Source organism: Rattus norvegicus, chromosome 2 (genome assembly GCF_021556685.1).
Source record: "Rattus norvegicus strain SHRSP/BbbUtx chromosome 2, alternate assembly SHRSP_T2T, whole genome shotgun sequence".
Taxonomy (NCBI): domain Eukaryota; kingdom Metazoa; phylum Chordata; class Mammalia; order Rodentia; family Muridae; genus Rattus; species Rattus norvegicus.
Window position 1 is genome coordinate 181,027,368 of NC_141535.1, and position 72,089 is coordinate 181,099,456.

Consider the following 72,089-nt stretch of genomic DNA (forward strand, 5'->3'; position numbering starts at 1 on the left):
AAATATGAACTCTTTGAGGACAGAGACATGCCTTACTCATTCATAGTCCTGTGACAACCATGGTGACGAGCTAGATGTCATATCTTTGTTGAATGAGTACATTGCCCCTAAATATTGTGACTTATCTCCATCTGACTTTCCCTTAGTACCCCGCAGAAGTTCCCACTCGAAAATACATTTTTACATATCTGTCTGTGTACTTATCTCTCTTCCTGTTTTCTATTTATACAACCAGAATATGTTCAAGAGAAAAGGCAAAAGGAGAGAGGGAGCATATTTCCATTCCACTTCCTTGTTCTTCCACATTCTCCTGTGATTAGTAAACTATGCTAGACCCTGTTTGGACAGATTACATTTTTAAAGCCTCAAACATCTTTATACTGCCTTCATTGTGGTTGAATTATTTTATTCAATATTCGGATACTTCATCATTGTCACTAATCCTCACTGTTTGCGTCTGTGAGACACGGAACGCTTAGTGGTCTGTTCTTAACTGATGACAACACTCATTGCTGATGCAGTTACCTAAAGACCTAAAAATCTTATTATGATTCAAGAATCAATTATAAGGGTTTCTCACCTTAACTGCACAACCATGTTATCGGATAAAACCCACCCAACAAGCCCTCCCCAAAATAAACTCACTTAAAACAGAAGAGAAAAACCAGAGATGAGGGGAGGGGAGGAGAGGGTAAGGAAGGGATGAGTACAGGATGAGATGGGACAGGACAGGACAGGAGGAGAACTGAAAGCAACCTGAAAACTTTGCTTGAGGTCAATATTACTTTCTTCTACTAGTGTCCTGGAAAATTCAAGCAGCAAATAGAGATGTATTCAGTTACTTTTCTGCTCCATCACTGAATTGCAAAGCAGGAAAATCAGATTTTAATATGCCAAGGAACCTGAGAGAATATTGACCTGGAAAAATTCTAACCCCAAACAAGCAACTCCCAGGAGATGACTACAGCTCCTATAGGAAATCATCTAACCACAAATTCCAACTCCCCTTCACTCCTACAGCCTCAGTCACACAGCTCAGAGGGCTGAGCCCGTGAATCGTGACAACCTGACCCACATCAGCACCCCAGAGGCCATATGGCAACATATGTCTTTCCAGCCTACTGGATAGGGAAAGGGAGGGACAATCAATTGAATGATTGTGATTGAAATCCTGTAATTTATTATTTGTCAATAACACTTGCCCTTGGGGGAGTTCTCTTCACCCCTTAACAAATTCTAGCAGCTATAACATATAACCTACACACCTAACACACCTCTGAAACCCTTCATTGCATGGTAACAATAAGACAAAGAATAGGGATTCTGGATATAGAGATGTCCCATATATCAGAACTCTATACACAATGTTCTTAAAGACTTCAAGGAAAAATCCTTTGTATTCAAAAATTTAAAAGCTAGCATGTGGAAGGGATCAGCTACGCTAGAGTGAACTGGGACAGAGGTTGGTATCAAAGTACTATCTTCTTTTTACACCACAAAGTAGCATTATTGGACATGATACCCCTGCAGTCACTAAACCACACTGGTCAAACAGCCTCAGCGGTTTTGATAAATCAAATCATATAAAGACATTTTCTTGAAACACAGAGAAATAGCTCTTAGAATAAAAGTGTACCCAAATTCCCACACTTAAGTCCATCAAAAAGATCCCTGTTTGGGCTCATTTCCTAGCAAGTGATACAATTTGGCTCTATGCAAAGCGGAGGTAGGATGAAAGTCCTGGTTTACAGATGAGGGTCTTTATTCTTGTATTTAGCAGTCATCCAATGCTAGAACTCCTAGTCTTCATCCACAGTATACAAGCGCTAGATTATCTCATGGACAAGCAAGGTCTCATCTAGTCCAAGTCACCTACACAGTAATTAGGAACTACCATCACCAAAAATAATTACTGTAACATTTTAACAATTCCAATGATGACAATTTTTCTTTCTTAGACTAAGTTATCACTCTTGTTCCTGAAGTCTACCTATTCTAGCACTATGCAGTTTGAGCAAAATCGTTTTCTCTGTATAATAGCCACAACTATAATTGAAGACAGACATGGTGCCATTCATCCATGGCCCATCTGTACATCTATCCAGTTAAGCCTATACTCTTTACTACTTATCCACATAATCATGCATTTGTTTCCTCAGAATACATATGAAGTTACCCATCACCTTATTGAAATGTGATCACATGAAGTGAACACAATACTACAGGAATCATCTGATAAATGCCAAATAAGGAGAACCACCACAGACTTTGTTATGGTTGATCTGTTTTTCTTAAGGTAACTTACCATTGCACTGTCTACTGGCTAGCATATCATTGTCACTGTTAACATAAAACTTTCTTAATATTAATCTTCGATGTTGCAATGAAGTTTAATTGAGAACAAAGTCAGATTTTTTTTACCTTTGTTTCGGTGAAATTTATTTTATAACATTTTCAACCATTAATACTTCATGTTAAAAATCTTCTTGGATCTTTACTTCTAAAAGTACCTACCATCTTTTTACCTATTCATATGAATTATTCATAAAATATATTAACTATACTATAGTTTTAGAAATCAGTCCTGGAACATGCCACCAGAGATTCCCCTCCATACCGATATGAATCTATCATATTTGGTTCTTCTGAATTTAGAGAAAATTCTGTGTCTTTGGGTGCCTGTCCTGATCACTCATTGTATTAACTTCCTTGCTCTCTTATCCACAATGATCTAGTCTTTCAGTTGCTTTTGCCATGATTTCCACAGATAAGTTTGCTCAGGATTTGAGGGAACTTGTTGAGAAAAATGAGAACGATAACTAAGGCTACTAGGAAAATTCCAAGCAGCAGGAGGTGGTAGAAATAGGAACCTAGATGACATGGGGTTGAGTCCTCCTTGCTCACCTTCTTAGTATCAGTTCTCTCATCTCTGCAAATAGGGATAATAAGAATGACCTCACAGAGTTGCTCTGAGGCTAAGAAGTAATGCATTGAAAATCTTAGCACACTCTTATCACATAGCGAGTACACAATAGAGATTAGTCTTATGATTATCATTGTTACACCATGTTAAGACATAAAGACACAATAGTTACTGGTACACAAAGACAATCACACCCAAAAATTTAAAAAGATTATCTGTGTTCCATATTGTAATTAATGTTCAAAATGAAAAGAACCAGTAATCTATAGAAATTAAGAATGAAGGCATTAAGCCTTATAAAGGGCATTAAAATTTGTATTTTTTAATCTAAACAATAGTTTGACCTGGTTTTGACCTTATTTGCGCATGTTTCAGACATGGTTAACGGGACCCAAGAGAACACAACAAGATTCAGACACGATCAGTGCTAAAAATGAATGAAAATAGAAAATTAAGGATACAGCACAGACACAAAAATAAACAATTAGATTAAAATGTACATTTTGTAAGTGGTAAAACTAGCATGTGTGGGAAATGGCAACTTATCTGGAGATGACTAATGATGTTCTATACACAATGTAATGGATGATTCAAGAGGGTCCTGATGGTGATTGAACTTAAAACTGAGAAACTCTCACACTAGTGAGGCTGGTGTGCATAGATGTTCAGCAGGACTTATTTCTTTAACATGACTTTTTTACAATGTTTGTAGAGGAAGAAGAGCTTGAAGGATAGAATGCATGCATAATTGTGTAAGGGCTTTTATGTCAAGTAAAGGAAAATAGAACTCTTCAGGTAAGGAGGCAGCACAAGAATGAAATTACAAGCTGGAAGATTACTAAAAGAAATGGATGAGCTGTGATATTTATTACAATGGACAGATGTTACAGTACAGAACTATAAACTGTCACATGGGAAATGCAGAATATGCCCGCATAAAAAATATAAGCTAAAAATAATATATGTTGTGTGACAGAGCATGAGAGATAGGAAAAAATTAAAAATGTATTTAATGGAAGGAGATGTAACTAACCAATGTACAGACTCTGAAAGACAGGGATACAATAAACAGTTCAATCTGAAACAGGATGGACTGAAGCACTAAGGGAGCATCTAAACGGAAGTATGGTTGTTTTAACATACTAGAGTAGTTACCAAAAGACAGAGTCAGGACAGGCGTCCCCTGTATGTTTTCAGGAGAACAAGAATAATAGTTTATCCCCATCTTTCTCACATACTCATCCATGCCTGTTATGGAATTTCACTTGTGGGTGACATGGAAGGGTCACTCAGAGGAATATCATTGAAAACAAGACAGACTAATGGATCTTGATCAATAAACTTGTATTCCCAGTGATCACAGCTTCTAACTTAAGAGTGCACATTATTGCTCCATTTTGAAAAATCAAAATTATTGTGACTACTCTTCCCCAACTATTACAGAATTAATACTTACCATGTAGCAAGTTCTCTTATTAGCCAGAGATAACATTCATAGTTAAGACAGAATATGAAGACAGGTACTATACTTGTGTTATATTTTATATACATACAGGAAGAATCAATTTACACGTAACAGGTCAAATTGGGAGCTACAAAAACATAGGTATGGGTGTTCTGCACATGGATCTTTCATAAAGACCCTTACTGAAACTTACCAATATCATAGAACTTATTTTAACCCCAATTTGGAGCTTGCTAAAACAAGTACACATGAGTACGTGAGGAAGTTGAGGAGTAAACACATGTCATTGGAGAAATAGAGGTGGAGATATGGGTGGATCTGGGTTTGGTTAAGAATGAATCAGACCATCCCACAGAGGGTGGTGGCTCCTCCCTGGATGGACTTACTGTATAAAAAGGCCATTCACTCAGACTGCAGTACCCAGCAATCTCCTTCAGCTGCTTTGATTCAATCTTCTTCCAAACAAGGTAAGGGGGAATATAGTTAACTTGGCTGGATCAGTGTCAGGACAAGAGGATACGTGTATAAACTGCATTCTTAAGCAAAGGCAAAACCATATACATATATGTATGTATATATGTATATACACTTATATATGGCTTGTGCTATTACATGTGTGTGTGTTTGATTTTATTTCCATGAGGCCAGTTAACTCTCTCTTTCCATTGTCCATGTTTTCATTAGTTTTCTTTGTCCAGTTCTGCTGCCAATGGCACAGACTTTATACCAGAGAGCTATTTCAATTCCATACCTGAGAAGTTTACATGTAGTTGTGGAAGATATCTAGCAAACAACCAATAAGTATGTCTACAAATGGCAAGAATGATGAAGAAAATGGAGTCATAGAACAGCATAATGGGAGGGCAGGAGTACTGCAGATTGGATATTCTGAAAAATTATCTTTCTTTTCCTTTTTTAACCATTGAATAAAAATTTAGGTTGACATAGAATTGTGCATAATACATGGAAACATATATATATATGGTGTATAATCAGAAACATTTTATACCTATTATCTCAAACACATATAATGCTCAAACTTTATGAGATGAGAATAATAAAAATCAAGACATCTACTTAAAGCCAAAACATATTCTAATTTATAATTATTACTCTATGATTCTACAATAACATACTATTATGATTATTATAGAATCAATATAATATAATATTTCATGGTTCTTATCTTCAGTTTGTCACTGTGCCCAGTCAATTCTGTGTACATAGCATTTCAAATCTACTTACCTTTGTCTCTCAATCTACCATGACCATTCTGATTCAGTGTACACTTGGGTTCTACCTCTGATTATTATAAGAAAATGCCAGTCGTTTCTCCATTTTTGAACTGATGAAAAGTGTGTGTGAGTGTGTGTGTGTGTGAGAGAGAGAGAGAGAGAGAGAGAGAGAGAGAGAGAGAGAGAGAGAATGTTTCTGTTAGGTAGGAATATTCTATGGGTAAACTTTTGGGTCTTAGTTACAACAAAACAATATTCCAAAGGACCTCTGTCAGTCTAGCATCCTTTGGCATTATGAAAAACTTCAATTTTACATATCTTCAGCAATATTTGAAGGTATCATGTTTCTCTAATTTTAGTCACTTATGAGTATATTGCATCCTCACACTATCATTGTAATTTTTCTCTCCTTAGTAATTAACGAGATTGAACAATTATGAAACATTAGCAATTTGGTACTTTCTGTAAAGTGCTTCTAGGAGAGATTCGTTTTTCTGTTAAGTTGTCTGCATTCATGAATATTGTTTTTACATTAAGAGTAGTATTTTATTGGTTAAAATGTTATATTTTCTCCCATTTTCACTTTATACTATTAGAAATGAACAGAGGTTTTTACATTCAATGTAGTTCAACTTTTAACTCTTCTTTATGATTAGTGTATTTTGTTGGTTGAGACAGGTCTCACTATGGAGCCCAGTAACCTGAAACTTTCTATGCACTCTAGGTTGGCTTCAAAACTGTGATCCTCCTGTTTCAGCTTTTCAAGTGCCAGCACTTAGGATTGATCATTTTTAGTTCAACTTTAGAAGTATTTCCTATTCCAAAGGCTTAACTATATTCTTTCACATAATCTGTCCTACTGTTGAATCTACTGAAAACATTTTTCTATACTGTAATCTAATTAACCTTAAAACATTTACTAGATATGATGTCTATCAGGGGATGGCTCAGTCAGTAAACTGCTTCCCATGCAAGCATGAGGAACCAAGTTGGACCCCAGAAATTATGTAAGCCCTATCCTGGCACAGAGGGACATGCTTATAATTAGTGCTGAGGAGACAAACAAAAACAGGCAAATTCTGGAGCTCACTGGCTAGCCTAGACTACTTAATGAACCCCACTTATTTCATTTCCAAACGAATTCACTGATCTTAAAGGCAAATGAATTTTGTGCTTAAGCTTGTAAAATCTTATTTGAATAACACTGAGCTCTGTTTACCATTTTTTATATTTTTGCATGTGTATTTATGAAATAGTAAAAAGAAAAACTGTTTCATGTAATATACCACTGAACTTTGATACATGAACAAATGTTTTTTTCTTTGTCGTTCTTTCAAAAAATCTCTTGTGATTTTAGGTTGAATTTCCTCCCTAGACTTTTAATAGAATTTCCAACTGAAGCCACTTGACTAACATCCTCACACCCACTAGAACTATATTCACTTAAACTACAATTTTATTAATAAGCAAAGAGCTACTGATAATTTTTATCTATGGTCTGTTTCATTAAGGTATGAAGTGTATTTCTAGAAATGTCTGTATCGCCTACATTCAAACTGATTCCAACACAGCCTCTCACATGTTTCCATTGTCTCTCTAGAGTGTGCAGCATCTACTGCAATGTCTTTCTCTTTTTCCTATTCCTTTTTGATACTGATTATTCATTATTTTTTTCCTTCCTGAATAATTTGTGGGGTTATTGGCTTTATGAGATACTTTCAGAGTAGAACACTGTCTTTGTTACATCTCTAAGATTTCTATTTCATTAATGTGAGTTGTCTTTATTATTTCACTCATTATACTGTCAGACTTAATTTCTTTTTCTCTCATTCAATCTTCCTGAGAGGAATGCTTATATTATATTATAATATATTCATTTGAACTATGAAAACTCACAAGGAGTTAATAAATCCAACCAGCTTTGTTAGATTGAATATCTCAACCTATTTTTTAAATGCTGACATATATTAGTATTATCATTTTATTATGTCAATATACACTAAAATTTCCTCATGTATTATTTAACTATTCCTCATTTATCACTGATTCCCTATGTTCTCAAGTAAGATTATTCCTTGCTTTGTCCATTATTGTATCTGCCACATGATGAGTGCTTTTTCAGTTTGAATATAAACTACAATAAACTAAAATGAGCTTTATAGTTCCACAGAAATAACAACACACACACACACACACACACACACACACACACACACACACACACACACAAAACCAGTTATCTCTGCTCTCAATAGGAGGGCTGATCCAAAACAATCAAATAAACTCTTAAAGTAACGTTTTTGAACATTTTTTCTGACAGAAATCATCAGCCCATCAAATTGAGTAAAAGGCAGCGATTGCCCACTAATTATTAGACCATTCTACTGAAGCAATATTTATTATCTCTCACTTTACCTTGCATCAATTTTGCATCTTCTTTTCCCCATCATTTTGATTGATTTATAAGGCTTAAATTCGGTTCTTTCACGGGGTAATCATAAACTTGCTAAACTATATATTAAATATAAAACACACACAGCATACATATTCCATTTTGCCCAATAAACCATGGTCCATAAGGCTTTAGGTTGGACTATAATACTCACAGTTGACAAGCTTATGTTACCTATAGTATTCTGGTTTTGACTGTTATATAAGTCTAAAAGTCATCATTATAATGCTTTTATATATAATAAACACTTATTTTATATATTGACATTCCTACAACTTTCAGACGTTGAGAAGATAAGTAAGGGAGCTTTTTATTACCCTGCTAGGAGGAACAGCTGGCTAACCAAAAAGGAGTCTTCCCAAGAGCAAACTGAGGTATAAGAATTTAAGAATCTAGTATGATAGATGTATTTAAAGCCATAAAATAGGCAGTGTCAGTTGCCAAAGTCACTTGATATTTTCTCTGTTCACATTGAAGAAGTTATTCTTCAGCATGTGTCATTTCTAAAATGCCCTCTTTAAAAAGATACTGAGTTTATGCCATAAAAGGGCAATTACAAATAAACATATAAAATAAAAGTAAAAAGAAAATGAATTTCGTTTCACTTTTATAGGTGCACACATACAACTAAAAGATGTCCACTCTCCTGGAAAGCATCACTAGCATGATTGACATATTCCAACAATACTCAAACAATGATAAGGAGGAGGAAACACTGAGCAAAGAAGAGCTGAAGGAACTTCTGGAAGGAGAATTACAAGCAGTCTTGAAGGTAAGAAACATAAAACAGAACTGATGAGGAAAAAACGTCCGTGCCTTACTATGAATCAAGCCAAAGACTGTAACAAACATTTTGAGTACTTCATTAGTATAAGAAATAGCTATAATTAAGAAAGGATCAAACTTCTTTAGCTATCCTTAAATGTGTACCTACATGTTCATCATGGACTAGATACCATATTTGAAACACAGATACTGTCAAAATGTAATTTTTAAACAAGAAAATTGAATACTAACAGCTAAAATTATCATAGTATTTTCCAAGAAAAGGTTTAGTGGAGGATACATAGAAAAAAATTTAATCATGAAATGAATTAAAATTCTGATGCAAAAATCAAAAGAAAAGGAGAAAAGAAATCAACCTTAGGGAAAAGAGTGATGCTATGTGGCAGGCATTTAAACATTAACACAGAAACTATCAACACTGAGAAACAAGAAGGAAAAATCATAAAAAACACTGAAACTATGGGTAGAAAATTTTGTTTTCATGGTAAATGTGTACTGCATATCAATTAAAATGTTTAAATTAGGGGTTGGGGATTTAGCTCAGTGGTAAAGCGCTTGCCTAACAAGCCCAAGGCCCAGGGTTCCAGTCTCAGGTCCGGGAAAAAAAATGCTTTAAAAAATGTTTCAATTAGTAGTTTTGAACAAATACATTTCTAAACTTGTTACAGAATCCAAATGACCAAGACATAGCAGAGGTCTTCATGCAAATGCTAGATGTGGACCACGATGACAAAATAGATTTCACTGAGTATTTACTAATGGTATTAAAGCTGGCACAAGCATATTATGAAACATCAAAAAAGAGAAGATCCCAAACAAAAGAATCAGGAAAGAGAAATGAACATGATTATAAAGGATATGAAGAAAGGAGAGAAAAAGTACAAAGAAGACACAGGCGGAGGAACAGTGGAACTGATGGAAAGCAAGAAAATGAACGATCAAAAAGCCCAAGAGGAAGAGGGAACAAAAGACGAGGATCCAGCACTATAAGTGAGGAAAGTGACACAAACAGAAATAGTGATACAGAAAACAAAAGGCACCATCATGGTTCAAACAGAAGGCAAAGAAGAGGTTCCAATTCATCTGACAGGAAAGAGACAAGAAGTAAGAAACACAGAGAGGTAAAAGAAAGAAATGCTGGGATCTATAACGATGGAAAAGACGGACAAGATTGGGAAGTAAACTATGAAAACTGTTATTACAAAACTGAAGAAAGTAACAGGGAACAAAGAGAAGGACGGAATCATAAAACAAAAGAATCGCACAGTGAGAGCGAGGCCTCCGGTGGTCAGGCCGGCCGCAGAGGCACTGCAGCCACCAGGCACACATCTCGCCCCGAACAGTCTCCAGACACTGCTGGCCGGACCGGATCCAGCCGTGGACAGCAGTCCGCCCAACGACATGCTGACTCAACCCCGGGCAGCACAAGAACCGGCTCCAGAGGAAGAGGAGAGTCCCCAGCTGGCCAGCAGTCCCCCGACAGAGCCAGGCACATCGAATCCAGGAGGGGTAGAACCCGGGAGGCCAGCGCCAGCCAGTCCAGTGACAGCGAAGGCCATTCTGGAGCCCATGCCGGGATCGGGCAAGGGCAGACCTCAACCACTCACAGGAGGGCAGGCTCCAGCTCAGGGAGCCAGCGGGCCTCTGCTGGTGGCCAAGCAGCTGACACCTCCAGTCGCTCAGGGGCCAGTCAAGGCCAGGCATCAGGCCAGGGTCGTGCAGGGTCCCGAAGCAGGGAAGCTCAGGGCATCGCTCGTCATGGGCAGTCGACAGACAGCCACAGGCACTCTGGGGCCGGGCAAGCACAAGCCCACACAGCCACAAGCATTGACAGCAGGAGGCCTCGCGGGTCCAGCGAGAGTCAGGCCAGCGACAGCGAGGGCCACTCCGACTACTCAGAAGCACACACACAGGGAGCCCACGGTGGGATCCAAACAAGCCAGAGGCACGAGCAGCGACCCTCCCGAGGCCAGCAGGGCTCCGGACACCCCCAGGTGTACTACTATGGTGTAGAAGAAACCGAGGACGAGTCCGATGCCCAGCAGGGGCACCACCAGCAGCAGCAACAGCAGCGGCAGCAGCAGCGGCAGCGGCACCAGCATGAACAGGAACGAGAACATGAACACCAACAGCCAGAGTCCAGCCACAGGCAGCAGGGGTCCAGTGGGAGAACGCACCGGGCAGCTCGCCATGAACAGGAAAGCGACAGCACCAGGCAAAGGGGCTCTCACCAGGCGCACAGCTCCGCTCGCACCCAGGAGGAGATCGCACGCGGAAGGTCTGGAGCCAGTGCCAGTGAGGGTCCGGGGCCCCAGAGGGAGGCTGCCAGGGACAGCTCTGAGCACGCCCAGTCCAGAAGGAGCGAGACCATCAGCCGTGGACGCTCAGGACACTCCACTGGGAGAGCCCACGAAGACCGCCACGAGCAGGCAACAGACCGCTCTGCCCGCTCCGGGTCCAGGGGAGGCCAGGCCGGCTCCCACAGTGAGAGCGAGGCCTCCGGTGGTCAGGCCGGCCGCAGAGGCACTGCAGCCACCAGGCACACATCTCGCCCCGAACAGTCTCCAGACACTGCTGGCCGGACCGGATCCAGCCGTGGACAGCAGTCCGCCCAACGACATGCTGACTCAACCCCGGGCAGCACAAGAACCGGCTCCAGAGGAAGAGGAGAGTCCCCAGCTGGCCAGCAGTCCCCCGACAGAGCCAGGCACATCGAATCCAGGAGGGGTAGAACCCGGGAGGCCAGCGCCAGCCAGTCCAGTGACAGCGAAGGCCATTCTGGAGCCCATGCCGGGATCGGGCAAGGGCAGACCTCAACCACTCACAGGAGGGCAGGCTCCAGCTCAGGGAGCCAGCGGGCCTCTGCTGGTGGCCAAGCAGCTGACACCTCCAGTCGCTCAGGGGCCAGTCAAGGCCAGGCATCAGGCCAGGGTCGTGCAGGGTCCCGAAGCAGGGAAGCTCAGGGCATCGCTCGTCATGGGCAGTCGACAGACAGCCACAGGCACTCTGGGGCCGGGCAAGCACAAGCCCACACAGCCACAAGCATTGACAGCAGGAGGCCTCGCGGGTCCAGCGAGAGTCAGGCCAGCGACAGCGAGGGCCACTCCGACTACTCAGAAGCACACACACAGGGAGCCCACGGTGGGATCCAAACAAGCCAGAGGCACGAGCAGCGACCCTCCCGAGGCCAGCAGGGCTCCGGACACCCCCAGGTGTACTACTATGGTGTAGAAGAAACCGAGGACGAGTCCGATGCCCAGCAGGGGCACCACCAGCAGCAGCAACAGCAGCGGCAGCAGCAGCGGCAGCGGCACCAGCATGAACAGGAACGAGAACATGAACACCAACAGCCAGAGTCCAGCCACAGGCAGCAGGGGTCCAGTGGGAGAACGCACCGGGCAGCTCGCCATGAACAGGAAAGCGACAGCACCAGGCAAAGGGGCTCTCACCAGGCGCACAGCTCCGCTCGCACCCAGGAGGAGATCGCACGCGGAAGGTCTGGAGCCAGTGCCAGTGAGGGTCCGGGGCCCCAGAGGGAGGCTGCCAGGGACAGCTCTGAGCACGCCCAGTCCAGAAGGAGCGAGACCATCAGCCGTGGACGCTCAGGACACTCCACTGGGAGAGCCCACGAAGACCGCCACGAGCAGGCAACAGACCGCTCTGCCCGCTCCGGGTCCAGGGGAGGCCAGGCCGGCTCCCACAGTGAGAGCGAGGCCTCCGGTGGTCAGGCCGGCCGCAGAGGCACTGCAGCCACCAGGCACACATCTCGCCCCGAACAGTCTCCAGACACTGCTGGCCGGACCGGATCCAGCCGTGGACAGCAGTCCGCCCAACGACATGCTGACTCAACCCCGGGCAGCACAAGAACCGGCTCCAGAGGAAGAGGAGAGTCCCCAGCTGGCCAGCAGTCCCCCGACAGAGCCAGGCACATCGAATCCAGGAGGGGTAGAACCCGGGAGGCCAGCGCCAGCCAGTCCAGTGACAGCGAAGGCCATTCTGGAGCCCATGCCGGGATCGGGCAAGGGCAGACCTCAACCACTCACAGGAGGGCAGGCTCCAGCTCAGGGAGCCAGCGGGCCTCTGCTGGTGGCCAAGCAGCTGACACCTCCAGTCGCTCAGGGGCCAGTCAAGGCCAGGCATCAGGCCAGGGTCGTGCAGGGTCCCGAAGCAGGGAAGCTCAGGGCATCGCTCGTCATGGGCAGTCGACAGACAGCCACAGGCACTCTGGGGCCGGGCAAGCACAAGCCCACACAGCCACAAGCATTGACAGCAGGAGGCCTCGCGGGTCCAGCGAGAGTCAGGCCAGCGACAGCGAGGGCCACTCCGACTACTCAGAAGCACACACACAGGGAGCCCACGGTGGGATCCAAACAAGCCAGAGGCACGAGCAGCGACCCTCCCGAGGCCAGCAGGGCTCCGGACACCCCCAGGTGTACTACTATGGTGTAGAAGAAACCGAGGACGAGTCCGATGCCCAGCAGGGGCACCACCAGCAGCAGCAACAGCAGCGGCAGCAGCAGCGGCAGCGGCACCAGCATGAACAGGAACGAGAACATGAACACCAACAGCCAGAGTCCAGCCACAGGCAGCAGGGGTCCAGTGGGAGAACGCACCGGGCAGCTCGCCATGAACAGGAAAGCGACAGCACCAGGCAAAGGGGCTCTCACCAGGCGCACAGCTCCGCTCGCACCCAGGAGGAGATCGCACGCGGAAGGTCTGGAGCCAGTGCCAGTGAGGGTCCGGGGCCCCAGAGGGAGGCTGCCAGGGACAGCTCTGAGCACGCCCAGTCCAGAAGGAGCGAGACCATCAGCCGTGGACGCTCAGGACACTCCACTGGGAGAGCCCACGAAGACCGCCACGAGCAGGCAACAGACCGCTCTGCCCGCTCCGGGTCCAGGGGAGGCCAGGCCGGCTCCCACAGTGAGAGCGAGGCCTCCGGTGGTCAGGCCGGCCGCAGAGGCACTGCAGCCACCAGGCACACATCTCGCCCCGAACAGTCTCCAGACACTGCTGGCCGGACCGGATCCAGCCGTGGACAGCAGTCCGCCCAACGACATGCTGACTCAACCCCGGGCAGCACAAGAACCGGCTCCAGAGGAAGAGGAGAGTCCCCAGCTGGCCAGCAGTCCCCCGACAGAGCCAGGCACATCGAATCCAGGAGGGGTAGAACCCGGGAGGCCAGCGCCAGCCAGTCCAGTGACAGCGAAGGCCATTCTGGAGCCCATGCCGGGATCGGGCAAGGGCAGACCTCAACCACTCACAGGAGGGCAGGCTCCAGCTCAGGGAGCCAGCGGGCCTCTGCTGGTGGCCAAGCAGCTGACACCTCCAGTCGCTCAGGGGCCAGTCAAGGCCAGGCATCAGGCCAGGGTCGTGCAGGGTCCCGAAGCAGGGAAGCTCAGGGCATCGCTCGTCATGGGCAGTCGACAGACAGCCACAGGCACTCTGGGGCCGGGCAAGCACAAGCCCACACAGCCACAAGCATTGACAGCAGGAGGCCTCGCGGGTCCAGCGAGAGTCAGGCCAGCGACAGCGAGGGCCACTCCGACTACTCAGAAGCACACACACAGGGAGCCCACGGTGGGATCCAAACAAGCCAGAGGCACGAGCAGCGACCCTCCCGAGGCCAGCAGGGCTCCGGACACCCCCAGGTGTACTACTATGGTGTAGAAGAAACCGAGGACGAGTCCGATGCCCAGCAGGGGCACCACCAGCAGCAGCAACAGCAGCGGCAGCAGCAGCGGCAGCGGCACCAGCATGAACAGGAACGAGAACATGAACACCAACAGCCAGAGTCCAGCCACAGGCAGCAGGGGTCCAGTGGGAGAACGCACCGGGCAGCTCGCCATGAACAGGAAAGCGACAGCACCAGGCAAAGGGGCTCTCACCAGGCGCACAGCTCCGCTCGCACCCAGGAGGAGATCGCACGCGGAAGGTCTGGAGCCAGTGCCAGTGAGGGTCCGGGGCCCCAGAGGGAGGCTGCCAGGGACAGCTCTGAGCACGCCCAGTCCAGAAGGAGCGAGACCATCAGCCGTGGACGCTCAGGACACTCCACTGGGAGAGCCCACGAAGACCGCCACGAGCAGGCAACAGACCGCTCTGCCCGCTCCGGGTCCAGGGGAGGCCAGGCCGGCTCCCACAGTGAGAGCGAGGCCTCCGGTGGTCAGGCCGGCCGCAGAGGCACTGCAGCCACCAGGCACACATCTCGCCCCGAACAGTCTCCAGACACTGCTGGCCGGACCGGATCCAGCCGTGGACAGCAGTCCGCCCAACGACATGCTGACTCAACCCCGGGCAGCACAAGAACCGGCTCCAGAGGAAGAGGAGAGTCCCCAGCTGGCCAGCAGTCCCCCGACAGAGCCAGGCACATCGAATCCAGGAGGGGTAGAACCCGGGAGGCCAGCGCCAGCCAGTCCAGTGACAGCGAAGGCCATTCTGGAGCCCATGCCGGGATCGGGCAAGGGCAGACCTCAACCACTCACAGGAGGGCAGGCTCCAGCTCAGGGAGCCAGCGGGCCTCTGCTGGTGGCCAAGCAGCTGACACCTCCAGTCGCTCAGGGGCCAGTCAAGGCCAGGCATCAGGCCAGGGTCGTGCAGGGTCCCGAAGCAGGGAAGCTCAGGGCATCGCTCGTCATGGGCAGTCGACAGACAGCCACAGGCACTCTGGGGCCGGGCAAGCACAAGCCCACACAGCCACAAGCATTGACAGCAGGAGGCCTCGCGGGTCCAGCGAGAGTCAGGCCAGCGACAGCGAGGGCCACTCCGACTACTCAGAAGCACACACACAGGGAGCCCACGGTGGGATCCAAACAAGCCAGAGGCACGAGCAGCGACCCTCCCGAGGCCAGCAGGGCTCCGGACACCCCCAGGTGTACTACTATGGTGTAGAAGAAACCGAGGACGAGTCCGATGCCCAGCAGGGGCACCACCAGCAGCAGCAACAGCAGCGGCAGCAGCAGCGGCAGCGGCACCAGCATGAACAGGAACGAGAACATGAACACCAACAGCCAGAGTCCAGCCACAGGCAGCAGGGGTCCAGTGGGAGAACGCACCGGGCAGCTCGCCATGAACAGGAAAGCGACAGCACCAGGCAAAGGGGCTCTCACCAGGCGCACAGCTCCGCTCGCACCCAGGAGGAGATCGCACGCGGAAGGTCTGGAGCCAGTGCCAGTGAGGGTCCGGGGCCCCAGAGGGAGGCTGCCAGGGACAGCTCTGAGCACGCCCAGTCCAGAAGGAGCGAGACCATCAGCCGTGGACGCTCAGGACACTCCACTGGGAGAGCCCACGAAGACCGCCACGAGCAGGCAACAGACCGCTCTGCCCGCTCCGGGTCCAGGGGAGGCCAGGCCGGCTCCCACAGTGAGAGCGAGGCCTCCGGTGGTCAGGCCGGCCGCAGAGGCACTGCAGCCACCAGGCACACATCTCGCCCCGAACAGTCTCCAGACACTGCTGGCCGGACCGGATCCAGCCGTGGACAGCAGTCCGCCCAACGACATGCTGACTCAACCCCGGGCAGCACAAGAACCGGCTCCAGAGGAAGAGGAGAGTCCCCAGCTGGCCAGCAGTCCCCCGACAGAGCCAGGCACATCGAATCCAGGAGGGGTAGAACCCGGGAGGCCAGCGCCAGCCAGTCCAGTGACAGCGAAGGCCATTCTGGAGCCCATGCCGGGATCGGGCAAGGGCAGACCTCAACCACTCACAGGAGGGCAGGCTCCAGCTCAGGGAGCCAGCGGGCCTCTGCTGGTGGCCAAGCAGCTGACACCTCCAGTCGCTCAGGGGCCAGTCAAGGCCAGGCATCAGGCCAGGGTCGTGCAGGGTCCCGAAGCAGGGAAGCTCAGGGCATCGCTCGTCATGGGCAGTCGACAGACAGCCACAGGCACTCTGGGGCCGGGCAAGCACAAGCCCACACAGCCACAAGCATTGACAGCAGGAGGCCTCGCGGGTCCAGCGAGAGTCAGGCCAGCGACAGCGAGGGCCACTCCGACTACTCAGAAGCACACACACAGGGAGCCCACGGTGGGATCCAAACAAGCCAGAGGCACGAGCAGCGACCCTCCCGAGGCCAGCAGGGCTCCGGACACCCCCAGGTGTACTACTATGGTGTAGAAGAAACCGAGGACGAGTCCGATGCCCAGCAGGGGCACCACCAGCAGCAGCAACAGCAGCGGCAGCAGCAGCGGCAGCGGCACCAGCATGAACAGGAACGAGAACATGAACACCAACAGCCAGAGTCCAGCCACAGGCAGCAGGGGTCCAGTGGGAGAACGCACCGGGCAGCTCGCCATGAACAGGAAAGCGACAGCACCAGGCAAAGGGGCTCTCACCAGGCGCACAGCTCCGCTCGCACCCAGGAGGAGATCGCACGCGGAAGGTCTGGAGCCAGTGCCAGTGAGGGTCCGGGGCCCCAGAGGGAGGCTGCCAGGGACAGCTCTGAGCACGCCCAGTCCAGAAGGAGCGAGACCATCAGCCGTGGACGCTCAGGACACTCCACTGGGAGAGCCCACGAAGACCGCCACGAGCAGGCAACAGACCGCTCTGCCCGCTCCGGGTCCAGGGGAGGCCAGGCCGGCTCCCACAGTGAGAGCGAGGCCTCCGGTGGTCAGGCCGGCCGCAGAGGCACTGCAGCCACCAGGCACACATCTCGCCCCGAACAGTCTCCAGACACTGCTGGCCGGACCGGATCCAGCCGTGGACAGCAGTCCGCCCAACGACATGCTGACTCAACCCCGGGCAGCACAAGAACCGGCTCCAGAGGAAGAGGAGAGTCCCCAGCTGGCCAGCAGTCCCCCGACAGAGCCAGGCACATCGAATCCAGGAAGGGTAGAACCCGGGAGGCCAGCGCCAGCCAGTCCAGTGACAGCGAAGGCCATTCTGGAGCCCATGCCGGGATCGGGCAAGGGCAGACCTCAACCACTCACAGGAGGGCAGGCTCCAGCTCAGGGAGCCAGCGGGCCTCTGCTGGTGGCCAAGCAGCTGACACCTCCAGTCGCTCAGGGGCCAGTCAAGGCCAGGCATCAGGCCAGGGTCGTGCAGGGTCCCGAAGCAGGGAAGCTCAGGGCATCGCTCGTCATGGGCAGTCGACAGACAGCCACAGGCACTCTGGGGCCGGGCAAGCACAAGCCCACACAGCCACAAGCATTGACAGCAGGAGGCCTCGCGGGTCCAGCGAGAGTCAGGCCAGCGACAGCGAGGGCCACTCCGACTACTCAGAAGCACACACACAGGGAGCCCACGGTGGGATCCAAACAAGCCAGAGGCACGAGCAGCGACCCTCCCGAGGCCAGCAGGGCTCCGGACACCCCCAGGTGTACTACTATGGTGTAGAAGAAACCGAGGACGAGTCCGATGCCCAGCAGGGGCACCACCAGCAGCAGCAACAGCAGCGGCAGCAGCAGCGGCAGCGGCACCAGCATGAACAGGAACGAGAACATGAACACCAACAGCCAGAGTCCAGCCACAGGCAGCAGGGGTCCAGTGGGAGAACGCACCGGGCAGCTCGCCATGAACAGGAAAGCGACAGCACCAGGCAAAGGGGCTCTCACCAGGCGCACAGCTCCGCTCGCACCCAGGAGGAGATCGCACGCGGAAGGTCTGGAGCCAGTGCCAGTGAGGGTCCGGGGCCCCAGAGGGAGGCTGCCAGGGACAGCTCTGAGCACGCCCAGTCCAGAAGGAGCGAGACCATCAGCCGTGGACGCTCAGGACACTCCACTGGGAGAGCCCACGAAGACCGCCACGAGCAGGCAACAGACCGCTCTGCCCGCTCCGGGTCCAGGGGAGGCCAGGCCGGCTCCCACAGTGAGAGCGAGGCCTCCGGTGGTCAGGCCGGCCGCAGAGGCACTGCAGCCACCAGGCACACATCTCGCCCCGAACAGTCTCCAGACACTGCTGGCCGGACCGGATCCAGCCGTGGACAGCAGTCCGCCCAACGACATGCTGACTCAACCCCGGGCAGCACAAGAACCGGCTCCAGAGGAAGAGGAGAGTCCCCAGCTGGCCAGCAGTCCCCCGACAGAGCCAGGCACATCGAATCCAGGAGGGGTAGAACCCGGGAGGCCAGCGCCAGCCAGTCCAGTGACAGCGAAGGCCATTCTGGAGCCCATGCCGGGATCGGGCAAGGGCAGACCTCAACCACTCACAGGAGGGCAGGCTCCAGCTCAGGGAGCCAGCGGGCCTCTGCTGGTGGCCAAGCAGCTGACACCTCCAGTCGCTCAGGGGCCAGTCAAGGCCAGGCATCAGGCCAGGGTCGTGCAGGGTCCCGAAGCAGGGAAGCTCAGGGCATCGCTCGTCATGGGCAGTCGACAGACAGCCACAGGCACTCTGGGGCCGGGCAAGCACAAGCCCACACAGCCACAAGCATTGACAGCAGGAGGCCTCGCGGGTCCAGCGAGAGTCAGGCCAGCGACAGCGAGGGCCACTCCGACTACTCAGAAGCACACACACAGGGAGCCCACGGTGGGATCCAAACAAGCCAGAGGCACGAGCAGCGACCCTCCCGAGGCCAGCAGGGCTCCGGACACCCCCAGGTGTACTACTATGGTGTAGAAGAAACCGAGGACGAGTCCGATGCCCAGCAGGGGCACCACCAGCAGCAGCAACAGCAGCGGCAGCAGCAGCGGCAGCGGCACCAGCATGAACAGGAACGAGAACATGAACACCAACAGCCAGAGTCCAGCCACAGGCAGCAGGGGTCCAGTGGGAGAACGCACCGGGCAGCTCGCCATGAACAGGAAAGCGACAGCACCAGGCAAAGGGGCTCTCACCAGGCGCACAGCTCCGCTCGCACCCAGGAGGAGATCGCACGCGGAAGGTCTGGAGCCAGTGCCAGTGAGGGTCCGGGGCCCCAGAGGGAGGCTGCCAGGGACAGCTCTGAGCACGCCCAGTCCAGAAGGAGCGAGACCATCAGCCGTGGACGCTCAGGACACTCCACTGGGAGAGCCCACGAAGACCGCCACGAGCAGGCAACAGACCGCTCTGCCCGCTCCGGGTCCAGGGGAGGCCAGGCCGGCTCCCACAGTGAGAGCGAGGCCTCCGGTGGTCAGGCCGGCCGCAGAGGCACTGCAGCCACCAGGCACACATCTCGCCCCGAACAGTCTCCAGACACTGCTGGCCGGACCGGATCCAGCCGTGGACAGCAGTCCGCCCAACGACATGCTGACTCAACCCCGGGCAGCACAAGAACCGGCTCCAGAGGAAGAGGAGAGTCCCCAGCTGGCCAGCAGTCCCCCGACAGAGCCAGGCACATCGAATCCAGGAGGGGTAGAACCCGGGAGGCCAGCGCCAGCCAGTCCAGTGACAGCGAAGGCCATTCTGGAGCCCATGCCGGGATCGGGCAAGGGCAGACCTCAACCACTCACAGGAGGGCAGGCTCCAGCTCAGGGAGCCAGCGGGCCTCTGCTGGTGGCCAAGCAGCTGACACCTCCAGTCGCTCAGGGGCCAGTCAAGGCCAGGCATCAGGCCAGGGTCGTGCAGGGTCCCGAAGCAGGGAAGCTCAGGGCATCGCTCGTCATGGGCAGTCGACAGACAGCCACAGGCACTCTGGGGCCGGGCAAGCACAAGCCCACACAGCCACAAGCATTGACAGCAGGAGGCCTCGCGGGTCCAGCGAGAGTCAGGCCAGCGACAGCGAGGGCCACTCCGACTACTCAGAAGCACACACACAGGGAGCCCACGGTGGGATCCAAACAAGCCAGAGGCACGAGCAGCGACCCTCCCGAGGCCAGCAGGGCTCCGGACACCCCCAGGTGTACTACTATGGTGTAGAAGAAACCGAGGACGAGTCCGATGCCCAGCAGGGGCACCACCAGCAGCAGCAACAGCAGCGGCAGCAGCAGCGGCAGCGGCACCAGCATGAACAGGAACGAGAACATGAACACCAACAGCCAGAGTCCAGCCACAGGCAGCAGGGGTCCAGTGGGAGAACGCACCGGGCAGCTCGCCATGAACAGGAAAGCGACAGCACCAGGCAAAGGGGCTCTCACCAGGCGCACAGCTCCGCTCGCACCCAGGAGGAGATCGCACGCGGAAGGTCTGGAGCCAGTGCCAGTGAGGGTCCGGGGCCCCAGAGGGAGGCTGCCAGGGACAGCTCTGAGCACGCCCAGTCCAGAAGGAGCGAGACCATCAGCCGTGGACGCTCAGGACACTCCACTGGGAGAGCCCACGAAGACCGCCACGAGCAGGCAACAGACCGCTCTGCCCGCTCCGGGTCCAGGGGAGGCCAGGCCGGCTCCCACAGTGAGAGCGAGGCCTCCGGTGGTCAGGCCGGCCGCAGAGGCACTGCAGCCACCAGGCACACATCTCGCCCCGAACAGTCTCCAGACACTGCTGGCCGGACCGGATCCAGCCGTGGACAGCAGTCCGCCCAACGACATGCTGACTCAACCCCGGGCAGCACAAGAACCGGCTCCAGAGGAAGAGGAGAGTCCCCAGCTGGCCAGCAGTCCCCCGACAGAGCCAGGCACATCGAATCCAGGAGGGGTAGAACCCGGGAGGCCAGCGCCAGCCAGTCCAGTGACAGCGAAGGCCATTCTGGAGCCCATGCCGGGATCGGGCAAGGGCAGACCTCAACCACTCACAGGAGGGCAGGCTCCAGCTCAGGGAGCCAGCGGGCCTCTGCTGGTGGCCAAGCAGCTGACACCTCCAGTCGCTCAGGGGCCAGTCAAGGCCAGGCATCAGGCCAGGGTCGTGCAGGGTCCCGAAGCAGGGAAGCTCAGGGCATCGCTCGTCATGGGCAGTCGACAGACAGCCACAGGCACTCTGGGGCCGGGCAAGCACAAGCCCACACAGCCACAAGCATTGACAGCAGGAGGCCTCGCGGGTCCAGCGAGAGTCAGGCCAGCGACAGCGAGGGCCACTCCGACTACTCAGAAGCACACACACAGGGAGCCCACGGTGGGATCCAAACAAGCCAGAGGCACGAGCAGCGACCCTCCCGAGGCCAGCAGGGCTCCGGACACCCCCAGGTGTACTACTATGGTGTAGAAGAAACCGAGGACGAGTCCGATGCCCAGCAGGGGCACCACCAGCAGCAGCAACAGCAGCGGCAGCAGCAGCGGCAGCGGCACCAGCATGAACAGGAACGAGAACATGAACACCAACAGCCAGAGTCCAGCCACAGGCAGCAGGGGTCCAGTGGGAGAACGCACCGGGCAGCTCGCCATGAACAGGAAAGCGACAGCACCAGGCAAAGGGGCTCTCACCAGGCGCACAGCTCCGCTCGCACCCAGGAGGAGATCGCACGCGGAAGGTCTGGAGCCAGTGCCAGTGAGGGTCCGGGGCCCCAGAGGGAGGCTGCCAGGGACAGCTCTGAGCACGCCCAGTCCAGAAGGAGCGAGACCATCAGCCGTGGACGCTCAGGACACTCCACTGGGAGAGCCCACGAAGACCGCCACGAGCAGGCAACAGACCGCTCTGCCCGCTCCGGGTCCAGGGGAGGCCAGGCCGGCTCCCACAGTGAGAGCGAGGCCTCCGGTGGTCAGGCCGGCCGCAGAGGCACTGCAGCCACCAGGCACACATCTCGCCCCGAACAGTCTCCAGACACTGCTGGCCGGACCGGATCCAGCCGTGGACAGCAGTCCGCCCAACGACATGCTGACTCAACCCCGGGCAGCACAAGAACCGGCTCCAGAGGAAGAGGAGAGTCCCCAGCTGGCCAGCAGTCCCCCGACAGAGCCAGGCACATCGAATCCAGGAGGGGTAGAACCCGGGAGGCCAGCGCCAGCCAGTCCAGTGACAGCGAAGGCCATTCTGGAGCCCATGCCGGGATCGGGCAAGGGCAGACCTCAACCACTCACAGGAGGGCAGGCTCCAGCTCAGGGAGCCAGCGGGCCTCTGCTGGTGGCCAAGCAGCTGACACCTCCAGTCGCTCAGGGGCCAGTCAAGGCCAGGCATCAGGCCAGGGTCGTGCAGGGTCCCGAAGCAGGGAAGCTCAGGGCATCGCTCGTCATGGGCAGTCGACAGACAGCCACAGGCACTCTGGGGCCGGGCAAGCACAAGCCCACACAGCCACAAGCATTGACAGCAGGAGGCCTCGCGGGTCCAGCGAGAGTCAGGCCAGCGACAGCGAGGGCCACTCCGACTACTCAGAAGCACACACACAGGGAGCCCACGGTGGGATCCAAACAAGCCAGAGGCACGAGCAGCGACCCTCCCGAGGCCAGCAGGGCTCCGGACACCCCCAGGTGTACTACTATGGTGTAGAAGAAACCGAGGACGAGTCCGATGCCCAGCAGGGGCACCACCAGCAGCAGCAACAGCAGCGGCAGCAGCAGCGGCAGCGGCACCAGCATGAACAGGAACGAGAACATGAACACCAACAGCCAGAGTCCAGCCACAGGCAGCAGGGGTCCAGTGGGAGAACGCACCGGGCAGCTCGCCATGAACAGGAAAGCGACAGCACCAGGCAAAGGGGCTCTCACCAGGCGCACAGCTCCGCTCGCACCCAGGAGGAGATCGCACGCGGAAGGTCTGGAGCCAGTGCCAGTGAGGGTCCGGGGCCCCAGAGGGAGGCTGCCAGGGACAGCTCTGAGCACGCCCAGTCCAGAAGGAGCGAGACCATCAGCCGTGGACGCTCAGGACACTCCACTGGGAGAGCCCACGAAGACCGCCACGAGCAGGCAACAGACCGCTCTGCCCGCTCCGGGTCCAGGGGAGGCCAGGCCGGCTCCCACAGTGAGAGCGAGGCCTCCGGTGGTCAGGCCGGCCGCAGAGGCACTGCAGCCACCAGGCACACATCTCGCCCCGAACAGTCTCCAGACACTGCTGGCCGGACCGGATCCAGCCGTGGACAGCAGTCCGCCCAACGACATGCTGACTCAACCCCGGGCAGCACAAGAACCGGCTCCAGAGGAAGAGGAGAGTCCCCAGCTGGCCAGCAGTCCCCCGACAGAGCCAGGCACATCGAATCCAGGAGGGGTAGAACCCGGGAGGCCAGCGCCAGCCAGTCCAGTGACAGCGAAGGCCATTCTGGAGCCCATGCCGGGATCGGGCAAGGGCAGACCTCAACCACTCACAGGAGGGCAGGCTCCAGCTCAGGGAGCCAGCGGGCCTCTGCTGGTGGCCAAGCAGCTGACACCTCCAGTCGCTCAGGGGCCAGTCAAGGCCAGGCATCAGGCCAGGGTCGTGCAGGGTCCCGAAGCAGGGAAGCTCAGGGCATCGCTCGTCATGGGCAGTCGACAGACAGCCACAGGCACTCTGGGGCCGGGCAAGCACAAGCCCACACAGCCACAAGCATTGACAGCAGGAGGCCTCGCGGGTCCAGCGAGAGTCAGGCCAGCGACAGCGAGGGCCACTCCGACTACTCAGAAGCACACACACAGGGAGCCCACGGTGGGATCCAAACAAGCCAGAGGCACGAGCAGCGACCCTCCCGAGGCCAGCAGGGCTCCGGACACCCCCAGGTGTACTACTATGGTGTAGAAGAAACCGAGGACGAGTCCGATGCCCAGCAGGGGCACCACCAGCAGCAGCAACAGCAGCGGCAGCAGCAGCGGCAGCGGCACCAGCATGAACAGGAACGAGAACATGAACACCAACAGCCAGAGTCCAGCCACAGGCAGCAGGGGTCCAGTGGGAGAACGCACCGGGCAGCTCGCCATGAACAGGAAAGCGACAGCACCAGGCAAAGGGGCTCTCACCAGGCGCACAGCTCCGCTCGCACCCAGGAGGAGATCGCACGCGGAAGGTCTGGAGCCAGTGCCAGTGAGGGTCCGGGGCCCCAGAGGGAGGCTGCCAGGGACAGCTCTGAGCACGCCCAGTCCAGAAGGAGCGAGACCATCAGCCGTGGACGCTCAGGACACTCCACTGGGAGAGCCCACGAAGACCGCCACGAGCAGGCAACAGACCGCTCTGCCCGCTCCGGGTCCAGGGGAGGCCAGGCCGGCTCCCACAGTGAGAGCGAGGCCTCCGGTGGTCAGGCCGGCCGCAGAGGCACTGCAGCCACCAGGCACACATCTCGCCCCGAACAGTCTCCAGACACTGCTGGCCGGACCGGATCCAGCCGTGGACAGCAGTCCGCCCAACGACATGCTGACTCAACCCCGGGCAGCACAAGAACCGGCTCCAGAGGAAGAGGAGAGTCCCCAGCTGGCCAGCAGTCCCCCGACAGAGCCAGGCACATCGAATCCAGGAGGGGTAGAACCCGGGAGGCCAGCGCCAGCCAGTCCAGTGACAGCGAAGGCCATTCTGGAGCCCATGCCGGGATCGGGCAAGGGCAGACCTCAACCACTCACAGGAGGGCAGGCTCCAGCTCAGGGAGCCAGCGGGCCTCTGCTGGTGGCCAAGCAGCTGACACCTCCAGTCGCTCAGGGGCCAGTCAAGGCCAGGCATCAGGCCAGGGTCGTGCAGGGTCCCGAAGCAGGGAAGCTCAGGGCATCGCTCGTCATGGGCAGTCGACAGACAGCCACAGGCACTCTGGGGCCGGGCAAGCACAAGCCCACACAGCCACAAGCATTGACAGCAGGAGGCCTCGCGGGTCCAGCGAGAGTCAGGCCAGCGACAGCGAGGGCCACTCCGACTACTCAGAAGCACACACACAGGGAGCCCACGGTGGGATCCAAACAAGCCAGAGGCACGAGCAGCGACCCTCCCGAGGCCAGCAGGGCTCCGGACACCCCCAGGTGTACTACTATGGTGTAGAAGAAACCGAGGACGAGTCCGATGCCCAGCAGGGGCACCACCAGCAGCAGCAACAGCAGCGGCAGCAGCAGCGGCAGCGGCACCAGCATGAACAGGAACGAGAACATGAACACCAACAGCCAGAGTCCAGCCACAGGCAGCAGGGGTCCAGTGGGAGAACGCACCGGGCAGCTCGCCATGAACAGGAAAGCGACAGCACCAGGCAAAGGGGCTCTCACCAGGCGCACAGCTCCGCTCGCACCCAGGAGGAGATCGCACGCGGAAGGTCTGGAGCCAGTGCCAGTGAGGGTCCGGGGCCCCAGAGGGAGGCTGCCAGGGACAGCTCTGAGCACGCCCAGTCCAGAAGGAGCGAGACCATCAGCCGTGGACGCTCAGGACACTCCACTGGGAGAGCCCACGAAGACCGCCACGAGCAGGCAACAGACCGCTCTGCCCGCTCCGGGTCCAGGGGAGGCCAGGCCGGCTCCCACAGTGAGAGCGAGGCCTCCGGTGGTCAGGCCGGCCGCAGAGGCACTGCAGCCACCAGGCACACATCTCGCCCCGAACAGTCTCCAGACACTGCTGGCCGGACCGGATCCAGCCGTGGACAGCAGTCCGCCCAACGACATGCTGACTCAACCCCGGGCAGCACAAGAACCGGCTCCAGAGGAAGAGGAGAGTCCCCAGCTGGCCAGCAGTCCCCCGACAGAGCCAGGCACATCGAATCCAGGAGGGGTAGAACCCGGGAGGCCAGCGCCAGCCAGTCCAGTGACAGCGAAGGCCATTCTGGAGCCCATGCCGGGATCGGGCAAGGGCAGACCTCAACCACTCACAGGAGGGCAGGCTCCAGCTCAGGGAGCCAGCGGGCCTCTGCTGGTGGCCAAGCAGCTGACACCTCCAGTCGCTCAGGGGCCAGTCAAGGCCAGGCATCAGGCCAGGGTCGTGCAGGGTCCCGAAGCAGGGAAGCTCAGGGCATCGCTCGTCATGGGCAGTCGACAGACAGCCACAGGCACTCTGGGGCCGGGCAAGCACAAGCCCACACAGCCACAAGCATTGACAGCAGGAGGCCTCGCGGGTCCAGCGAGAGTCAGGCCAGCGACAGCGAGGGCCACTCCGACTACTCAGAAGCACACACACAGGGAGCCCACGGTGGGATCCAAACAAGCCAGAGGCACGAGCAGCGACCCTCCCGAGGCCAGCAGGGCTCCGGACACCCCCAGGTGTACTACTATGGTGTAGAAGAAACCGAGGACGAGTCCGATGCCCAGCAGGGGCACCACCAGCAGCAGCAACAGCAGCGGCAGCAGCAGCGGCAGCGGCACCAGCATGAACAGGAACGAGAACATGAACACCAACAGCCAGAGTCCAGCCACAGGCAGCAGGGGTCCAGTGGGAGAACGCACCGGGCAGCTCGCCATGAACAGGAAAGCGACAGCACCAGGCAAAGGGGCTCTCACCAGGCGCACAGCTCCGCTCGCACCCAGGAGGAGATCGCACGCGGAAGGTCTGGAGCCAGTGCCAGTGAGGGTCCGGGGCCCCAGAGGGAGGCTGCCAGGGACAGCTCTGAGCACGCCCAGTCCAGAAGGAGCGAGACCATCAGCCGTGGACGCTCAGGACACTCCACTGGGAGAGCCCACGAAGACCGCCACGAGCAGGCAACAGACCGCTCTGCCCGCTCCGGGTCCAGGGGAGGCCAGGCCGGCTCCCACAGTGAGAGCGAGGCCTCCGGTGGTCAGGCCGGCCGCAGAGGCACTGCAGCCACCAGGCACACATCTCGCCCCGAACAGTCTCCAGACACTGCTGGCCGGACCGGATCCAGCCGTGGACAGCAGTCCGCCCAACGACATGCTGACTCAACCCCGGGCAGCACAAGAACCGGCTCCAGAGGAAGAGGAGAGTCCCCAGCTGGCCAGCAGTCCCCCGACAGAGCCAGGCACATCGAATCCAGGAGGGGTAGAACCCGGGAGGCCAGCGCCAGCCAGTCCAGTGACAGCGAAGGCCATTCTGGAGCCCATGCCGGGATCGGGCAAGGGCAGACCTCAACCACTCACAGGAGGGCAGGCTCCAGCTCAGGGAGCCAGCGGGCCTCTGCTGGTGGCCAAGCAGCTGACACCTCCAGTCGCTCAGGGGCCAGTCAAGGCCAGGCATCAGGCCAGGGTCGTGCAGGGTCCCGAAGCAGGGAAGCTCAGGGCATCGCTCGTCATGGGCAGTCGACAGACAGCCACAGGCACTCTGGGGCCGGGCAAGCACAAGCCCACACAGCCACAAGCATTGACAGCAGGAGGCCTCGCGGGTCCAGCGAGAGTCAGGCCAGCGACAGCGAGGGCCACTCCGACTACTCAGAAGCACACACACAGGGAGCCCACGGTGGGATCCAAACAAGCCAGAGGCACGAGCAGCGACCCTCCCGAGGCCAGCAGGGCTCCGGACACCCCCAGGTGTACTACTATGGTGTAGAAGAAACCGAGGACGAGTCCGATGCCCAGCAGGGGCACCACCAGCAGCAGCAACAGCAGCGGCAGCAGCAGCGGCAGCGGCACCAGCATGAACAGGAACGAGAACATGAACACCAACAGCCAGAGTCCAGCCACAGGCAGCAGGGGTCCAGTGGGAGAACGCACCGGGCAGCTCGCCATGAACAGGAAAGCGACAGCACCAGGCAAAGGGGCTCTCACCAGGCGCACAGCTCCGCTCGCACCCAGGAGGAGATCGCACGCGGAAGGTCTGGAGCCAGTGCCAGTGAGGGTCCGGGGCCCCAGAGGGAGGCTGCCAGGGACAGCTCTGAGCACGCCCAGTCCAGAAGGAGCGAGACCATCAGCCGTGGACGCTCAGGACACTCCACTGGGAGAGCCCACGAAGACCGCCACGAGCAGGCAACAGACCGCTCTGCCCGCTCCGGGTCCAGGGGAGGCCAGGCCGGCTCCCACAGTGAGAGCGAGGCCTCCGGTGGTCAGGCCGGCCGCAGAGGCACTGCAGCCACCAGGCACACATCTCGCCCCGAACAGTCTCCAGACACTGCTGGCCGGACCGGATCCAGCCGTGGACAGCAGTCCGCCCAACGACATGCTGACTCAACCCCGGGCAGCACAAGAACCGGCTCCAGAGGAAGAGGAGAGTCCCCAGCTGGCCAGCAGTCCCCCGACAGAGCCAGGCACATCGAATCCAGGAGGGGTAGAACCCGGGAGGCCAGCGCCAGCCAGTCCAGTGACAGCGAAGGCCATTCTGGAGCCCATGCCGGGATCGGGCAAGGGCAGACCTCAACCACTCACAGGAGGGCAGGCTCCAGCTCAGGGAGCCAGCGGGCCTCTGCTGGTGGCCAAGCAGCTGACACCTCCAGTCGCTCAGGGGCCAGTCAAGGCCAGGCATCAGGCCAGGGTCGTGCAGGGTCCCGAAGCAGGGAAGCTCAGGGCATCGCTCGTCATGGGCAGTCGACAGACAGCCACAGGCACTCTGGGGCCGGGCAAGCACAAGCCCACACAGCCACAAGCATTGACAGCAGGAGGCCTCGCGGGTCCAGCGAGAGTCAGGCCAGCGACAGCGAGGGCCACTCCGACTACTCAGAAGCACACACACAGGGAGCCCACGGTGGGATCCAAACAAGCCAGAGGCACGAGCAGCGACCCTCCCGAGGCCAGCAGGGCTCCGGACACCCCCAGGTGTACTACTATGGTGTAGAAGAAACCGAGGACGAGTCCGATGCCCAGCAGGGGCACCACCAGCAGCAGCAACAGCAGCGGCAGCAGCAGCGGCAGCGGCACCAGCATGAACAGGAACGAGAACATGAACACCAACAGCCAGAGTCCAGCCACAGGCAGCAGGGGTCCAGTGGGAGAACGCACCGGGCAGCTCGCCATGAACAGGAAAGCGACAGCACCAGGCAAAGGGGCTCTCACCAGGCGCACAGCTCCGCTCGCACCCAGGAGGAGATCGCACGCGGAAGGTCTGGAGCCAGTGCCAGTGAGGGTCCGGGGCCCCAGAGGGAGGCTGCCAGGGACAGCTCTGAGCACGCCCAGTCCAGAAGGAGCGAGACCATCAGCCGTGGACGCTCAGGACACTCCACTGGGAGAGCCCACGAAGACCGCCACGAGCAGGCAACAGACCGCTCTGCCCGCTCCGGGTCCAGGGGAGGCCAGGCCGGCTCCCACAGTGAGAGCGAGGCCTCCGGTGGTCAGGCCGGCCGCAGAGGCACTGCAGCCACCAGGCACACATCTCGCCCCGAACAGTCTCCAGACACTGCTGGCCGGACCGGATCCAGCCGTGGACAGCAGTCCGCCCAACGACATGCTGACTCAACCCCGGGCAGCACAAGAACCGGCTCCAGAGGAAGAGGAGAGTCCCCAGCTGGCCAGCAGTCCCCCGACAGAGCCAGGCACATCGAATCCAGGAGGGGTAGAACCCGGGAGGCCAGCGCCAGCCAGTCCAGTGACAGCGAAGGCCATTCTGGAGCCCATGCCGGGATCGGGCAAGGGCAGACCTCAACCACTCACAGGAGGGCAGGCTCCAGCTCAGGGAGCCAGCGGGCCTCTGCTGGTGGCCAAGCAGCTGACACCTCCAGTCGCTCAGGGGCCAGTCAAGGCCAGGCATCAGGCCAGGGTCGTGCAGGGTCCCGAAGCAGGGAAGCTCAGGGCATCGCTCGTCATGGGCAGTCGACAGACAGCCACAGGCACTCTGGGGCCGGGCAAGCACAAGCCCACACAGCCACAAGCATTGACAGCAGGAGGCCTCGCGGGTCCAGCGAGAGTCAGGCCAGCGACAGCGAGGGCCACTCCGACTACTCAGAAGCACACACACAGGGAGCCCACGGTGGGATCCAAACAAGCCAGAGGCACGAGCAGCGACCCTCCCGAGGCCAGCAGGGCTCCGGACACCCCCAGGTGTACTACTATGGTGTAGAAGAAACCGAGGACGAGTCCGATGCCCAGCAGGGGCACCACCAGCAGCAGCAACAGCAGCGGCAGCAGCAGCGGCAGCGGCACCAGCATGAACAGGAACGAGAACATGAACACCAACAGCCAGAGTCCAGCCACAGGCAGCAGGGGTCCAGTGGGAGAACGCACCGGGCAGCTCGCCATGAACAGGAAAGCGACAGCACCAGGCAAAGGGGCTCTCACCAGGCGCACAGCTCCGCTCGCACCCAGGAGGAGATCGCACGCGGAAGGTCTGGAGCCAGTGCCAGTGAGGGTCCGGGGCCCCAGAGGGAGGCTGCCAGGGACAGCTCTGAGCACGCCCAGTCCAGAAGGAGCGAGACCATCAGCCGTGGACGCTCAGGACACTCCACTGGGAGAGCCCACGAAGACCGCCACGAGCAGGCAACAGACCGCTCTGCCCGCTCCGGGTCCAGGGGAGGCCAGGCCGGCTCCCACAGTGAGAGCGAGGCCTCCGGTGGTCAGGCCGGCCGCAGAGGCACTGCAGCCACCAGGCACACATCTCGCCCCGAACAGTCTCCAGACACTGCTGGCCGGACCGGATCCAGCCGTGGACAGCAGTCCGCCCAACGACATGCTGACTCAACCCCGGGCAGCACAAGAACCGGCTCCAGAGGAAGAGGAGAGTCCCCAGCTGGCCAGCAGTCCCCCGACAGAGCCAGGCACATCGAATCCAGGAGGGGTAGAACCCGGGAGGCCAGCGCCAGCCAGTCCAGTGACAGCGAAGGCCATTCTGGAGCCCATGCCGGGATCGGGCAAGGGCAGACCTCAACCACTCACAGGAGGGCAGGCTCCAGCTCAGGGAGCCAGCAGGCCTCTGTTGAAGGTTCTGATGGCTATGATTCTATTGTTAAATCTAAATATCTTAGTTTTAGTCAATCACATTGCTATTATTATTAACAATGAGCAGCAATTTGCAACAGATTAAATGCTGAAATATAACCTCAAACATAGGGATTGTTCATTTTAGTATTTGGGTTTTTGGTTCCTTATTATCCTTAATTCATATCAGGTATTTCCTTTTCCTTTATAGTTCCCTTTACTCTATCAATATTTTGAGCCTAAATCCTGAGTTTTCGTAATAGATATTTCTTAGGATCAAGAATTTAATTTTTAACCTCATGTTGTTTCCTATCATAGTTCTTTCTTTCGTCTTTAAAATGTTTAATTTGGTTCATTGAAGACTAGACACAATTTTACCCAAAAGTTTTAAAATACTCAAAATTTATAATGAGTCTTTTGTATGCATAATGCCCTGCCTGCACTAGGAGTTTATCATGTCTATCCTTTGTACTCCTAAAATCTGTACTTTCTTCTTCAATCATTTAAATCCCATTGGACATTTCTAATTCACCACAGTAAAATTGTATAATAATTGAAAATAAACAATTGGCTATCTAGTACTGCTTGTTTATCATGTTTTCCCTTAAAGACTTATTTCTGCGTTTCATTACTGAATCTTTCAAACTTTATAGAATTGCTATGTGACCATAAGGTACTGTCAGCTCCGAAATTACTAACGATAAAATTAATAATATACCCATACACTTCTCTACTGAAATAACTTCTCCATAACACCACCTTCCATTCTACATTTTTTTATAAATTAAAAATTAACATTTTACCTTGATTTTAAAATCCAATAATATGAGATTTTGTAGGCCTTAGGTACACATCCTCAATTCACATGTGAATTTATCACATAAATAAGTTCCTGCAAGATAATAAGCCGATATTAAGTGTAGCCATAGTAGGTTTATCTACTCCATTTCCCCCATTTTCAGCTCTCCGCATTTCCCAGTACTTCCCCATTTCTCTGGATTCTCAAATGAAACACACACACAGAAAGAGAGAGAGAGAGAGAGAGAGAGAGAGAGAGAGAGAGAGAGTTCTATTTTAATGTACCTTAAACAGAGCAATGCCTGAGCCACTCCTAAATTCCCGTGTTGCTAATGCCTCCCCTCCTATACTCCTGAATTATCACTTACTAAAATTTATATTCCATCTTTGGTACCCTAGACTCAATTGGGTGTTCTCTGGGGCTGCTCTTTCCCAACTCTTATATGATTGTTCTGCAGCTATCGAGACAGATCCTTCAAGCATGGTTTTTCCCCAGTGTGGCAGTACTAAATCCTTTTCTGCCCTCAGTTCCCTAGCCTGGGAAAACAAAATTCCTGTCTCTGTCTCCTTGCCCAGCCACTGAGCACCTGCAGGTTTAATTACCAGTTAGAAGCCACTAGAGGCAGGGACCTGCAGTGTCTTACATGCAGGATTCTTGTGTAATTTTGGGGGAGGACACAATTAACACAATACAAGCAAGCAATAAACCAAATCCACAACATTTCCCCCTTTTGTTCATTTAAAAAGGCCTTTTCTCTCAAATATACATTAGTTGTAACAGTTATGTGACTATAAGTTATGATATATACTAATAATCTCCAATCAATCAATTTTGTCAATTTAGGTATATTACGCTACCATCTAACTTAAAGAGTTTATGTAGATTGATGTCTATATATGCAGGTGAGGGCTAGCACAAGTTATGTTAAAGATTGGACAGTAAAAAATAAGGTGGCAACAAAGCTTTTATAAGGCAGAAGAGAAGGAAAAGAGAAGAGAATCAAAGTGGAGACAAGAAGGATGACAGATCTGGGTGGTCTTGAATTGCAAGGTAGTTGGGCTGGATTTCTGTAGGCAAATTTATCTTATCTAGGTGGTCGTTTTATATCCTTATCAATTAGTTGTGAGTTTATTGTGAGGATGTATTGTGGATTGAGAATTTAACATATAAGTCTGATTGATAAATCACAGTTGCTAGAGTCATGACTTCACTGAATAGCTGGGAGTGTGAGCAGAGTCTGTGCCAGGGAGTGGTGATAGGCCAGCCCATGCTGGACTTCTAGAGCCTTCATTTTACCAGTTAGCTGTAACCAAAGAGTCTGCAGTGAGCAGAGAGCTGCCGTGAGACATACTAATTAGAGATAAATTATGGTAGTTCCATTTGGCCCCACAGGTGCCAGAACCAACACTAGAGAACAGAGTGGCAAGGTGCCACACTGAAACACCTGTGGACCGCCTGGTCAGAGAGATCCTTGGAGAGGACGGAAGTATGCATAGGAACTGGTCATGCTGCTTTTTTACTGCAACAAGTTTACAGTTCTATATTTGAATTATGTTCTGATTTTTAACTTGAATTACCATCTGAAAACCATCCTTTCAATTTTACATCATCTTCCTCAATGCTAAATAGCTTAAGTGTATGAGACTTCAACTAGTCTTCAACCTCATCCGAGATATGAGAACAAATAAATATTACCCAAATAGATAGGAATCACCAAAAACATAGCTTCCAAAACTTAACCAATTTGTAGAGACAGCTTACTACCTGGACAGTCCCCCATTTCTTCAGACTTCATACCCAGAACCATCTGACAGACCTTAAGTGAAGCAGGAATTATGAAGGACTAGCTTACCCTGTTTTGTCAGAGCTAAGCTGCCAACTATCCTGCATCATGTGTCCTTTCCTGGACAGTATTTTTGTCTCTACATGAATTAGGGCAATTCTTGCCCAGTGGCTACCTTACCACAACTGGAGCATCTCTACTCAAAATCTTCCTTGAACCATGAAGGGATTCTGTCAGAAGCAGATATGTCTCTGACTCTCATAACAAACTACGTAGTAGTTACATGAAAAATACTTAGAATTGAGTCTGACACATAATAGACATTCAATAAGTATTTGTCACTTGGGGAAAGTTTTAGGCATGGGTGAAATAAGAAAATGAAGAACAAAATATTAAGAAAATATACCATTAAATATCTACCCATAGTTTAATGACAAATATGTGGTAGGTATAAAATTGAAAACCTGGAAACATCGAACTCAATAGTATAGTTTCTGACATGTATAATGCAGGGGTTGGGGATTTAGCTCAGTGGTAGAGCGCTTGTCTAGTAAGCGCAAGGCCCTGGGTTCGGTCCCCAGCTCCGAAAAAAAGAAAAGAAAAAAAAAAAAAGAACAAAATGCAATATCCAACACAAGAAAACAAAATCAAAATTAAAACATACTTATTTGAAGATGATTTTTTAGTGTTAGGCATGATGGTGCTGAGGCTAAAGCAGAAAGATAGTATATTCAAAGCTAGTCTGGACTATATTGCAAAGGTTCAGGCCATAAGTGGAGATAGATAGATAGATAGATAGATAGATAGATAGATAGATAGATAGATAGATAGATATAGATTTACAGACAGACAGACAATAACCCACCTCAACCTAAAAAAAAAAATTAAAAGATTTCTAACTTAATTCTGTCTTTCAAGTCCTCACTTCTATCACTAAAAGGTATTGTAAACATTCAAATATTGCAGACAATTAATATAAAGAAATGAATATAGTCATTGCTTTGATATCTTGAAATATGTGATACTAGAAAGAGTCATTTCTATAGATAGGCAGTGATATAAAGATGTAATGAAAATTTTAGTTTCTTTGAAAAACACAGAAATTGTTATGGGAATCTGTTTTAACTTCATTTCCAGCTGTGAGATATGGGCACTGCTTCAGAGTGTCCAGAGCAGTAGACTATGATTGGCCTCATGCTCTAGAAAAGGTTTGATTTTGCCAGCTGCAGAGAGTTTCTGCATTTATGTGATGTCTGGAATTCTGGGGACTTTTCCCATAATGCTCAAGTCCCAGTAGGGGTGGCTGGTTGGTTGGTGGTTGGATAATGTTGCTTGCTGTTGGTTGCAGTTTGCTGCGGCTTGTAAAGTGGTCATTCACAAAGATATGAGAAGAAATTTGGTATCCTGAGAGCAAGGACCAAACTTGCCCCAAGGAACTTGATGCTCCTAATTAACAGGAAGTAGTCTAAAAATATTGTCACCCCTTTACCATATATTCTTTTTTCTCTCCTACCTAGTGTTAGGAGGTTAAAGGGATGGAAGAATAGGGAAACAGAATGGTGGAAGAAAAAAGAACCTACAAACTAGCCAAAAGTCTGCTACATAAAGAAATTACTAGAAAGAAGAGGAATGAAAGGTCTCCAATGAACCAGATACAATAAATATAAACTCTTCCTGACAGAAGCAAGAAACTACTATCTAACCAAATCATCAGTTTTTCAACATCCATAAGAGTGCTAGCTTATGTGGATTTGGGAGAGGTATGAGGTCTGGGAATATAGTATTTATGAGATACTTTTTGAGAATTAACAGGAGACCAGATCATGGATGATATATTTGGGAAACCAAAGTTCAAGGCTAGACTTCCCTTGCCCAGATTTTTTTAAGAATAAATAGCAAATTAAAGTAGTCCATTTTGAGTATACAATGCAATGTTTAGATGTATGAATATAATGTTAAATAATCTCTATAGTCTAGGTAGGTTTAATAATATCAATTACTTCACATAGTTTCCTTTTCTGAGTGTGTATGTAGATGGCACACAAGGTCTAACCTCTTAACAAACTCCACAACACAAGTATTAACTATAGTAAAAAATTTTACATTAAGTTTCCAGTAATCACTCTTCTTGGACAGAAGAGTTTAATTCTTTGTTCAATGGTCTTCTCCTTTCCTATATACTCAACCCTAATAACCACTATTCTACTCATTTTGTTTTCATGAGTTTGACTTTTATTTAGATTCCTTATCATTCAATATTTATCTTTCTGTGTGTGATTTAAAATTATGCTTTCAGGTTCATCTATGTTTCTGCAAATCACAAATCTCCCTTAATCTTAAGGGTGACTAATTTTTCATTGAGTACACATTTACTCTTCCGTTAACAACAAAGATATGTTATGAAAAAATGCCTCATTAAGGAACTTTACCATTATATAAACAACACAAGATGTATTTACACAAATTTAGATGGTACAAACCAAGAGGACTTGACATGTCCTCTTGAGGCAACCAAGTAAATGTAAAATGTATAAGCTACTGCCAACATTATATATCACATACTTCACAGGGCCAGGGGAGCTGTGAAGCCATGGGAAGCAGACTTGGAGCATGCCCAAACCCCAAAAAGGTCATCCTGAGACTGGCAGAAGTAGGACTACTTCCTTTCTGCTCCAGCCAGCATGTAGCCTAATGACCAGGTTATATATGGGTTAAAAATTGCTTTCATTATAAGATTACAGCCAGCAGCCCCTGGATTTCTTATGCAAATAAGGCATCCCCAGCACCTCAGCCCTAACCAATGATGTACACTCACCTCAGAGCCCCTCCTCACCCCCAAGGTATGGTGCTAGGAAGTTTGGTAAGGTAGAGCAGGTTGAGACCCAGAGACTTGGTGGGCACACACCTGAGGCTTAGGTAACTCCCAGCTCCCAGCGCCCTGCCAGACTCCTGACTTAGAACACATGCCATGCTTCTCACACAAAAGAAATGTGTTTATGACCAATAGGCCCAAAACAGAGTTCTCCATGCTAATGACGTGCCTAGAGGCGCAGAGGGCTTAACCAATAAGCTTCTCTTTCCAGACATCCCTCCCTGCAACAGCCACCAAGTCTGCCTCTGTCAAGGACAATCACCCCATGATACAAGCTGGAGCTCCCCTTTTCCCCTAGCCCAAGGCTAGATGCTGTCCCCAGCCTGCAGGCCCTAGACTCTGCTCTTTTGAGGCTCCCAGTAGCACCTGGATGTCCAAGAGTCTGAGAATTCCACAACCCCGACCTTGTCACAAGCCTGGGGACCCCAGAACCAGTTTCAACTTTCCATCTCAGACTGCATTTTACCACCCCCACAATGTGATGTCTCAGTGCTTCTTACAGCCCAGCAGCTGCCCCAGCAGTGGCATAGGATAAGCACAGTCAAACTCCCCACGTTCCACCTCCCCAAGTTGCTATGACCAGTGGTGGAATGGTCACAGACCTACACCAAAGATGTATACAGCCGTTGTTTCCCCCAGTTAAAAGAGTTACTCAATAGTCCCACACCCGCGGATCCCGGCCCGCAGCAGCTCTCTGCTCCCAGACCCGGTGAGAGAGAGACCCAACCGCCTGGTCAGGTGGGCACTCCTGAGGCTGCAGAGCGGAAGAGACCACCAACACTGCTCACCCCTGCCCACATCCCTGGCCCAAGAGGAAACTGTATAAGGCCTCTGGGCTCCCGTGGGGGAGGGCCCAGGAGCGGCAGGACTTCTGCGCCTGAGACACCGCCGGAACCTGAAAGAAACAGACTGGATAAACAGTTCTCTGCACCCAAATCCCGTGGGAGGGAGAGCTAAACCTTCAGAGAGGCAGACAAGCCTGGGAAACCAGAAGAGACTGCTCCCTGAACACACATCTCGGACGCCAGAGGAAAAAGCCAAAGACCATCTGGAACCCTGGTGCACTGAAGCTCCCGGAAGGGGCGGCACAGGTCTTCCTGGTTGCTGCCGCTGCAGAGAGCCCCTGGGCAGCACCCCACGAGCGAACCTGAGCCTCGGGACCACAGGTAAGACCAAATTTTCTGCTGCAAGAAAGCTGCCTGGTGAACTCAAGACACAGGCCCACAGGAACAGCTGAAGACCTGTAGAGAGGAAAAACTACACGCCCGAAAGCAGAACACACTGTCCCCATAACTGACTGAAAGAGAGGAAAACAGGTCTACAGCACTCCTGACACACAGGCTTATAGGTCAGTCTAGCCACTGTCAGAAATAGCAGAACAAAGTAACACTAGAGATAATCTGATGGCGAGAGGCAAGCGCAGGAACCCAAGCAACAGAAACCAAGACTGCATGCCATCCTCGGATCCCAATTCTCCCACCAAAACAAACATGGAATATCCAAACACACCAGAAAAGCAAGATATAGTTTCAAAATCATATTTGATCATGATGCTGGAGGACTTCAAGAAAGACATGAACACACTTAGGGAAACACAGGAAATCATTAATAAACAAGTAGAAGCCTACAGAGAGGAATGGCAAAAATCCCTGAAAGAATTCCAGGAAAACACAATCAAACAGATGAAGGAATTAAAAATGGAAATAGAAGCAATCAAGAAAGAACACATGGAAACAACCCTGGATATAGAAAACCAAAAGAAGAGACAAGGAGCTGTAGATACAAGCTTCACCAACAGAATACAAGAGATGGAAGAGAGAATCTCAGGAGCAGAAGATTCCATAGAAATCATTGACTCAACTGTCAAAGATAATGTAAAGCGGAAAAAGCTACTGGTCCAAAACATACAGGAAATCCAGGACTCAATGAGAAGATCAAACCTAAGGATAATAGGTATAGAAGAGAGTGAAGACTCCCAGCTCAAAGGACCAGTAAATATCTTCAACAAAATCATAGAAGAAAACTTCCCTAACCTAAAAAAAGAGATACCCATAGGCATACAAGAAGCCTACAGAACTCCAGATAGATTGGACCAGAAAAGAAACACCTCCCGTCACATAATTGTCAAAACACCAAACGCACAAAATAAAGAAAGAATATTAAAAGCAGTAAGGGAAAAAGGTCAAGTAACATATAAAGGGAGACCTATCAGAATCACACCAGACTTCTCGCCAGAAACTATGAAGGCCAGAAGATCCTGGACTGATGTCATACAGACCCTAAGAGAACACAAATGCCAGCCCAGGTTACTGTATCCAGCAAAACTCTCAATTAACATTGATGGAGAAACCAAGATATTCCATGACAAAACCAAATTTACACAATATCTTTCTACAAATCCAGCACTACAAAGGATAATAAATGGTAAAGCCCAACATAAGGAGGCAAGCTATACCCTAGAAGAAGCAAGAAACTAATCATCTTGGCAACAAAACAAAGAGAATGAAAGCACACAAACATAACCTCACATCCAAATATGAATATAAAGGGAAACAATAATCACTATTCCTTAATATCTCTCAATATCAATGGCCTCAACTCCCCAATAAAAAGACATAGAATAACAAACTGGATACGCAACGAGGACCCTGCAATCTGCTGCCTACAGGAAACACACCTCAGAGACAAAGACAGACACTACCTCAGAGTGAAAGGCTGGAAAACAACTTTCCAAGCAAATGGTCAGAAGAAGCAAGCTGGAGTAGCCATTCTAATATCAAATAAAATCAATTTCCAACTAAAAGTCATCAAAAAAGATAAGGAAGGACACTTCATATTCATCAAAGGAAAAATCCACCAAGATGAACTCTCAATCCTAAATATCTATGCCCCAAATACAAGGGCACCTACATACGTAAAAGAAACCTTACTAAAGCTCAAAACACACATTGCACCTCACACAATAATAGTGGGAGATTTCAACACCCCACTCTCATCAGTGGACAGATCATGGAAACAGAAATTAAACAGTGATGTCGACAGACTAAGAGAAGTCATGAGCCAAATGGACTTAACGGATATTTATAGAACATTCTATCCTAAAGCAAAAGGATATACCTTCTTCTCAGCTCCTCATGGTACTTTCTCCAAAATTGACCATATAATCGGTCAAAAAACGGGCCTCAACAGGTACAGAAAGATAGAAATAATCCCATGCGTGCTATCGGACCACCACGGCCTAAAACTGGTCTTCAATAACAATAAGGGAAGAATGCCCACATATACGTGGAAATTGAACAATGCTCTACTCAATGATAACCTGGTCAAGGAAGAAATAAAGAAAGAAATTAAAAACTTTTTAGAATTTAATGAAAATGAAGATACAACATACTCAAACTTATGGGACACAATGAAAGCTGTGCTAAGAGGAAAACTCATAGCGCTGAGTGCCTGCAGAAAGAAACAGGAAAGAGCATATGTCAGCAGCTTGACAGCACACCTAAAAGCTCTAGAACAAAAAGAAGCAAATACACCCAGGAGGAGTAGAAGGCAGGAAATAATCAAACTCAGAGCTGAAATCAACCAAGTAGAAACAAAAAGGACCATAGAAAGAATCAACAGGACCAAAAGTTGGTTCTTTGAGAAAATCAACAAGATAGATAAACCCTTAGCCAGACTAACGAGAGGACACAGAGAGTGCGTCCAAATTAACAAAATCAGAAATGAAAAGGGAGACATAACTACAGATTCAGAGGAAATTCAAAAAATCATCAGATCTTACTATAAAAACCTATATTCAACAAAATTTGAAAATCTTCAGGAAATGGACAATTTCCTAGACAGATACCAGGTATCAAAGTTAAATCAGGAACAGATAAACCAGTTAAACAACCCCATAACTCCTAAGGAAATAGAAGCAGTCATTAAAGGTCTCCCAACCAAAAAGAGCCCAGGTCCAGATGGGTTTAGTGCAGAATTCTATCAAACCTTCATAGAAGACCTCATACCAATATTATCCAAACTATTCCACAAAATTGAAACAGATGGAGCCCTACCGAATTCCTTCTACGAATCTACAATTACTCTTATACCTAAACCACACAAAGACACAACAAAGAAAGAGAACTTCAGACCAATTTCCCTTATGAATATCGACGCAAAAATACTCAATAAAATTCTGGCAAACCGAATTCAAGAGCACATCAAAACAATCATCCACCATGATCAAGTAGGCTTCATCCCAGGCATGCAGGGATGGTTTAATATACGGAAAACCATCAACGTGATCCATTATATAAACAAACTGAAAGAACAGAACCACATGATCATTTCATTAGATGCTGAGAAAGCATTTGACAAAATTCAACACCCCTTCATGATAAAAGTCCTGGAAAGAATAGGAATTCAAGGCCCATACCTAAACATAGTAAAAGCCATATACAGCAAACCAGTTGCTAACATTAAACTAAATGGAGAGAAACTTGAAGCAATCCCACTAAAATCAGGGACTAGACAAGGCTGCCCACTCTCTCCCTACTTATTCAATATAGTTCTTGAAGTTCTAGCCAGAGCAATCAGACAACAAAAGGAGATCAAAGGGATACAGATCGGAAAAGAAGAGGTCAAAATATCACTATTTGCAGATGACATGATAGTATATTTAAGTGATCCCAAAAGTTCCACCAGAGAACTACTAAAGCTGATAAACAACTTCAGCAAAGTGGCTGGGTATAAAATTAACTCAAATAAATCAGTTGCCTTCCTCTATACAAAAGAGAAACAAGCCGAGAAAGAAATTAGGGAAACGACACCCTTCATAATAGACCCAAATAATATAAAGTACCTCGGTGTGACTTTAACCAAGCAAGTAAAAGATCTGTACAATAAGAACTTCAAGACACTGAAGAAAGAAATTGAAGAAGACCTCAGAAGATGGAAAGATCTCCCATGCTCATGGATTGGCAGGATTAATATAGTAAAAATGGCCATTTTACCAAAAGCAATCTACAGATTCAATGCAATCCCCATCAAAATATCAATCCAATTCTTCAAAGAGTTAGACAGAACAATTTGCAAATTCATCTGGAATAACAAAAAACCCAGGATAGCTAAAGCTATCCTCAACAATAAAAGGACTTCAGGGGGAATCACTATCCCTGAACTCAAGCAGTATTACAGAGCAATAGTGATAAAAACTGCATGGTATTGGTACAGAGACAGACAGATAGACCAATGGAATAGAATTGAAGACCCAGAAATGAACCCACACACCTATGGTCACTTGATTTTTGACAAAGGAGCCAAAACCATCCAATGGAAAAAAGATAGCATTTTCAGCAAATGGTGCTGGTTCAACTGGAGGGCAACATGTAGAAGAATGCAGATCGATCCATGCTTATCACCCTGTACAAAGCTTAAGTCGAAGTGGATCAAGGACCTCCACATCAAACCAGACACACTCAAACTAATAGAAGAAAAACTAGGGAAGCATCTGGAACACATGGGCACTGGAAAAAATTTCCTGAACAAAACACCAATGGCTTATGCTCTAAGATCAAGAATTGACAAATGGGATCTCATAAAACTGCAAAGCTTCTGTAAGGCAAAGGACACTGTGGTTAGGACAAAACGGCAACCAACAGATTGGGAAAAGATCTTTACCAACCCTACAACAGATAGAGGCCTTATATCCAAAATATACAAAGAACTCAAGAAGTTAGACCGCAGGGAAACAAATAACCCTATTAAAAAATGGGGTTCAGAGCTAAACAAAGAATTCACAGCTGAGGAATACCGAATGGCTGAGAAACACCTAAAGAAATGTTCAACATCTTTAGTCATAAGGGAAATGCAAATCAAAACAACCCTGAGATTTCACCTCACACCAGTGCGATTGGCTAAGATCAAAAACTCAGGTGACAGCAGATGCTGGCGAGGTTGTGGAGAAAGAGGAACACTCCTCCATTGTTGGTGGGATTGCAGACTGGTAAAACCATTCTGGAAATCAGTCTGGAGGTTCCTCAGAAAATTGGACATTGAACTGCCTGAGGATCCAGCTATACCTCTCTTGGGCATATACCCAAAAGATGCCTCAACATATAAAAGAGACACGTGCTCCACTATGTTCATCGCAGCCTTATTTATAATAGCCAGAAAATGGAAAGAACCCAGATGCCCTTCAACAGAGGAATGGATACAGAAAATGTGGTACATCTACACAATGGAATACTACTCAGCTATCAAAAACAACGAGTTTATGAAATTCGTAGGCAAATGGTTGGAACTGGAAAATATCATCCTGAGTGAACTAACCCAATCACAGAAAGACATACATGGTATGCACTCATTGATAAGTGGCTATTAGCCCAAATGCTTGAATTACCCTAGATCCCTAGAACAAACGAAACTCAAGACGGATGATCAAAATGTGAATGCTTCACTCCTTCTTTAAATGAGGAAAAAGAATACCCTTGGCAGGGAAGGGAGAGGCAAAGATTAAAACAGAGACTGAAGGAACACCCATTCAGAGCCTGCCCCACATTTGGCCCATACATATACAGCCACCCAATTGGACTAGATGGATGAAGCAAAGAAGTGCAGACCGACAGGAGCCGGATGTAGATCGCTCCTGAGAGACACAGCCAGAATACAGCAAATACAGAGGCGAATGCCAGCAGCAAACCACTGAACTGAGAATAGGTCCCCTATTGAAGGAATCAGAGAAAGAACTGGAAGAGCTTGAAGGGGCTCGAGACCCCAAAAGTACAACAATGCCAAGCAACCAGAGCTTCCAGGGACTAAGCCACTACCTAAAGACTATACATGGACTGACCCTGGACTCTGACCCCATAGGTAGCAATGAATATCCTAGTAAGAGCACCAGTGGAAGGGGAAGCCCTGGGTCCTGCTAAGACTGAACCCCCAGTGAACTAGTCTATGGGGGGAGGGCGGCAATGGTGGGAGGGTTGGGAGGGGAACACCCATAAGGAAGGGGAGGGGGGAGGGGGATGTTTGCCCGGAAACCGGGAAAGGGAATAACACTCGAAATGTATATAAGAAATACTCAAGTTAATAAAAAAAAAAAAAAAAAAAAAAAGAGTTACTCAATGAAGCCTGTTTCCCAAGAAGTCTCACAGCATAAACTCCCATTAACCCCACCTGTTCTTGCCCTGCTTTTGCTCTCAGATCACTGGCTGTGATTGCAGACAATGATACCATTGAGAGAAAGGAAGTGAGTAGAACAAGAGTTGATTCAGCGGTGTGTGGTTTGAAGAGACTGCCATGATGCACAGAAGAAAGTAAGAAGATGAGTGCTATTCCCAGAGGAGACATAGATGGTCACCAGATCTTGCCTCTATACTACAAGAAATGGCAGTGTGTCTTTTCCTTCTCCCTCTTACTTCCTGGTTTATGCCATAACATTAAACTGAGAAGGGCAAAGAGACAAATGAAGCCTTCTGCCAAAGGCTACTCCTTGGCATTGGTAAAAGGTCTCTAACAATCTGCCTGGACCCTGAGAGCCCACTTAGGTGTTGGCAAAAAACCCAATCTTTTTTTTTGTCTTTAAAAAAGAAAATAAATAAGAAATGATTACACAACAACCAGTTAAAAGCCATTTAGGATAGTTGCCTTTTTTTTCCTGAAATTTGTGGTCTGCTTGTATTTGGTGACTATGGGAAATCCCTGGTGGAGAAGTTGTACAGCCTCCAGGAAAGATCCTCCCTCTTCATGACTCACTCTGGCCCTGGCCCTGCCTAATCCATCCCCTACTTCCACTGCCTGCTGGTAAAGATGGTGGTAAAGCTTAAAACTCCCTCAAAAGAGAGACCATTTTCTTTTGGAAAATGGTCTTTGAGATAGCTATTCACACTGGGCCAAATGGTAGTGGAAAGCAATGTCAAAGAAGTCAAAGATTACTCATGCTGGCCCTTCTGTGAGGCTGCTGCCACAGCCACCCAGAGCCCGAGGGAACAGGACAGGGCAAGCATGTCACAGACCCTTTGTCCCCATTCTGTCCTGGAGTCAGCTCATGCCTGGGCTGCAGTCAATCCCACTGCCACTGCCACCGTTACCATAGACCACCAATGGTGTAGCCTGAACACAAGTTCTACTGAAGGAACTGGAGCCTTCTAGGGATGGGAAGGGGAGATTCCCCTCTCTCTCCTAATGTCCTTAAAGTGACCACCTGGGGCTGGATGATGATAGGAGGAAACTATGCAAGAAAGACAGGGAAGAAAAACTAGTTTGTTCTTAAACTCTAGTTCCTCTGAGCTATTTACAAAGAAAACATCCTCCTCAAAACTTGAAAGAGCCTTACTCTGACTATATTTTTAGAAATAAAATGAGCTTTAAAAAAATCCCTGACCCTGAAGCCAGAGACCTCCTTCTTAGAAAGATCATTGCGAAGGGCATGACTTCCAAATTCAAGCTCACCAACATTTCCACCCTTGTCATCTTCATCCCATCTCCCAGAATGTGCTAGGCGGGGTAGGAGGGGCTAAGTGGCTTCAGGTGGGAGATGGCTCAGCTAACCCAAACCTTCTAGCTTCTTTTGTTTTTCCCTAATAGTGATAATAACATAATGTTAAAAGTCCCTTCATGGGAAACATTTTTCAATGCTAAGATTCCCTCCATGAGAAATGTTTTTTGTTTTTGTTTTTCTCTGGTGGCAGAAAGAATTCAAAGAACAGAAAATAGAAGGTGGGATTTCCTGAAAGAGATAGGAAAGCTGGGAAGGAATTAGGCAGGGAGGATTCACCAAGGAGATACAGAGGAAGAAGCAAGCTGGGAATAGGAAAGAAGCAGCCATATGGCAGAAGTTCAAATAGAATAAACAGGTTAATAAGTTACGAACTAGTTGGAAAGAAGCCTAGCTGTATGGCATAGGAATTTATAAATATGATTTCATGTCACTATCTGAAAGGTGCCTGTCCCAACAATAGCCCCATTACAATCAAGAATGCTACAACTTTGTCCCTTGCTATGCTGTCTCTGGTAACTGTACAAGTGTTGAGGGTCAGTCATATATATTGGGCCAATATTCCCAATCCTCAAATTACCATAGAAATAACTTGGAGAGATGTAAGTATTCCTGTGAAGATTAATGAATCTTCTTGGCTACCCGGTCCTTCTAACCACCAAGGACCAGTTTGTGGGGCAAGTGGAACCATGCTATCATATAGAACTGGTGAGATCAAAGCATAAATCCCAGAAAAATCTCATAACTGAGAAGGGCAAACATTAGAATCAGCTTCCAGCCAGACTACTGATCCTGGAACACGAGACCACAACAACCCACAAAGACTATGACAACTGGTCAGTAGCATAAAAACCTAGAGTCTTCCATACTAATGCGGTATCTAGATAGGCCCAGAGTGCTTAGCCAGCAAGACTCCTTTCCTTGGCATCCCATCCTGCAAAAGGTATTTAATCACTGGTTCACCCTGAAGAAGATGTATGCAGCCTCATCTGCCATGACTAAAACAGTTTGAAGAAGCAAGGATCACCTCCTTCATCAAGAATAGCTGCAGGGATCAGGGGGAGCACTTTGTTGTAAAGAGCTATGTCTAACTCTCCTGTAGAAGGCCCCTCTTCTGGCCCCTCCACACTTCTGGCACTCAGTTAGAGCCAAGCCGGATTCCGCCTCATCCTGGACTCAGTGCAGGTGCAAAGACCTCCATTTGCAATACCTCTCAGTCATCAGCAAGTGAGTCTGATAAGAAACAGACTTCTAGGCAGGCAGGCTTCATTGATCAGCTTATCTAATTGGAGTGAGTATACATCACTGGTCGAGGCCAAGGTGCTGGAGATGCCTCATTTGCATAAGGAATCCCGTGCTGCTGGACATGACCTTTTAAAGTGAGAGGAAGTTTAACCTGTAACCTGGCCATCAGGCTACTTAACTACCTCAAGGGTAGCCGAGGTTGGAAGGAGGTCTCAATGCTATATGCTCTAAGACATGCATGCTTGAAGCAGGAAGGAAGCAGTCCTACTCCTGCTGTTCAGAATGAGATTTTCAGTGTTTGGATGTACCTCGACACCAATCTTGTTCCAGACCACAAGGCTCCACATCTTCCCTGGTCCCACATCTTTCCTTTTGTTTCAAAAAGGAGAGGTGACAGTCATCAGCCTTTAGGTGGGGAATGGATTGATACTGAACCAAAAGTTGGTTGACAGTGACTTTGGCAGGGTTGCTTTCTTGCTATTTTAGAAATTGAATGAAACAGGGAGTTAGGAAGAGGCAAAGGCCATTGCTACCACTTTTGAAGATGATTCCCCATTCCTGTAACTTTGTTGTGTCTGTAAAAAGGTTTCTCTAACAAAAAGTTTCCAGTTGTTGGTAGTAGGTAAATGTGGGCAGAGGGGTAGTGGTGGCAGTAGTGGGGTTAGAATGGAGAATAACAAAAGCAGCTACAAGAACAGAGAAGAGAGGGACCTCGCTGATCCCGGCCCACAGCTACCTGCTCCCAAACCCCATAGGAGAGAGAGCTCATCGCCAAAACAGGTAGGAACTGCTGAGACTACACGGCAGGGGAGACTTCCAGTACTGCCCACCCTTGCCCACATCCCTGGCCCAAGAGGAAACTGTATAGGGCCTCTGGGAACAGGAAGATAGGGGCACTCAAGCTGCAGGAACCCTGGGGTCCAGACTGCTCCTGATCTGAAGGGACCCGGTCAAACAGCGCCCTGCACCCAAATCCCATGGGAGGGAGACCTAAACCTTCAGAGGGGCAGACATGCCTGGGAAGCTAGAGGAGAGTACTCTCTGCCCACATTTCTGATTCTAGAGGAAAACACCTAGTGCCATCTGGGGCCCCTGTGCACAGGGTCCCAGGAGAAGGCAGGGAAGGCCCTTCTCGTTGCTATCCTCAAGGACAGCTGAAACCCAGACCAGAGGAGCAACTTCAGACCTGAGACCAGAGGTAAGACCAACTTGTCTGCTCCAAGTGACCTGCCTGGTGGACTCAGGACACACGCCCACAGGAACAGCTTAAGACCAGTAGACAGGAACCACTACATGCTGGAAGCAGAACACTCTGTTGCCATAACTGGATGAAAGAAAACAGGAAAGTAGGTCTACAGCACTCTTGACATACAGGCCTAGAGGACTGTCTAGCCACTGTCAGTAATAGCAGAACAAGGTAACACCAGAGACAACCTGATAGTGAGAGGTAAGAGCAGGAACCCAAGCAACAGAAACCAAGACTACATGGCATCATCACAGCCCAATTCTCCCACCAAAGCAAACACTGAATATTCAAACACACCAGAAAAGCAAGACCTACATTTTTTTTCTTTTTTCTTTCTTTTTTTTTTTCCGGAGCTGGGGACCGAACCCAGGAACTTGCACTTGCTAGGCAAGCACTCTACCACAGAGCTAAATCCCCAACCCCAAGACCTAGATTTAAAATCACATTTTATCATGATGATGGAGTACCACAAGAAAGACACAAGGAACTCCCTTACAGAAATGCAGGAAAAAAACAAATAAACAAGTACAAGTCTATAGAGAGGAAACACAAAAATCCCTAAAAGAATTCCAGGAAAACACAATCAAACAGGTGACGGAATTAAAAAGGGAAATAGAAGCAATCAAGAAAGCACAAAGGGAGACAACTCTGGATATCAAAAACCAAAGGAAGAGACAAGGAGCCACAGATACAAGCATCACCAACAGAATACAAGAATTAGAAGAGAGAATCCCAGGAGCAGAAAATTGCATTAGAAATCATCAACACAACTGTCAAAGCTAATGTTAAACAGAAAAAGATACTGGCACAAAACATACAGGAAATCCAGGACTTAATAGGAAGATCAAACCTAAGGATAATAGGTATAGAAGAGAGTGAACACTCCCAACTCAAAGGACCAGTAAATATCTTCAACAAAATCATAGAAGAAAACTTCCATAATCTAAAGAAAGAGATGAACATAAACATACAAGAAGCCTACAGAACTCCAAATAGATTGGACCAGAAAAGAAAGTCCCCCCATCACATAATAGTCAAAACACCAAATGCACAAAACAAAAAAAAAAGAATATTAAAAGCAGTAAAGGATAAAAGGTCAGGTAACATCTAAAGGGAGACCTATCAGAATTACACCAGACTTCTCATCAGAGACTATGAAAGCCAGAAGATCCTGGACAGATGTCATACAGACCCTAAGAGAACACAAATGCCAGCCAAGGTTACTATATCAAGCAAAACTCTCAATTTACATAGATGGAGAAACCAAGATATTCCACGATAAAACCAAATTTACACAATATCTTTCCACAAATCCAGCCCTACAAAGGACAAATAGATGGTAAAGCCCAACACAAAGACAGAAGCTACACCCTAGAAAAAGCAAGAAAGTACTCATTTTGCAACAAAACAAAGAGAAGACAAGCACACAAACATAATCTCACATCCAAATACAAATAAAATAGGAAAAAAACAATCACTATTCCTTAATCTCTCTCAACATCAATGGACTCATTTCCCCAATAAAAAGACACAGATTCACAAACTGGATAAACAATGAGAACCCAGCATTTTGCTGCCTACAGAAACACACCTCAGATACAAAGACGGACACTAACTCAGAATAAAAGACTAGAAAACAACTTTCCAAACAAATGGCCTGAAGAAGCAAGATGGAGTAGCCATTCTAATATCAAATAAAATGGATTTTCAACCAAAAGTCATCAAAACACATAGGGAAGGGCACTTCATATTCATCAAAGGAAACATCCACCAACATGAACTCTTAATCCTAAATATCTATGCCCCAAATACAAGGGCACATACATACGTAAAAGAAACCTTACTAAAGCTCAAAGCACACATTGCACCTCACTCGATAATAGTAGGAGATTTCAACACCCCACTCTCATCAATGGACAGATCATGGAAACAGAAATTAAACAGAAACATAGACAGACTAAGAGAAGTCATGAACCAAATAGATTTAACAGATATTTATAGAACATTCTATCCTAAAACAAAAGGATACCTTATTCTCACCACCTCATGGTACTTTCTCCAAAATTGACCATATATTTCATCAAAAAACAGGCCTCAATAGATACAAAAAGATACAAAAAATCCCATGCAGCCTATCAGACCACCACGGGCTAAAGCTGGTCTTCAATAACAATAAGGTAATAACGCCCACATATACATGGAAGTTGAACAATGCTCTACTCAACAATAACCTGATCAAGGAAGAAATAAAGAAAGAATTTAAAGACTTCTTAGAATTTAATGAAAATGAAGGTACAACATACCTAAACTTATGGGACACAATGAAAGCTGTGCTAAGAGGAAAAGTTATAGCTCTGAGTGACTGCAGAAAGAAACAGGAGAGAGCATATATCAGCAGCTTGATGGCACATCTAAAAACTCTAGAACAAAAAGAAGCAAATACACCCAGGAGGAGTAGAAGGCAGGAAATAATCAAACTCAGAGCTGAAACCAACCAAGTAGAAACAAAAAGGACTATACAAAGAATCAACAGAACCAAAAGTTGGTTCTTTGAGACAATCAACAAGATAGATAAACCCTTCCCAGATTAACCAGAGGACACAGAGAATGTGTACGAATTAACAAAATCAGAAATGAAAAGGGAGACATAACAAAAGAATCAGAGGAAATTCAAAAAATCATCAGATCCTACTACAAAAGGCTATATTCAACAAAACTAGAAATTATGGAGGAAATGGATAATTTCCTAGACAGATACCAGGTACCAAAGTTAAATCAGGATAAACCATTTAAACAATCCCATAACTCCTAAAGAAGTAGAAGCAGTCGTTAAAAGTCTCCCAACCAAAAAGAGCCCAGGTCCAGACGGGTTCAGTGCAGAATTCTATCAGACCTTCATAGAAGACCTCATACCAATACTATCCAAACTATTCCACAAAATTGAACCAGATAGAGCGCTACTGAATTCCTTCTATGAAGTCACAATTACTCTTATACCTAAACCACACAAAGACCCAACAAAAAAGAGAACTTCAGAGGGTGAGAATCCATGGCAGGTGATGTTAAGATTCTGCTCTGTATATTTACAGGTGGTTATTAATGTTCCTAAGGGATGGATGGTACCGGGCTTTGCATGTTTAGGTGGGCAATTATATCTAATCAATTGGATCTAAAAAAAAAGAAGAAAGAAAGAGAACTTCAGACCAATTTCCCTTTTGAATATTGAGGCAAAAATACTCAATAAATTTCTTGCAAAGTGAACCCAAGAGCACATCAAAACAAGCATTCATCATGATCAAGTAGGCTTCATTCCAGGGTTGCAGGGATGGTTTAATGTATAGGAAACCATCAACGTAATCCACTACATAAACAAACTGAAAGATAAAAACCACATGATCATTTCATTAGATGTTGAGAAAGCATTTGACAAAAGTCAACACCCCTTCATGATAAAAGTCCTGGAAAGAATAGGAATTCAAGGCCCATACCTAAACATAGTAAAGGTCACATATAACAAACCAGTAGCTAATATTAAACTAAATGGAGAGACTAAACTAAATGGTAACGGGGGGGGGGGGAGTATGGGAAGGGGAACACCCATATAGTAGGGGAGGGGGAGGAGCTAGTGGGATGTTGGCCTGGAAATCGGGAAAGGGAATAACAATTGAAATGTAAATAATACCCAATTTAATAAAGATGGAGAAAAAAAAAAGAATAGAGAAGAGCATGGCCTCGGCTGGTGGGCCATGGCTTGGATAGCAGTCACCAGGTCATGGATGCCCTTCCAGTTCTTGTCCCATTAGGTGTAGCACCTCCTTTGCCTTCTGCCTAGAACCAGATTTGATACCACAGGCTAACAAGAGACAGGCAGCAAAGTATGGTATCTGCAGGGTCAGCCCTAACTGGGGCTGACAGGGGTCAGTACAGATACTGAATGGGAGCTGGTGCCTATATACCACCTCCTACAATAACTCAAAATATACTGAAGTTCCCCTCATCACTGCTAACCCTCATTTCGCTCAGAAGTCAGTCAGAAGAGCTTGAAGTTAGTGTCATTATTAAGAGGGTCCAGAAATATCAGTCCAAGGCTTAGGAGATACATAGACACAGATAATACAAATGTATTTTTGATGAATGGTAGGGGACTGTGTTTTACCCTGCCACTAGAGTGTGAGAAACACCATTGGGGAGGTGATATGTGGGGAGTGTTAGACCATATTTACCCTGCACTGACATTGTTATGTGCTGCGCTTTAGGGAAGTGCTAAGAAACCACTTGGGGGAAGGGGAAGCCTAGCATGTAGTAAACCAAAGTTGGAGTTCCCTGAGTCCCAGGAATCCAGTAGATGCTGGGAAACAGCATAGAGAAGTTAGGAATAAAATGTCAGGGAGTCCATGGGCCCACAGTGAGGCCAGGACCAGTGACTCCCAAACTCCTGGACAGCCAGGCACTGCTGCTAGGCTGCCAGGAGTTGGGGACAGAACTGGGAGACCTTGGGGCTAAGAACCATAAACTCAGGGCTGGGGCCATGTCTGGGAGTGCAGAGGGGCCTTCTGCAGGAGGTTTAGATGTCAAAGGCCTTTTCCATGTTCTCCACGGTAGTTCTTGACGGAAGAGACAGTCCTTGGTTCCAAACTGCCTGATTGTCCATCATGGAAAATGGGTGCATACCACATCTCAGGGCAGACCAGTGATTAATACCTTTTGCAAGAAGAAATATGTGGGGAGGAAAACGTATTGGCTAAATCTTCAGGGTCTCTAGATACCTCATTATCATGGAGAAATCTGTTTTGAGTTACATGAACACAGGTCACATTTTCTATGTGCGAAGTGTGGCAGGTGTTCTAGAACACAAATCTAGTAGGGAGTAGGGTAGTGCCTACCATCTCAAGTAGGTACCTGGGTGCTAGGCTCTCAGCCCCATTCAACCATACCAAGTTTCCTGGCATAGTTTCCCAAAGAAAGCGGCTTAGTGTGAAAAGCCTAAGAAACAGGAAATTAAGGAGATAGGGGATAGAAGAAAAAGAGAGAGGAGGAGAAGGAAAGGGGAAGGGGAGAATAAAGGAAATACAAGGAAAGATGAAGGAAGGAGGAAAGGAAAGGAAGGAAAGGGAGAAGGAAAAGGAAGAAGCAATCAATACAGGGAGGGAGAAAAAGGAAATTTCACATCAGTATTATAGAATAAGTTTAATGGGGGTAGAATTTTAATGTTTGCTTCTGAAGCACATAGAAGAAATTTAGAACTGCAGAAAACACTAGCATGGCTACTTCCCAAGGATAACATGAAAATTCATGAATCTTTCCTTATATTTAACTAAGCTACAAATGGATCAAGGCCTTCCACATGCTAGACAATACTCTGAAACTGCTAGAGAGCATGAGACATGTAGGTAACGTCAGTCAGCACACAGAGCTGACACAGGCTTTCTTTCTTTTTCTTTTCTTTTTTATCTGTATATATATATATATATATATATTTATATTTATATAAAAAGACCAATAATAGCAGTGTGTTATGCATCAACAGCAGCAACAGCTTTTCCAGGTTCTGCAGTCATCTAAACAAAACTGTAGAGACATCCAGCACACTCCATTAAAAAAAAAAAGTAAAAAAACAAAACCCGAGAAAACAGCACAGTTCTGTTACTCTTGTGGTACCTGGCACCATTTTTTTTTAAATTAGCTTCTCAATCATCATCTGGAAAGAAAACATTCTGAGCAACATCATTAAAAACAGCTCTGATAAAGCACGGTCACTACTACGTATCATAAAGCAGGTACAAGCTATTTTACATCCACAGAGGTATGATACAGTACAGTCCTACATCTATAATACTAGAGGATACAATTTAAAAGGCATTATTTGAAACTTGATTCTACTTTTCCAGCAGAGGGCCCAAAGGATGGTGTGACACAGCTTTGTAAAGAAACATACTCTAGACAGGATTTCCTTTCACTAGTGGCACAGTTCTAAGGATTCATTCTCTCCATGAATGTCAGCTAAAACCGTTATTAAAAAAATGAAATATCCCTAGAACAAAACCGTATAACCACCGGATTCACATGAAGATGACCTAGTGGAGACAAGCTGGACCTCACCTTACCAACAAGCTATCAAATCTGTTATGTTTAAACAGTGAGACCTCCAAGGAAGGAGATGCCAAGTAGTGCTTCAAAGCTTCGGACCACAATCAAACACAGCATCCTTTTCAACAGAAGCAGAAGCTCATCTGAATATGCTCAAGGATGCTGACATCAACATTTAATCATCTCCTCACTCATCCAGGAAGAAGGGGAGATCAGTTACTACTGTACTTTATTGTGTTCAACCAAATCACCATGTTACAAAAATAGCAAGCTGCCATAATAAAAAATAAGGCTCCTCTATCCAGCACCAGATAGCATCATTTTACTTTCAAGCCTAGAAATTGCACACTTGTATATAAACCAACCGAAGATGAGGATTGAGAGTTCATCTTGGTGGATTTTTCCTTTGATGAATATGAAGTGTCCTTCCTTATCTTTTTTGATGACTTTTAATTGAAAATTGATTTTATTTGATATTAGAATGGCTACTCCAGCTTGCTTCTTCTGACCATTTGCTTGGAAAGTTGTTTTCCAGCCTTTCACTCTGAGGTAGTGTCTGTCTTTGTCTCTGAGGTGTGTTTCCTGTAGGCAGCAGAATGCAGGGTCCTCATTGCGTATCCAGTTTGTTAATCTATGTCTTTTTATTGGGGAGTTGAGGCCATTGATGTTGAGAGATATTAAGGAATAGTGATTATTGCTTCCTGTTATATTCATATTTGGATGTGAGGTTATGTTTGTGTGCTTTTCTTCTCTTTGTTTTGTTGCCAAGACGATTAGTTTCTTGCTTCTTCTAGGGTATAGCTTGCCTCCTTATGTTGGGCTTTACCATTTATTATCCTTTGTAGTGCTGGATTTGTAGAAAGATATTGTGTAAATTTGGTTTTGTCATGGAATATCTTGGTTTCTCCATCTATGTTAATTGAGAGTTTTGCAGGATACAGTAACCTGTGCTGGCATTTGTGTTCTCTTAGGGTCTGTATGACATCTGCCCAGGATCTTCTGGCCTTCATAGTTTCTGGCGAGAAGTCTGGTGTGATTCTGATAGGTCTGCCTTTATATGTTACTTGACCTTTTTCCCTTACTGCTTTTAATATTCTTTCTTTATTTTGTGCGTTTGGTGTTTTGACAATTATGTGATGGGAGGTGTTTCTTTTCTGGTCCAATCTATTTGGAGTTCTGTAGGCTTCTTGTATGCCTATGGGTATCTCTTTTTTTAGGTTAGGGAAGTTTTCTTCTATGATTTTGTTGAAGATATTTACTGGTCCTTTGAGCTGGGAGTCTTCACTCTCTTCTATACCTATTATCCTTAGGTTTGATCTTCTCATTGAGTCCTGGATTTCCTGTATGTTTTGGACCAGTAGCTTTTTCTGCTTTACATTATCTTTGACAGTTGAGTCAATGATTTCTATGGAATCTTCTGCTCCCGAGATTCTCTCTTCCATCTCTTGTATTCTGTTGGTGAAGCTTGTATCTACAGCTCCTTGTCTTTTCTTTTGATTTTCTATGTCCAGGGTTGTTTCCATGTGTTCTTTCTTGATTGCTTCTATTTCCATTTTTAATTCCTTCAACTGTTTGATTGTGTTTTCCTGGAATTCTTTCAGGGATTTTTGCGATTCCTCTCTGTAGGTTTCTACTTGTTCTCTAAGGGAGTTCTTTATGTCTTTCTTGAAGTCCTCCAGCATCATGATCAAATATGATTTTGAAACTAGGTCTTGCTTTTCTGGTGTGTTTGGATATTCCGTGTTTGCTTTGGTGGGAGAATTGGGCTCCGATGATGCCATGTAGTCTTGGTTTCTGTTGCTTGGGTTCCTGCGCTTGCCTCTCGCCATCAGATTATCTCTAGTGTTACTTTGTTCTGCTATTTCTGACCGTGGCTAGACTGTCCTATAAGCCTGTGTGTCAGGAGTGCTGTAGACCTGTTTTCCTGTTTTCTTTCAGCCAGTTATGGGGACAGAGTGTTCTGCTTTCGGGCGTGTACTTTTTCCTCTCTACAGGTCTTCAGCTGTTCCTGTGGGCCTGTGTCTTGAGTTCACCAGGCAGGTTTCTTGCAGGGGAAAAGTTGGTCCTACCTGTGGTTCCAAGGCTCAAGTTTGCTCGTGGGGTGCTGCCTAAGTCCTCTCCGAGGCGGCAGCAACTGGGAAGATCTGCGCCGCTCTTTCCGGGAGCCTCCGTGCACCAGGGTTCCAGATGACGTTTGGTGTTTTCCTCTGGCGTCTGCATGTGCACAGAGTGCAGTCTCTTCTGGTTTCCCAGGCGTGTCTGCCTCTCTGAAGGTTTAGCTCTCCCTCCCACGGGATTTAGGTGCAGAGAACTGTTTATCCAGTCTGTTTCCTTCAGGTTCCGGCGGTGTCTCAGGCGTAGGGGTCCTGCCGCTCCCGGGCCCTCCCCTACGGGAACCCAGAGGCCTTATACAGTTGCCTCTTGGGCCAGGGATGTGGGCAGGGGTGGGCAGTGTTGGTGGTCTCCTCCGCTCTGCAGCCTCAGGAGTGCCCACCTGATCAGGCGGTGAGGTCTCTCTCCCACGGGGTTTGGGAGCAGAGAGCTGCTGCGGGCCGGGATCCGCGGGTGTGGGACTTCCGGTAAACACAGGAAGTGCCCGGTCCTAGAGGAATTTTGCCTCTGTGTGTCCTGAGTTCACCAGGCAGGTTTCTTGCAGGGGAAAAGTTGGTCCTACCTGCGGCTCCAAGGCTCAAGTTTGCTCGTGGGGTACTGCCCAAGTCCTCTCAGCTGTGGCAGCAACCGGAAAGATCTGCGCCGCTCTTTCCCGGAGCCTCCGTGCACCAGGGTTCCAGATGACGTTTGGTGTTTACCTCTGGCGTCTGGATGTGCACAGAGTGCAGTCTCTTCTGGTCTCCCAGGCGTGTCCACCTCTCTGAAGGTTTAGCTCACTCTCCCACGGGATTTGGGTGCAGAGAACTGTTTATCCGGTCTGTTTCCTTCAGGTTCCGGCGGTGTCTCAGGCGCAGGGATACTGCCGCTCCCGGGCCCTCCCCTACGGGAACCCAGAGGCCTTATACAGTTGCCTCTTGGGCCAGGGATGTGGGCAGGGGTGGGCAGTGTTGGTGGTCTCCTCCGCTCTGCAGCCTCAGGAGTGCCCACCTGATCAGGCGGTGAGGTCTCTCTCCCACCCGGTGAGGTCTCTCTCCCACCTTTCTTTTTCTTCTTTTCATTTTTTTCCCTTGGTTTTTCAAGACAGGGTCTCTCTGTGTAGCATTGGCTGTCCTGAAACTCACTCTGTAGACCAGGCTGGCCATAAACTCTGCCTCCTCTGTCTCCCAAGTGTTGGGATGAAAGGCATGTACCACAACTACCACCAGTCAACTTTCTTTCTGAATGGGATTCCAGCAGTGCAGGGAATAAAGACCAAAAGTAAACACACGAGATCTCAAAAAGCAAAAATTTTTTACATCAAAGAATGCTGTCAATCAACTGAAAAGGTAACCCACAGAACAGGAGAAAATCTTTGGCAATTATTTGTCTGACAGGCACATATTTGTGAAAACAATATATAAATAAAACTATACATCAAAAAAATGAGTCAATTTTGAAATGGGCTATTGAACTAAACAGAGACTTAAATAAAAATGTCTAAGAAACACTTTTTTTAACGTAGTCAACATCTTTAGCTATCAGGGAATTGCAAATTAAAACTACTTTAAAATTAAAACTATTTTAACTCATCCCAGTTGAATGACCGTCATTAAGAGTACAAACAAAAAAGTTCTAGTGTAGATATGATAAAACAAGAACCATCGCTTGTAAGCATAAACTAGTGCAGTTACTTTGGAAATCAGTCTGGAGCTTCTACTGGGCATGTAACCAAAGGACTCTGTATTACATTACAGAAATATTTGAACGTCTATGGTCATTGCTGCTCTACCACAATAACAGATGTGTTTGCAAGAGTTTTTGTCCAATTGACACAAATTAGAGTCAACTGGGAAGAGAAACCTCAATAGAACAAAGGGCTCTACCAGATTGTCTGCTGGCAAGTCTTTCAGGCATTTTCTTGATTAATGATTGATGTGATTATATAAGAAAACAAACTGAGCAAGCAATGGAAATGAGCTCATAAGTGATGTTACTCCATGATTTCTTGCTTCAGTTTCTGTCCCTAATTCCTGCCCTGATTTTCTCCAAGATGGAGTATAACTGTAAGCAGACATAAACCCTTACCTCCCCAATTTGCTTTTGGTTATGGTATTTATCACAATAACAGAAATCCAATAAGAACACCAGGAAATGGAAGCAGCCTAAATGTTCATCGGCTGGTGACTAGATTTTTTAAAAAAGAAAGAGAGAGAGAGAGAGAGAGAGAGAGAGAGAGAGAGAGAGAGAGAGAGAGAGAATACACAGACAAAATGGAATTTTGTTCAACTCTAAAGAAAAATGACAATTTCTACAAAATGGATAGAAATGGAGATCACAGATGATAGAAAGACAGACAGACAGATCATCCAGACTGAAATATCCCAGGCCCAGAAGGAGAAATAGAGCATGCTCTCTCTCACATTTAGATTCTACCTTGTATTCTTCAATGTTGTTTGTTTAACCTAGAGTAACTGTGGAAATCAGAAAACTAGTAAGGATACATTGAGAGGAATGTGGCTGAAGGAAAGAGAAAACATAATATTGGTAAAAGAGGGAAAAAAGTGATGGCAGAAGAATTTAAAGAAGGGGGTAGGGGAAAAGTCAGTCAAAATAAAGTGTATAAAAATGTCATTTAGAATTTTACTATATCATAACCCAATTTAAAACTATAGTAGGGAGATTAAATGTAATGCCGTTCATAGTGGGTTTCTACATCTCTCTGCAGATACCTCTGTAAACGTTAATAGTTAAGGAGGCTTCAAAACAATGCAGACTCTTTTCAATATTTATATTTGCCCATCATATATAGTGGATAAGACATTATTGCTGAAGACATTGCAAGATACAGAGAAATCAAGTCAATAGGTGCAATATAGGAAGCAGTGGAAGAAAACGCCCCAATGGCCTCACCCAGCTGTGAAGCCTATAAACTGTAAGATAAGATATGTCCCACTGCTGCAGTGGTGGCATGATTGTTACGGGAGCAAACCAACCACTCTCTGCTTAGATTTGAAGCCCATTTCAGATGAGATCTACATCTGGTACAGAGGCCCAGTCAATAACTCATGCCGGGGAGCTCAGAGGCACAAAGGATAACAATTGTCATAACATCAAATTGTATTTTAAGTATCTGCGCTTATACTCATAGACAAATACCTACTCTCATCCTTAACCAGAGAAGTCACTCTCTGACTAAGTGAACAGTAGTAAATGCAAAGACATATGTATCCCACAGTGCTGGGGATAAGTCACTGAGGGCCAAGCCTCCGTAAAGGCTCAGCAGAAGAGGTATCAGGAAGAAGTTAAGGCAGAAGAGAAAGGCTATAAAATGCCACCTAGACATCACAATCATTATGATCATGTGGCTACTTACTCTAGGTCTATAAGGACCAGCCCTGTAAATAATCAATCATAAATGAAGAAAGACTTCATTAGGCCATACATTTACTCCGTAAGTATTTGCCATTGATAGATTCTGGGACAAAGGAAGTGTTTTTCTTCATTTGTACATCCTCAGGTGACTCTACCAGGCTCCAATGGATAGCTCCAAAATCACTGTCATACAGCTGCTCTGGTCAAGTTCAGTGAGCCACAGAATAAAAAACAAAACAAAAAACCCAAGAATTTAAGAAATATTCACAAAGAAGACAATGTAGACAGATATAGGAAAGGGTTAAGAGAGGGTGGAGGGGTGATAATCATTATGTATTATATATATATATACATATATATATGAAATTGTAAGAGAAACTGATTAATAAAAAAGAAATTATTAAAAAAGAATATGATTTTTTTAAATGCCATAGTCAAAGAGATGATAAAATAGGAGATTGGTATTTAAATAGGATATCAGAAAGTTAAGAAAACCAATAATATGCCTTTATAAATTCCTCATGTCAGTTATCAGACCCACATATAGAAAAGAAATCGTGCTACTAACAGTGTAAATATATCCCAAACAAACCCACTGAACACACAGCAAAATGGCAAGGGATCAAAGCCACTTAAGAGAAGCTTGTTGACATGAAGATATTCACAAATCTTCAATGAGAACAAAATAAGATTTAAGGATACAGCACAATGATATGAGTCTAAGTCTAGTACACTTGAGGCTTTAAAATCAACGCCATGAAGGGATAAAGGAAGGAAGAATGGCAGATAAAAAGGGAAGGGGAAAGGAGGAAGAAAGGATGAGAAAGAATAGTCAAAAATAGAAAAACATCTCCTGGGATGAAAAAGATAGTTGAAGTCTTGAGAGACGGCTCCACAGTTAAAGAGGACTGGCTGCTCTACCAGAGGATCTGGGTGTAATTTGTGGAGATTCACAACCTTCTGTCATTGCAGTTTCAGGAGATCTGATGCTCTTTTAGTAATTTATCAGTTCACATAAAAAAATAAATCTCGGGGCTGAGGATTTAGCTCAGTGGTAGAGCGCTCACCTAGGAAGCGCAAGGCCCTGGGTTCGGTCCCCAGCTCCGAAAAAAAAAAAAAAAAAAAAGAACCAAAAATAAATAAATAAATAAATAAATAAATCTTTTTAAAACTGGGTTTTTCTTTTGCTTTGAGACAGGGTCTCACTCTGTGGTGCTCTCTTTCAAATAACGTACTTTGTAAACAAGGCTGGTCTGACAGATGTGCATGCATCTGCCTCCAAGTACTGGAGTAAAGGAGTACACCAGTGAACACATCTATTTTTAAAGATAGCTTTAAAATCAATACCATTTCTTCAATATATGGTTGATAAAATATATCACTAAAACCACCTAGAGTCCAGTTTGTTTTTTTCAGAATTTGAAATTCAGAATTCTCAGTAGATACAGGAAATTTCTGATTTTTCTTTGTATCAGTTTCAATATATTGCATTATTTTTAAATCTTCCATTTCACTGAAGTTGTTCAATTTATTTAAAAGAAAGAAAGAAAGAAAAATATTTGGGTCCCACAGCTCTCTGTACCCACATATCGTGGGGAGAGAGATGGACTCTCAGAAGTGCGGACAATACTGAGAGCTCAGGGGAGACTACCACTTCTGCTCACATTCCTGGCCCAAGATGAACCTGCTGAAAGCCATATGGACACAAGAACCCAGGAGCAGACAGGGACAGGATCCTTCTGGTCTCTGCCTTGGCCCAGTGATGAAAGTCAATTGCCAGGAGCACTGACACACCTAAGAGCAGAGTTAAGACCACCACTTCTGCTCTGAGGGACCAGCCTGGAGACCTCAGGATACACAAACCCAGGAGTCTGGGAGAGGACCTTTCCAGTTTCTGCCTACACCTGGAGCTGACCCGGTCCCACATCTGTCTGTACTCAAATCCCATGGGAGAGAAAGCTGGACACTCAGAGGTGACCACCACTTCTGCTCACATTCCTGGCCCAAGAAGAACATGCCTAGAGCCCTCTGGACACAGAAACTTAGGAGCAGAGAGGGACAGGAACCTTCCAGTCTCAGCCTGTACCCAGAGCTAAAGCAAGTCACCATGAGTGCTGACACACACCTGAGAACAAAGGGAAGACCACCACCTCTGTTCCAAAGGACCCGCCTATAGCCCTGAGGACACACAAACCCAGAAGCAGTCTCGGACATGAGCATTCGGGTTTCTGCCTGTGCCTAGAGCTGACCAGTCCCACAGCGCTCTGTACCCAGATATCACTGGGAGAAAGCCAGTCTACAGGGGTGCTGACACACAGGCTTACAGGAGGGTCATGTCACTGTCAATGACAGCAAGACCAGGTAACACCACAAAAAAAACAGATGGCAAGAGGCAAGAGCAAGAACCTAAGCAACAGGAACCAAGACTACTTAGCATCAGCAAATAGTGGATATACCAGCAGACCAGAAAAGCAGGATTTGAATTTAAAATCATATCTCATGATGATGATGATGATGATGATGATGATGATGATGATGATGATGATAGAGGACTTTAAGAAGGACATAAATAACTCCCTTAAAGAAATACAGGACAGGGCTGGAGAAATGGCTTAGTGGTTAAGAGCACTGACTGCTCTTCCAGAAGTCCTGAGTTCAATTCCCAGCAAACACATGGTGGCTCACAACCATCTGTAATGGGATCTGATGCCCTCTTCTGGTGTGTCTGAAGACAGCTACAGTGCAGTCATATATAATAACTAAATCTTAAAAAAAAGACAGGGTTTGTCTAAAAAAAAAGAAAAGAAGAAAAAAAAAGAAATACAGGACAACACAGGTAAAGAAGAAGAAGCCCTTAAGGAGAAAACACAAAATCCCCTTAAAGAATTATAGGAGAACACAACTAAACAGGTGAAGGAATTGAACAAAACCATACAGAATTTAAAAATGGAAATAGGAATAATAAAGAAATCACAAAGGGAGACAACCCTGGAGATAGAAAACCTAGGAAAGGGATCAGGAGTCATAGCTACAAGCAGCACCAACAGAATACAAGAGATAAAAGAGAGAATCTCAGAGACAGAAAATACCATTGAAAACATTGACACAGCTTTTAAAATTTTTAAAATTGTAAAATTGTAAAATGCAAACGGTTCCTAACCAAAACATCCAGGAAATCCAGGACACAATGAGAAGATCAAACGTAAAAAGAGAGAGCTACACAAACATAATACCACCTCTATCAACAAAAAAACAGGAAACAACAATCACTATTCCTTAATATCTCTTAATATCAATGGACTCAATTCACCCAGAAAATAACATAAATTAACAGAATGGATACAGAAAGAAGACCCACAATTTTGCTGTATATAGGAAACACACCTCAATGACAAAGACAAACACTACCTCAGAGTAAAAGGCTAGAAAATAATTTTCCAAGCAAATGGTCCCAAGAAACAAGCTGAAGTAACCATTCTAATGTCCAATAAAATTGACTTTCAAAGAAAAGTTATCAAAAACGATAAGGAAGGACACTTCATATTCATCAAAGGAAAAATCCACCAAGATGAACTCTCAATCCTGAATATCTGTGCTCCAAATACAAGAGCACCTACATTCATAAAAGAAACCTTACTAAAGCTCAAAGCACATATTGCACCTCACACAATAATAGTGGAAGAATACAACACCCCATTCTCATCAATAGACAGATCATGGAAACAGAAACTAAATAGAGACATAGAGAAACTAACAGAAGTTATGAACCAAATGGATTTAAGAGATATCTGTGGAACTATTTCATCCTAAAACAAAAAGAATATACCTTCTTCTCAGCACCTCATGGTACCTTCTCCAAAACTGATCATATAATCAGTCACAAAAAAGGCCTCAACTTATACAAAGATCACCATGTACTAAGGCTTGTCTTCAATAAGAATGAAAATGTCAGAAACCCCACATTTACATGGAAGTTAAACAACACTCTACTCAATGATAACTTTGTCAAGGAAGAAATAAAGAAATTGAATACTTTTTAGAATTTAATGAAATGAAGGCACAACATACCCAAGCTTATGGAACACAATGGAAGTGCTAAGAGGAAAGCTAACAGCTCTGAGTGTCTCCAAAAAGAAACCGGAGAGAGCATACATTAGCAGCTTGACAGCACACCTGAAAGCGCTAGGAAAAAAAGAAGCAAATACACACAAGAGGAATAGACAGCAGGAAATAATCAAACTCAGGGTTGAAATCAACCAAGAAGAAACAAAAAGAACTATACAAAGAATCAACAAAACCAGGAGCTGGATCTTTGAGAAAATCAAAAAGAAAGACAAATCCTTAGCCAGACTAACCAGAGGGCACAGAGATTATCCAAATTAACAAAATCAGAAATGAAAAGGGAAACAGAACAACAGAATCTGAGGAAATTCAAAAAAATCATCAGATCCTACTACAAAAGCCTATATTCAACAAAACTGGAAAATCTGGAGGAAATGGACGATTTCCTAGATAGATACTAGGTACCAAAGTTAAATCAGATAAACTATCTAAACAGTCCTATAACTCCTAAAGAAATAGAAGGTATTAAAAATCTCCCAACCAAAAAAAGCCCAGAACCAGATGGGTTTAGTGCAGAATTCTATCAGACCTTCATAGAAGACCTAATACCAATAATCACCAAATTATTTGCAAAATTAGAAACAGAAGGAACACTACCCAACTCCTTCTATGATGCCACAATTATGCTTATACCTAAATCACAGAAAGAATAAACAAAGAAAGAGAACTTCAGACCAATTCCCTTATGAATATTGACTCAAAAATACTCAATAAAATTCTTTCAAACCAAATCCAAGAACACATCAAAACGATCATCCATCATGATCAAGTAGGCTTGATCCCAGGGATGCAGGGATGGCTCAATACGTAAATTCATCAATGAAATCCACTATATAAACAAACTCAAAGAAAAAAAACCACATGATCATCTCATCGAATGCTGAGAAATCGTTTGACAAAATTCAGCACCCTGTCATGTTAAAAGTCTTGGAAAAATCAGGAATTCAAGGCCCATATCTAAATATAGTAAAAACAATATACAGCAAACAAGTAGCCAACACCAATCTAAATGGAGAGAAACTTGAAGCAATCCCACTAAAATCAGGGACTGGACAAGTCTGCCCACTCTTCCCTACTTATTCAGTATAGTACTTGAAGTCCTAACCAGAACAACTCAGACAACAAAAGGAGATCAAATTTGAAAGGAAGAAGAGAAAACATCACAATTTGAAGATGAGATGATAGTATACTAAAGTGACTCCAAAAGTTATACCAGAGAACTACTAATCCTGATAACAAAAACTTCAACAAAGTGGCTGGATATAAAATTAATTCAAACAAATCAGTAGCCTTCTTCTACTCAAAAGATAAACAGGCTGAGAAAGATATTAGGGAAATGACATCCTTCACAATAGTCACAAATAACAGAGAATACCTCGGTGTGCTCTAACCAAGCAAGTGAATGATCTGTATGACAAAAACTTCAAATCTCTGAAGAAAGAAATTGAAGATCTCAGAAGATGGAAAGACCTCCTATTCTCATGGATTGGCAGGATTAATACAGTAAAAATGGTCATCCTGCCAAAAGCAATCTACAGATTCAAAGCAATCCCCATCAAAAGCCCAACTCAATTCCTCATAGAGTTAGAAAGAGCAATTTGCAAATTCAATTGGAATAACAAAAAAAACAAGATAATGAAAATTATTCTCAGCTATAAACAACTTCTGTGGGAATCACCATCCCTGACCTCAAGCTATATTATAGAGAAATAGTGATAAAAACTGTATGGTATTGGTACAGAGACAGGCAGGTAGTTCAATGGCATAGAATTGAAGGCCCAGAAATGAACCCACACACCTATGGTCACTTGAGCTTTGACAAAGAAGCTGAAACCATCCAGTGGAAAAAGAGCATTTCCAACAAATGCTGCTGGTTCAACTGGAGGTCTGCATGTAGAAGAATGTAAATCGATCCATTCTTATCACCCTGTACAAAGTTTAAGTCCAAGTGGATCAAGGACCTCCACATCAAACCAGATACACTCAAACAAATAGAAGAAAAAGTGGGGAAGAGCCTGTAACACATGGGCACTGCAGAAAATTTCCTGAACAGAACACCAATGGCTTATGCTCTAAAATCAAGAATCGACAAATGGTATGTCATAAAACTGCAAAGCTTCAATAATGCAAAAGACACTGTCATTAGGACAAAGTGGCAACCAACAGATTGGGAAAAATCTTTACCAATCCCACATCCTATAGAGAGTTAATATCCAAAGTATACAAAGAACTCAAGAAGTAAGAATTTAAAGAATCAAATAACCCTGTTAATAAATGGGGTACAGAGCTCAACCCAATTCTCAACTGAGGAATATCAAATGGCTGAGAAGCACCTAAAGAAATGATCAACATCCTTAGTCATCAGGGAAATGCAAATCAAATAACCCTGAGATTCCAGTTCATACCAGTCAGAATTGCTAAGACAAAAAAACTGGTGACAACACATGCTGGCAAGGATGTGGAGAAATAGGAGCACTCCTCCATTGTTGGTGGGATTGCAAGTTAGTACAACCACTCTGGAAATCAGTCTGGAGATTCCTCAGAAAACTGGGTATAGAACTACTGAGGATCTAGGTAGACCACTCCTGGCATATACCCAAAAGATGCTCCAACATATAACAAGGACACGTGTTCCACTATGTTCATAGCAGCCATAATTATAATAGCCAGAGGCTGGGAAGAAACCAGATGTCCGTCAACAGAGGAATGGATTCAGAAAATGTGGTATATCTACACAATGGAGTATTATTCAGCTTTTAAAAACAATGACTTTATGAAATTCATAGGCAAATGAATGGAAGTAGAAAATATCATCCTTGGTGAGGTAACCCATTCACAAAAAAATCACACATGGTATGCACTCACTGGTATGTGGATATTAGCCCAAAAGCTTGAATTACCCAAGATACAATCAACAGAACACATGAAGCTCAAGAAGAAGGACGACCAAAGCACAGATACTTCAATCCTTCTAAGAAGGGAGAACAAAAATATTCATATGAAGAGGTATGGAGCAGAGACTGAAGAAACAGCCATCCAGAGATAGCCCCACCTAGGGATCCAGCCTATATACGTACAACCACCAAACCTACACAATATTGCTGATGCCAAGAATTGGATGCTGAGGGAGACTGATATAGCTGTCATCAGAGAGGCTCAGACAGAGCATGACAAATACAGAGGTGAATGCTAGCAGACAACCATTAAAGTGAGAACAGAGTCCCCATTGGATGAGTTAGAGAAAGGATTTTAGGAGCTGAAGGGGTTTGCAACCCCATAAGAACCACAATACCAACCAACCAGAGCTCCCAGGGACTAAACCACCACCCAAAGAGTACACATGGACAGACCCATGGCTCCAGCTGCACATGTAGCAGAGGATGGCCTTGTTGGGCACCAATGGAAGGAGAAGTCTTCATTCCTGCCAAGTCTGGACCTCCTACTGTAGAGGAATGTCAGGGCGAGAAGATGGGAAAGAGTGGGTGGTTGGGTGGGAGAACATCCTCATAGAAGAAGGGGAAGGGGGAATGGGATAAGGGGGCTATGGATGGAAAACCGGAAAAGAGGATAACATTTGAAATGTAAATTAAAAAATATCCAATTAAAAATAGTTGGAATTTAAATCTCACATCCTCCCCCAAAAATATTCAACATAAAATTCCTAATATGGAGACATATCCAAATAATTGTACTATAATTAAAAGACATATTTTTAGGGGGTTGGGGATTTAGCTCAGTGGTAGAGCGCTTGCCTAGGAAGTGCAAGGCCCTGGGTTCGGTCTCCAGCTCCGGAAAAAAAAAAGACATATTTTTAAACTCCTCTTTTTTTCTGAGGTTCTTATTTATATGACCCAAAACTATGGAGGAAGTAAAAAATAAATGGCAACATTTGAAGGCTATCTTGATAGCTGAAGGAAAGAAAAGGGATCAGAAAAGACCAGGTCACAAAGAACTCAAGAAGTTAGACCACAGGGAGACAAATAACCCTATTAAAAATGGGGTTCAGAGCTAAACAAAGAATTCACAGCTGAGGAATGCCGAATGGCTGAGAAACACCTAAAGAAATGTTCAACATCTTTAGTCATAAGGGAAATGCAAATCAAAACAACTCTGAGATTTTACCTCACACCAGTGAGAATGGCTAAGATCAAGAACTCAGGGGACAGCAAATGCTGGCGAGGATGTGGAGAAAGAGGAACACTCCTCCATTGTTGGGATTGCAGACTGGTAAAACCATTCTGGAAATCAGTCTGGAGGTTCCTCAGAAAATTGGACATTGAACTGCCTGAGGATCCAGCTATACCTCTCTTGGGCATATACCCAAAAGATGCCCCAACATATAAAAAAGACACGTGCTCCACTATGTTCATCGCAGCCTTATTTATAATAGCCAGAAGCTGGAAAGAACCCAGATGCCCTTCAACAGAGGAATGGATACAGAAAATGTGGTACATCTACACAATGGAATATTACTCAGCTATCAAAAACAATGACTTTATGAAATTCATAGGCAAATGGTTGGAACTGGAAAATATCATCCTGAGTGAGGTAACCCAATCACAGAGAAACACACATGGTATGCACTCATTGATAAGTGGCTATTAGTCCAAATGCTTGAATTACCCTAGATGCATAGAACACATGAAACTCAAGACAGATGATCAAAATGTGAATGCTTCACTCCTTCTTTAACAGGGGAACAAGAATACCCTTGGCAGGGAATAGAGAGGCAAAGATTAAAACAGACACAGAAGGAACACCCATTCAGAGCCTGCCCCACATGTGGCCCATACATATACAGCCACCCAATTAGACAAGATGGATGAAGCAAAGTAGTGCAGGCGGACAGGAGCCGGATGTAGATCTCTCCTGAGAGACACAGCAAGAATACAACAAATACATAGGCGAATGCCAGCAGCAAACCACTGAACTGAGAACAGGACCCCCGTTGAAGGAATCAGAGAAAGAACTGGAAGAGCTTGAAGAGGCTCGAGACCCAATATGAACAACAATGCCAAGCAACCAGAGCTTCCAGGGAATAAGCCACTACCTAAAGACTATACATGGACTGACACTGGACTCTGACCTCATAGATAGCATTGAATATCCTAGTAAGATCATCAGTGTAAGGGGAAGCCCTTGGTCCTGCTAAGACTGAACCCCCAGTGAACTAGATTGTTGGGGGGAGGGTGGCAATTGGGGGAGGATGGGGAGGGGAACACCCATAAAGAAGGGGAGAGGGAGGGGTTAGGGGGATGTTGGCCCAGAAACCGGGAAAGGGAATAACATTCGAAATGTAAATAAGAAATACTTAAGTTAATAAAAAAAAAAGACCTCGTATTAATAAACTTCAACCTTGCCAGCTTATTTGCCTTGTAAACAGGCTGTTTTTCACAGTCAAAACTGCAATTCTGATGGAGGTTTAGTCTTTCTATATTGTCAGTTAATATGTGTCCCTGCCCCCTATTGTTAACAAATACTGAGAGATAGCTAGCTTCCCTCTTAAACTACGAGCAACTGTGCTTCAGCCATGTAGAGAGCAGGCTTGTTCCTCCAAAAGTATCAGGAGTCTGGGAATGTCCATCTTGAATTCTGTCTCTGTATATGTTTTGCAAGCCTTGATGTTTGCTCTCATGTTTTGTTCCAGTCGCATACAACTCTCCTGCAAAATGGCAACAATATGAACACAACATTCCATATAAGGTTTTGTTATGTAGGATGGAAAAAGAAGGGTCTAGAAAAACAGGCTGGTAGTTAAGCATGCTTGCTGCTCCTGCACAAGATCACAGTTCAAGTCCCAGAACCCATAAGCGGAAGCTCAGCACTTCCTGTAACTTCAGCTTTAACTCCAGCACCCTCTTCTGGCCTACACCAGCATATACATACAACAGCACACAGGCATACACATACAAATAAGTAAAATAATTCAATTAATTAAATTTTTTAAAGAATGAGAAAAGGATACTAGATCTATGCTTTATAGATCAAGTGAAAAACCTGCATAGATTCTTTTGGATACTATACTTACATGTTATATATTACCACACATATGTGATATATTACCACATGTATACACATATATGCAATATCATGTACAGAGATAATAAAGACAGAAATACTAAGCTTCATATTTTCTACCTATTCTGTTATTCCTAAACTCACACTTCAACATTTATCACTGTTAGGACTACTTCTGCTAGACTTACCCACTATTTTATTACAGCCTATAAAGTCCTCATCTATTCTGAATCACATGACCAACAGATAAATTTTAGTAACCTAATAATGAAGAAGACCTAGAAATCTGGCCATTGTAATGGCAGAATCCTAGCAGTCTCCTGAAGAGCATCAGATATATAAGTTTCAAGCAAGACATATAGAATCATTAGAAAGAAAAAAAAAGAGCAGTCTGAAGACAAAAGGGAGCAGGAAAGAGAGGGAGAATGTAATAGAAGCTAATACTCATTTGAAAGTAAGACCATGGATTTATGTCCATATTTTGTAAATGCTTCAAATTATTTGACACAAAATAATTCCTTAAATGAACATTATTCAAAAGAAGAACCCAGGTTAAAAACAGCTAACTTGGCCTACACCGTGGTGAATGACAAGAGACCCTGTCTTAACGTAGATGGTATGAATAGACACTTAAGGTTGTCCTCTGACTTCCACATGTATGTCACGGCCCACAACAATTGCATTCACGCACATACACACACACACACACACAAACACACACACACACACACACACACACACGCATGTTTGTATGCACACTATGTTTTTAAAATTAAAAGAGAGGTACAAAATGAAATTAAAGTAAGTGGACATCAAATCTCAAAGACAAATAGAAACTGGAATCCATCATTCATATATTATAGAAGAGAAATTTGCAGTATGTTAATAAAGAACCGATGCTCTGACTTACATTTTAAAACTTCAGGCTGATGTTGCATGTGGTAGATTTTGAAGTGAAAGGGAAAGAGTAGGGGAGACTTTGTCAGAGTGTATCTTCGATGACAGTGACATGGACTAAGCAGATGACATAGACTTGAAAAATATTGGGGATATTTTGAGATGAAATATAATAGAACTTGCAAGTAGATTATATATAAAAGACGAGGGGGAAAGGAATACAAGATAATGCCTAACCAATATCAAAGATGAGAAGCTTTCATATGTTTAATTATTTGGTAGTTATGAGTGCAGCATAATTTGAAGAGAAATCAGAAGTACTTTTTTTGGTTATGTTACATTTTATATCTACAAGGACTTCAAAATGTCAGGTATATAGATGAATAATGTCCACTAGGCCACATTAAATAGTAAGTATCAAGTTCTTGATATCATAACAGCATTTGGTGTAATTAGCTTTCTTTTTGCTTTCATGATACCATTTTCTGCTGAATCCTCTTATTTTACAACCACCTTGGTTCGGCTGGTTGGTTCTGCTTCCTGAACACTCTATCAACCAAGTACCAAGCCCAGGTCTAACTGAGGTAGGATGATGGGATCACTTGGGCTTCTTAGTCTCCAGCTCTAGCCAAGAAAAACATGAGTTTCATGTTCACAGAGAACCTCCTACATCAAAGGAATACACATAGTGATAGAGAAGGATACCTGGTGCCCTCTTCTGGCCTCTGGACATATGCACATGCACATACACATTAATTATCAATTAGTTACACTTTATTAAAAGATGCTCTACACCAGTGGAAGGGGAAGCCCTTGGTCCTGCCAAGACTGAACCCCTAGTGAACGTGATTGTTGGGGGGAGGGTGGTAATGGGGGGAGGATGGGAAGGGGAACACCCATAGAGAAGGGGAGGGGAAGGGGTTAGGGGAATGTTGGCCCGGGAATAACAATCAAAATGTAAATAAAAAATACTCAAGTTAATAAAGATGGAAGAAAAAAAAAGATGCTCTAGCCATGAATAGTCAAAGTCAAATAAGGATATTCTGGAGACAGCAGAGAAATATTTAGTTGATATTTTTAGAGATAAAGGCAAAATAAAAAGGGTTTGTAAGATGTTAGTTTGTCATAAATTTGTGAGTTTTGTGTTTACAAAAAACTGAAAAACTACAAAAAGCTAAAGAATGAATTACTATAAATGCAATTAAAGGAAAAATTTGGCTTGCTTGAAGTCTTTTGTAAATTCACAAAAGTTTCTCCGCTAAAAATCAAGAAGCACATACAGCCTCTTGAGTGTAGCTCAAAGAAAAGAGTAAAGGAAGACTTACATTTAATTCCTGTTGCAGTATACAAAAATGCTATAAGTAAAAAATGACAAAAGTAATCAGATATTTTCAGATAAATCCACATCTTCAACAGAAGGAAATATTTGAAATTTCAAGAAGGTGGTAAATAAATAAAAATGAACCTAAACAAGGAACTTTTTAAATGCTTCCAATAATATCTCATAAATTGTAGTCGCTTGATATGCGGTCATAAAGTATTCTTCATATTTATTTTGATAATAAGAATACTAAATAGAGGAAAAGCCAAAGTTGCGAAGCAGGTTCAGGAGAATAAAGACTTTTCAAGCTAAAATGAGCCAATATGTTTAAAGCCCAAATCTCAAAGAATGCATGTAGTTATGATAGTTTACACCTATGCCAGAAGCAGAAATGTCATCAGTTTGAGGCCAGGTTGGACCACATGAGTCCTAAGTCAGCCTGGACAACAGTCAGGCTATAGAACTCTTCTTGTCTTGAAAAAAAATTGCAAAGAGGAAAAAAAATAACTTTCATAGATTATACTTGTCAATAAAGATGTGA

At 47.1% G+C, this 72,089-nt stretch overlaps 1 protein-coding gene and 1 pseudogene across 1 annotated transcript; both read left to right on the forward strand.

Annotated features, from left to right (window-relative positions):
- The first annotated feature begins 4,806 nt into the window (after positions 1-4,806).
- Positions 4,807-31,790, forward strand: Flg (filaggrin). Its single transcript, NM_001393766.1, is given in 3 exon segments — positions 4,807-4,855; positions 8,689-8,847; positions 9,530-31,790. Coding segments are annotated over 2 exon segments (21,903 nt in total). The 5' UTR covers positions 4,807-4,855; positions 8,689-8,709; the 3' UTR covers positions 31,295-31,790.
- Positions 31,791-52,851: 21,061 nt separating this feature from the next.
- On the forward strand, positions 52,852-52,952 carry LOC147996377 (U6 spliceosomal RNA; annotated as a pseudogene).
- Positions 52,953-72,089: the final 19,137 nt, after the last annotated feature.